We start from the raw sequence: 72089 nt of genomic DNA, 5'->3' as shown, positions 1-72089 counted from the left end.
TTGCGCTCTTGTTGCCCAGGCTGGAGTGCAATGGTGCGATCTCAGCTCACCACAACCTCCACCTCCCAGGTTCAAGCAATTCTTCTGCCTCAGCCTCCTGAGTAGCTGGGATTACAGGCATGTGCTACCTTGCTAGGCTAATTTTTGTATTAGTAGAGACAGTGTTTCTCCATGTGTGTCAGGCTGGTCTCCAACTTCCAACTTCAGGTGATCCACCTGCCTCAGCCTCCCAAAGTGCTGGGATTATAGGCATGAGCCACCACACCCGGCCAAGGAAGCTTAAATGAATAAGTTTTAAGGAGCATAAGCAGCCTAAAGGGGTTGTGTTAAGCTAGATGTGAGAGCTAAGTAATCAAATGGGGACCGGAAAACCCAAAGACCCCAGGGCAGCTCTGGAACTGCTCAGCATGTGACAGATAGTAACCACCTTTGGTGCCACTGGATTGCAAAGGCAAAAATGACTCCGCTAGTCATGTGTCCGATGGGTTGTCTGACCTGGTAACTCTCAAGGTAAACAATTGTAAATGCTATAATTACATCTATATATTTTTACTAGTCTTCGGGAATAGTAACTCATTCTTCAATCTTCCTGCATACAGCACTTTCTGGTTTACAAAGAAGGGCCCTTCAAGGGAAGATGGGGAGCCCAGAGACCATCGTGGCACAAATCTCCATCTTTCTGGAAGCCAAATTGCCTAACTACTCTGGTCATAGGTCCTGGTTGTCCCCAAGAAAAGATGAGATTTTATTGCTATGGGTAGGTAAATAATGAGCCACTGAGCTTGAAGACCTTTTGTTGTCTTTTCTCTGTCGGGACTGTAAAGCTTTGTAAACTTCCCTTTTACGGTTTGCTGTCTTGTATATACTCTATCCATATGGAGCTCATTGTGGTTCTCTAAACACAGCACCCACTTTGCTCACTCCTCAAAGGCTTTATAGCTCAGGCTTTCTGCTTACAATCCCCTCTGGCCATCCTTCTCCTGCTTAACCCTTACTTTTCTCCAGCTCTGAATTCCAGGGTTCTCTCCCAGGCACTCCTCTCTGACCTTCCCCATCTCCTACTTCAGTGTGAAGCTCCTCCCCAGACTATAGTTCTCTGGGTGGCCCTCACACTGGCTTACACTCATTTGTCTGTCTTTCCCTCCAGACTGTGAGCGAGGCATGCAGCATGGAGGATGACATGCCTTTCACGTCTGCGACTTCCACACCTAGTGCACGGTGGATGCGTGTACATGCTCATCAACTGAGAAAACACTGGATTCTCACTCTCCACCCTAGAGCTGACATAAGGTCACAGCACAGAATCAATTGGGAGACACGGGGATTTGTGTGTGCAACCCAGGAATGTCTGTTGCAGCTTCCAAACGACACAATCTCAAGGAAAACGATCACTTTGAGAATCCACAGAAATGAGCAGACATTCAAGACTGTGGACACTTCACATCTATGGCAGAACTGATGGAGAAGCCTTAGCCTCAGCTCCAGAATGGCTTTGAATTGTGCAAAACCATGTTGTTGGTTCCATTTACAATTCACTAAGCACCTGATACATGTCGAGCATAGCACTGAAATCACTTCCAGCAGATATTTCTACCTTAGAAGCAGCAGCACTTTAGGCCCAGACCTCCTTCATTGGAAGGGCTGTCTCCCATGGGCGGGCACATGTCACTGGTCCTGGGGCTCAGTCCCCGATAGGAGGAGCTACCAACGCACAGCAATATCCTATTGAATTGTTTAACTTGAAAAGTTTTAGAAAGCAATCTTAATGGTGCATTGAGACCCTTTCATTGTCTTGGTTCACTAGTTATAAGTGGATTTCAATATGCATTTAATCAACATACTCAGCTGCATTCATTTAAAAATGCAGCCCACAAAAAAATCATCTAAGTGGGCCCCTTACCTCCCTGCTAAGAAAATGCAGGAGAGATTTCAACAGAATTTAATTTGGCAGAAAACTAAAAGCCCCTGAAATCAGCTCTCTGGGATACACATTTTAGTTTTGTCTTTACTGGAGCAAAGACAACTAATAAATGAATGTGGTCACACGAATGAGAGACAAGCTTGAGGGAGAAGGGCCGGCAACCTGCACACCTCAGGATCCTGTGAGCCTGTGTCCACAGCAAACCCTCAGAGCTGACTCGGAACGTCAAGTCATGGAGCGTGGTTGCTCTCTGTTCGGAAGCAGCAAGGTTTTCTAGACAAAGTTTCTGTTTTGAAGTCAGATTTCTGAGCTAGGTGGTCGTAATATATTAGTCATTTTCTCAAGACATTGTCATCCTCTTTAAAGTACAGATAGCAAGGTCTGCTGCATCAAGTTTGTTAGAGGTTGAATTCTTTCCCCTCAAATGTGTATGCTGAAATCCTATTCATATGTTGAAGTCCCCCAGGACCTCAGACTGAATTACTGGTAGGCAAGCTCATTGCAGATGTAATTAGTTAAAAGGAGGTTAGAGTGAAATAGAGTAGGTCCTTAACTCGATATAGATGGTGATCTTCTAGAAATGGGGACTCCGGACACAGACACCCACACAGGAGGAACACGATGCGAAGATGGAGGGAGAGATCGAGGAGATGAGTCTGCCAGTTGAAAAATAGTAAAAGATTGCCAGGACACCATGAGAAGCCAGGAGGAAGGCCTGGAGCCGATGTTCACCCACAGCCCTCAGAGGGACCCGGCCCTGCTGACACCTCGATCTTGGAATTCTAGCCCCCAGAACTGTGAGACAATTGTTTTCTGTTGTTTCAGGCACACCTCTCATGAGGTTTCGCTATAGAAGCCCCAGGAAATCAATCCACGGTTGTCGTAATGGTGCATGAGATGCCGCCTGCAGGAGCTCCGGGCACTGCGCCCAGCGAGGTGAAGACAGAGGGAAGGTCCCTGTCTCATTGTTCTGGCCAAGATAAGGCTCATGTACAGAACACAGGGAAGATGAGGGAATGCAGCTGGAGCAAGTCGAGTGTCCACGCGTGTGCCGAGTAAATGATGAAGCATCCCACAAACGTTCATTGAACACTTTTCTTGGCTTATGTAGCTGTTGACTGAAAAATCAGTCCTTCCTTTTCTGTAAGAAACTCTCTGATGACAGCATGTGATCTTCATCAGGTCTTCATCCTTCCAGAAAATCTCTAGAAAATGGTCTTTAGTTGAGCCGACAGGCCTTGTTCTGGGGTGGGACACTAGGAGTCCTCCAGCACACAGGAAGCCTCCCTGCCCAGTGGCCCCTGGGTCTGCACAACTGGCCACCCAGGAGCCGATGCAATTCCAGGTAAGTGAAGGAGCCTCTGAATATAAAGGATGGAGACAGACTCTGATCGTTTCCATTTTCCGGTTGGATGTTATTAGAATTTTTTGATAGAAGAAGAAAGAGGCCCTGACAGAGGTCTCCAGCAGGAAAGAACATGGAGACCCCAAAGCATAAAACACCAGGAGATAAGGGAGGCTGGGGCAGGTGACCAGGGTTTGTCACTCTATTGGCAGGAGCTCTGGATCCTGTACACAGCAGCAGAGGAGACTGAAGCCCTCCCCTGCCCAGTGTGACAGGTCTGTCTAAGGATGACAGCTGGGGCTTCATCTTCATGGAGCAGTCAGACGAGCAGGGCCCTGGTGAATGATGTAACCCCTTATATTTCAACTGTAACCCGATGGGACAGACATCAGCTGAAAACCAGGGCCCGGCAAAGAACTGATTCCCCTTCTAGGAATTCTGCTACTTTTGCCAAGAATGGGAATGAGGACACAAAGTTTTGCTTCCTCCTCTGTCCTGGCAGCTTGTGCATCTTCTCCTTTACCAGTCTCTTCCTGTCAGCCGTCAGGGACCTGCTGATTAACACGCCCCCTCTCCCTGTGTGCACGTCACCTTTTCATCTCCAGTGAGTTCTAGGCAAGTGGGCAGTTGCCTTTTAGACATTCTGAAAATACAAAGCAAAATCATTAGGAATGAGAATACATTTTAAACCAGCAATTGCACACAGAGAAGTTCATTATGGTAGAATTTTAAAAAGCAAAAATAAAAAGGAAGTAAGATACCTGTTCAGCATTGGGACATTGCATAAATTAAGAATGTACAGTGCACTAAAATACAACGCTGCCATTCGAGGGGATGCTGTGGGACAAGGGTCAGCTGACGCCAGCTGAGGCTGGCTGCCATTGTGTGTGGCTGGCAAGCTGAGTTTTATACTTTCCAATGGTTGAAAAAAATTAAAAGAAGAATAATACTTGGCATTATATGAAAATTATGCAATATTCAAATTACAGTACTCATAAATAAAGCTTTATTGGAACAAAGCCATGCTTGATCTTTTATGTGGCATCTAAGGCCCTTTTCATCCTACAACAACAGCATTTGAGTAGTTGAAACAGAGCCTGAAATATTTACTATTTGGCCTCTTACAGAAAAGTTTGGCTGACCTCTGTGGCAGAAGAATCATCACATGAAAAATTACATTTTCAATGAAAAAGTAGGCAGAAAAGCATTATGTGCGGTTTGAAAGTGTGTACCGTGCAGGGTCCAGGGGGATGTGTTTGAAAAGAAGCTTCGCTCTGTAATCACTGTGTCATCACTAGATTGTGGGATTGCTGGTTAGTTAATTATTATTAGTGTTACTATTTGTTTTATCATTATGCTCACCTGTATTTTCCAAATTTTCTATAATTAATATATATATATTTTTAAAAAGAAATCACTTCCTTATGCAAAGGTTAGAGAGCTCTGTCTTTCATACCTGTTTTGAGACTTGTCTTGGGCCTGAGAGGAAGAGTTTGCTGTGAGATACAACAATGCCCTGTACATTTATTCCATCTCTGTCATTCCTTGAATGATCTGGCCATGGGGTGCCATATGGACATGGGCCAATATTCTTGGCAACATATAAAAGTTATCTAAGATTTTGCAACATTTTAGGCAGCCCAAAATATAAAGTAGCCAGCTTAAAAACATTTAGTGATATTGTTTTTAAGAGTTTTATATGAAAACAGAATGGGTCGGTCAAGTGAACAAGCACTCAGAGGCTGCACGTAGACAGCACACACCTCGGAGCCCGTGTGAAGTATCTCACAGAGGACTCCAGCCTCTCTGTCTCTCAGAGGCCCTCGAGGCTCTCCAGACCCCTAGCTTCATCTGGCACCAGGTTGTTAATTAATTAAATTAATGAAATATCTAATGTGAGTTTCCATGCTAATTTGAGGAAATACAACCAAGAACACATTTTTAAAATTTTGAACCTCATAATGAGAGACCCTTTGAAGTAACAGTTCATGCTAAAACCACTGGAGATATTAACTTACACCCTTTCAAGCTGATTTCAGAAAACTTACATCAAGTGTTATATAACTTTACATGCCAAATTTCTCCTCAGTGTAGGCAGAGAGTAATGACTGCCCCCTCTCAGAACGCTGTCCACAGCGGACAGGCTCAGCTTCCGTCTTCACTGGGGTGCTTAAGAGGGTGACTTGCTTTAGAAGATGGGCTGTGCCTCCATTTCCCCCACGGCAGGCGGGTCAGCTTATGTTTGCGGGACCCAATGTGATGGCATTATGGAATACTGGAAGCCCCGTGACAGCTAGGCCTGCAACTCAACCTCCCATCCTACACGGGCCCCATACATCCCATGTCTTACTGAGAGCCTTTAGTCCATTTGTTCAGTGAAGGAGCTGAAAACTCCACATGTATGTGTGTCTCAGACATTTTTTTCCTTTCCAGGTGGACTGTTTTCTACTCTTGATATGTGGAATTAAATTAAGCCTCAAATGCAGAACCAGTCTGAGAGAGCACAGACACAGGAATTAAAACAAGGTGCTCTGCGTAGGAGAGCTATCCTCAGGGCTGGACACATGTCATCCCATAGCAGCCATCACTGGGCACTCAATAAAGAGATCTAAGAGCAGAGCAAGCTCACATTTCAATGTCAAAATCAATCTCCAGCCCCCAGCTCCTTCCTCTATTCCTCTTGCATCCCTTACAAGCACACTCAGTGAAGCATGCAGACATGTCCATCTTTGTCAGCTGCTGGTGGCCACGGTGCAGAGGACTTCACAGAGACAGGGAGAAGGACTTGGGGAGATGAGCGCCCTTTGGAAATCAAGATTAAAATGTGAGGTCACATCTCATTTCATTATGTTCTTTTTGCAAAAATCTGATGAGGCCTCTTTCTGATCTTACAGCAGAGTTCCTGTTCTTTTGAAAGCCTCTGCCTTCTCCTAATTCAACAATGGCTCCATACAGACCCAAAGAATTCCCATACCCATAACACACTCAGCACACCCTTAGCAGAACATCTGTCTGGGTCTTTTATTCCTTAAAAGAGACTGTGAGATGATGCTTTGCATGACTCCTGGCAAGGATTTATTACCTACTTAATCATACTCATTCTTTTTTTTTTTTTTTTTTTTTTTGCTGTTGTTACCCAGTCTGGAGTGCAATGGCGTGATCTCGGCTCACCGCAACCTCTGCCTCCTGGGTTCAGGCAATTCTCCTGCCTCAGCCTCCTGAGTAGCTAGGATTACAGGCACGTGCCACCATGCCCAGCTAATTTTTTGTATTTTTAGTAGAGACAGCATTTCACCATGTTGACCAGGATGGTCTCGATCTCTTGACCTCGTGATCCACCCGCCTCGGCCTCCCAAAGTGCTGGGATTACAGGCTTCTTAAAGCACCCTAGGCCTGGAAAGATTGACAAAGCTCCTTGTAATAAAACTACAGACATACCCAAGTTAGTATCCTCTGAGCAGGATCCTTCTTGGATGCTGCTGAGAGGATGGTCATGATGTTCTCTCACAAGCTTCTGAAACGGGGCCAAATGGGCCAGAGTGAGACGTAATGGGGCCAAGGAGGAGGCTGCATTTAGGGCTCTCTTGAGACAGTCTTCTTCAGACAGAGCCCTGAAAGAGAAAAAGACATCTTGCCACCTTACAGACACCTGGATGAGGAAAGCAGTAATTCTGGCCTTAGCTAGGTTTGGAAGGGGTCAGGTCTCAGAGGAGCAAAGTAAGTTCCCTTCCAATTGCCCTGGAGGAGAGGAGGGAAGAAATTATATCAGGGGAGGAACCACACCCTTGGAGGCCACTATCAGATGTTCAACTGATTTGATTTCTGACAGCCATATTGCTCACAACCCAGTGGGCTTTGGAAAATGCATATGTCACTCATTAGAAAGGATACTGTTTTATAGACACTACATAATGACATTCCATATGTTGTGTAACACCAGGTAAATGAAATGAGGCATGCGAAATAATTTGAATAGTGTTGGAAAGACACACACACAGAAATTAAGGAAATAAAAAAGTCAATACCAAGATATCGCTCCATTCTGGATGGAATTGTTATAATAATCATCCCCTCCACTCTTTGGGGAACCAAAGCTCTGACAAGTGCAGATTGTAGCACTTACTGACTTGCGACCCTGGGCATGGCGCTTACTGCTCGTTAATCGAACGTTTTCATTTGCATCAAGAGATACATTCAGCATACACGTAATAGTTTTGTTGTGAAGTTGAAATGAGAAAGAATATAGATGTTAAACATTTCACACTGTACCAGGTACAGAATTAAATGTAGTTTACTTTATTATTACCAATTCTTAAAACCATCTTTAAGATAATACAAAGTTTAATTTATAGATTAGAAAACAATGTCAGAAAGGCTATGCAATTTTTCAAGGCAATGCAGATAATAAACAGAGAAGCTGGGATTCAACTCTATGTCTTTCTTTCTTTTTTTTTTTTATTTTGAGACAAAGTTTCGCTCTTGTTACCCAGGCTGGAGTGCAATGACGTGATCTCGGCTCACCGCAACCTCTGCCTTCTGGGTTCAAGCAATTCTCCTGCCTCGGCCTCCCGAGTAGCTGGGATTACAGGTGTGCACCACCATGCCCAGCTAATTTTTGAATTTTTAGTAGAGACGGGGTTTCACCATGTTGACCAGGATGGTCTCGATCTCTTGACCTCGTGATCCACCCACCTCGGCCTCCCAAAGTGCTGGGATTATAGGTGTGAGCCACCGCGCCTGGCCAGTCTATGTCTTTCAAATGTCAAAGTTCGTATTCCTTCTAGCCCATAGCTTTTTCGACTTTAATGTGCATTCAAATTACCTAGAGATCATGTTAAAATGCAGGTTCTGATTCAGATGCAGGATGCAGGTGGGGCTTAAGAGGCCATGTCTCTGCTAAGTTTCCAGGGGAGGCCAACATTGCCAGTCTGCAGAGCTACACTTTGGAGTAGTGAGGCTTGAGAACATTTTGCATGTTACCTGAAAAAGGTGAATGGTAGAGCAGATGTTGAAATCAATTTACAAGAAAGGAGAAAAAAACAAGAAGGAGGAATAGGAGGAGGAGAGGAAGGAGGAGGAAGATCAGAAGAAACAGTCATGTCAGAAGGAATCCTGGGGCCAGAGAAGAGGAGAAAACATCTGTGTCACCTCCATGCCTGGAGCCAAGGTGTTCATTTAGCAACTTACATGTTTTGGGCATTTTACACATTTGTCAAAATACTATACAGAATCACAATTCTGCCTCAGTCTCTGCTGTCAAAGATTACAAAGCTAGTTTTTTTCCACTCTCAGTCTCCAGCACCCCAGCTCCTGAAAGAACAGCCAAGCTTCCATTATGGGGTCACTGGCCCAGGGCAGAATCACAAGAGGTAGCTACTCTCAGAGCTGTGATCTTAGGCATCTGCTTTGTAGTAAGATAAACCTGGGGCTCATGTCCAGACTCTGCCAGTCCCCGGATTCCTCTTCTATGAAATAAAAACATGTTTTTAATTTATTAAATTTTTCTGAAGATTAAAATGAGTTAATATGGGTAGAGCACTGTATCAGTCAGGGCTCTCCACAGAGACAGAACCAATAGGACATAGAGAGGTATATGAGAAAGGATTCACTAGGAGAACTGGCTCACATAATTTGGAAGGCTCAGAAGTCCCAGGGCAGGCTGTCTGCAAGCTGGACATCTTGGGCTGCTGGTGTTGCAGCTCAGTCCAAGACCCAAGGCTTTGGATGCAGAGAAGCTGATGGTGTAACTCTCAGAGTGAGGCCACTCTCAGTGTGTGCCACTAATGTGAGTCCTGGAGTGAGTCTAAAGACCGGGAGTCCAGAGTTGTGTCCAAGGATAGGAGGGGAAATGCGTATCACAGCTCCCGCTGTTAGATGGACCCATTAACCTTTTCTCTGCTTTGGTTCCCTCCGGGCCCCCAGAAGATTGCACGGTCCCCACCCTGTCCACTCAACTCCCACATTAATCTCCTCTGGAAACACCTCACAGACACATCTACAAACAACACATCACCAGGGTTCTAGGAATTCCTCAACCCAGCCAAGTTGACACCTAAAATTAACTTTCACAAGCACTTAGAGGAAACTGTGGCATGACATAAGCTCTCAGTACTTGTTAGTTCCCATGTTGGCGCTAATCTCTGTGAAATGGTCTCTGTGCCTGGCACAAAGGAGTGAACGTGACTCCCCACCTTCACTGAATGCTTACCATGTGCCAGGTGCTGGACGTAAGTGCTGGTTTAAAGATAAAAGCCTGGGTGCGGTGGCTCACACCTGTAATCCCAGCACTTTGGGAGGCTGAGGCAGGAGGATCAGGGATCACAAGGTAAGGAGTTCGAGACCAGCCTGGCCAATATGGTAAAACCCCATCTCTACTAAAATACAAAAATTAGCTGGGCGGTAGTCCCAGCTACTCTGAAGGCTGAGGCAGGAGAATCACTTGAACCCCAGAGGCAGAGGTTGCAGTGAGCCAAGATCACGCCACTGCACTCCAGCATGGGCAACAGAGGGAGACTCCATCTCAAAAATAAATAAATAAATAAAATAAAGAAACTGAGGCACAGAGGAGTTAAGTCATTTGCCCAATTCACATGCCTAGTAGGTGGTCTCATTGGTATTTGAACCCAGGTATCTGACTCCAGTGCCTGCTGTGATCCTCTTCTCTCGGCTGTATTATTTTGTGGTGCTGGTGGTGGTTGCTGCTCCTGCTGTTGCTGTTAAAGTTGAGAGGAAGTTTTCTGGGTTCCTAAAACTTCTAAGTGCCAATTCTGTTTAACGTACTGGTAGAGGTGATGGAGTGGTTTACGGAGAGGTGAAATCTCTCAGCACAGTCAGCCTGATAATGCAAAGAGATCCATCCTGAGCCCAGCCCATCAGCAGCTTCTTTGCAGGGCATGCGGATTCTCAAACTGTCCCTATCACTGTCAGAACTGATTAAGCCAAACACGTTTTCGGTAACATTCAAAGACTTCTGTAATTGGCTGTATGACAAGAGTTATACACAAGCAATGAGTTAGCAAATCTACAAAACCCTCTTAAACAAAGAGTCTAAAAAGAAAATGAGCTAATTATGCATATGCTGCCCACACAAAGGACAGGGTTTGAACCAAGATGCCTCTTCATTACTGGGAGAAGCAGCCCTTGTCTTGAAAATCACCAAGCTGAGAATGTGGACAGGGTCAGAGGTAACCTGCAGTCAACCCCTTCTGTTCCCATTTACCAACAGGAGGAGATGAACCACTAAATGACTTGCTTCCTGTATTTGTCCTTTTCCACACTGCCACAAAGAAATACCCTAGATTGGGTAATTTATAAAGGAAAGAGGTTTAATTTCCACTTGGCTGGGGAGGCCTCAAGAAACTTACAATCATGCCGGAAGGCAGAGGGGACACAGGCACCTTCTTTACATGGCAGCAAGAGAGAAAAGAGTGCAGCACTTATAAAAGCATCAGATCTTGTGACAACTCACTATGATGAGAACAGCATGGGGAAAACTGCCCCCATGATCCAGTCACCTCCCTCACTCAACCTGTGGGGATTACAAATCCAGATGAGATTTGGGTGGGGACACAGAGTCAAACCATATCACTTCCTGAAAATAAAATACGTTTTGTCTCTTTGTAGTTCCTGAACCAAGTACAGTGGTGTGCACTTGCACATGGGCAAGACATGCAAAATGAACAGAAGAACCCACTCATGTACTGTGGCCTAAATGTTTGTGCCCCACCTCAAAACTCATACGATAAAATCCTAACCCCCAAGGTGATGGCATGAAGAGGTGGGGCCTTTGGGAGGTGATTGGGTCCTGGGGGTGGGGCCCTTATGAATGGGATTAATATCCTTATAAAAGAAGTTCCAGGGAGTTTGGTTGCTCACTCCACCATAGGAGGACACAGCAAGAAGGTGCCATCTGTGAGGAAGCGAGTCCTCAGCAGACCCCAAATCTGCCTTCATCTTGGATTTTCCAGTCTCTAGAACTGTGAAAAACAAATGTCTTTGTTTAAGCCCCCCAGTTTGGTTTCTGTTTTTTGTTTGTTTGTTTGTCTTTTGTTATAGCAGCCACAGTGGACTAAGTCATAATGACAGTTGTCCTTTAAAGAACAGCAGCTACAAGTTGGTCATAGATTAGGGCTTCTCTCATTATTTCTGATTCTCACAAAATCCTGCAAGCCTATTGATTCGTTTTTCAGATACAACCAAGGTTTAGAAGGTTAACTCAGTGGCACCAGGTGACTAGCCAGTAAGAGCCAGATGCCTTGTGTGAAGCCTCTGTGTTCTCTTCCTGCTCTGCAGTTGCTCTCTCTGGGACCCAGCCACCATGACCCAGGAGAGCTCCCACTACATGAAGAAATGGTACTCACAGAGGAACCTCCAGGGTCTGGGCAGGGGTAAGGCTGCTGGATATATGGCAAAAGGGAGGAGAAAAACTATATAGGGCACAGAAGAGTGTATGCTCCTCCTAAAGACATGTGCGCTCCGCACTTTATGATTAGTTTCAACCCTAATCAGGCCAAACAAGTCTGCAGTCCAGATCCTCACTGGGTATGGCTCGAAAGCCATCAGAGAGCCTCACATTATGTTATTCTGCCAACTCTCCATAATGGCACGTGGCTATATGCAAAGTTTTGCTTCAAACCCTTCCACTAGTTAGCTGCGTTTTCGCTAGCTGGTCTTATCAGCATTTCAAAGTTGTACCCAAGACAAAACTACTTCTGCTTCATTTACATATTAGGAGAGTGTGATTCCCACCTCTCAAATTCCTTTGCTCAGTCCCTAGAGACCATCCTTTAATATAAAAAACAAAAGCCTTCCATTTTTCTCTCTTGACAGGGATGAGGTCTGTCTTTAACTTATTTTCAAAAGGTTAATCACATAGAAAGTGTGATGCCATTATGTTTTAGCCTGCCAATGATATATTATGGAATATAAAAAGAACAGGACAATTTATGTGCAACTGTAGTTTCTGAGAATGTTAAAAGGATAGCCACCTGACCTCACTATTACATGAGGTTGTTGCATGGAACTTTTAAAAAATGCGTCACAGAATTCTAGAGCTAGGAAGGTCACTAGGAGTACTCCATTCCAGTCATCATATTTTTACAAGTGAGGAAAACTTAAGGCTTTGCCTCACAGACAGGAGTATATACGTCAGCGTCTAGTCCATCGTATTCCTGTATGACTCGGGACGAGATACCCTGTCATGCCTCAGCTTTCCCAATTGTCTGAAGGAGGTAAACACCACTACTCCCGGGGGATTGAGTGAGTATTAAGGACTCAGTTTCTGTTTTACTGACCCAGTATTTAGCTCCATGTCTGACACACAGTGGAGGTTAATTAATACATGCGGGGTGAGTAAGGGATGTAAAAGCCTGGCCAACGCATAGTATGTTCTCAAAACTGTTAGTTTCCCTTCCTGTAAATGACACCTCTAAGGTCACAAAATGAGCCATTGAATTGAGGCTGGAACCCAAAGCTGATTCCCACGCCAGTGCTCCTTGCCGGTGAATTACAAACGAAGAACAGCTGTCTCGGGAACAGGTCAGGGGCTGCACAGATGGAAGAGATTACACGTTCCTTTGCCTAGGGTAAAATTGAGTCATGCCTTTTTGTTATTCTGAGATGAGAGAAATGCCCAAGTCAAATGTTTCTTTGCCCCAACTCCATCCATCACATAAGGAAACCCTGGGGCAGAGGTGACCACCTCGTTGGGCTAATTTGCTCCAGGTGCCACCACCACAGGTGACTGCAAGCCTGTTCATACTCAAAACCCAGTGCTTTAGCCAGAATGAACTTCTCAAAAGGAAGTATGAAAATGGGGACCTGTTGAGAAGTCCTGGAGCACGTGTCTACCCTTTCATAATTCACTTTTCAACCTTTCAGTGACAAATGGTGCTGTACATTTTATGCTCACACCCGGTAGCTGTCAAGCCGTATCCTTGGCTGGCCTTTCAAGGCCTCACAAGCTCTGACTCTAGGTAAGCGTATGAACCTGTCTGCCAGGTTGCAGCTCTCCCATCCACTGCGCTGAGCTGCTGCTGTGCAAGTGGTGATTTCTCCGGCAGCTCCTTCCTTGGTGCTCACACAAGACTGGGTTTGCTCCTGGGCCCTGGCATGTACCTCAATCTGTACTGAAGCAGAATTGTCCACGTTTGCACCTTAGCACCACCCTACCCTTACCCCAAAACATGCCCTGGTAACTTGCTGTGGCCTGCACAGTGTCCTTGTCCTGGGAGAAGCTTCATTGGAGCTTTATGCTAAATGCTCACCTATCTGTAGTCATTACACTCTAATTTTTCTGAGATCCCAAGACTTAGTCTATCAATAAACATTTTTCTTTAGGCTCCCTCCTTCACTTTTCTACTTTACCTGATTAATTTGTCTTCAGGAAGAACCATGAAAAAAAATTATGGGGGTAGGGCTCTCTGGCCCTGACCCTAGATACAAGCACTCATACTGGGAGTAGCCCTAAGTTTCACCCTCCTTGCAAGTTGGTCTGACATTTCTGGGGAAATCAAAATGTAAAAGGGTATATGGTTACATTACCCTCTCTGGACAGGTTGGCTAAGTAATAAACATGTTATCTACACAGGAACATTTTTGTGAGTGGAACGAGGCATTATTAATATTAGTAGGACAATAGGCATAAATCGTTACTTTCCTAGGAAAACAAAATGCAAAGTCAGGTGAACTCCAATCTAGGGCAAATCTGAGACATGGTTTTCAGAACCTGTGAGTACGAACCACTGAGGAGATGTATGGGGAACAAGAAGCCAAGTGCATAGGGTCACTAGTAATTGTTGGGATGAGAGCTATGGACCCCTCGGATCATCCTCTGAATTCCAGCCTTCTTCCTGGCCTTCCTGCTCTTGCTCCAGGAAGGACCACAGAAGTAGAAAAGCTGAATGATAAATCTTTGTAAGCTATCCAGAGCATGTGTCTTATGCCATTTACCCAGGTTACAATCATGCACAGGTACCCTCTGAACCTAAAAAGAAAATTGTGGGAAAAAAAGAGTATGTCTTAGTCCATTTGTTCTATCATAACAAAATATCATAAATCGTGTGGCCTATAAAAAATTGAAATTATTTTTTACAGTCCTGGAAATTGGAAGTCCAAGATCTGGCACCAGTCAATTCAGAGTCTGGTGAGGACCCATTCTCTGTTTATAAATGGCTCCTTCTCCATGCTTCCTAGCTGGGGTCTCTTTTATAAAAACACTAATCTTGCTCATGAGGGTGCTACGCGCATGATCTAGTGACTTTCTAAATGCCCCACCTTCCCACATTGTCACCTAATTGGTGGTGGGAGAAGGGGTGACACCAGCATTTACACCATAGCAGTGTGAAATGGCTTATTTCATGCTCAGGTAGCAAGGGAGGCACAAGTGGACATCACGCTGTGGTCCATCTTAAGGAGATGGATGGCACCTGGAGCAAAGAACAAGCCCATCAATGTGAAGAAGGACTCAGACTCAATTTCAGTACTAGAGCATGTGGTAGGTATGAGGGACCTCACTGCTCCAAGTGCTACAGGCAGAGCAGGCCTCATAAGAAGCCGACATGGGGATGCCTGGATACTGAGCTAGAGACCCTCAAAGGATTTCTGGGGCATGTGTGTGTATGTGCGTGCATGTGTGCATGAGCACATGTGTTTACTTGTTTACTTTTATTGTTGTGATGATGCAGTGGGTGGCTGTGGCAGAAAAATACAGTACTCAATTTGTACTTTCAGGTTGGTGAATGCTGGGAAGGCACTGGCTATCACAGTGAAGCAAAGGCAGCCAAGGGCTGTTTGAGTTGAGAACCTACTGGGAGCCAAGGATTTGTTCTCCAGCTAGCTGTGCACATATGTACAGTTTTCATAAACTTTTCATTTAAAAATAATTTTAGACATAGAAAACTAGCAAGACTCATATAAGGCATCCCTGTTGCATTAGTCCGTTTTTATGCTGCTATAAAGAACTGCCTGACACTAGGTAGATTATAAAGAAAAGAGGTTTAATTGACTCACAGTTCAGCCTGGCTGGGGAAGCCTCAGGAAACTTACAATCATGGCAAAAGTCAAAGGGGGAGCAAGGCGTCTTCTTCACAAGACAACAAGAAGCAGAATGAACACAGGAGGAACTACCAAACACTTATAGGACTATCAAATCTCACAAGAACACAGTCACTACCATGAGAACAGCACGGGGGAAACTGCTCCCATGAGCCAAGTGCTTCCACCTGGTGTTTCCCTTGACACCTTGACATGTGGGGATTATGGGGGTTACAATTCAAGATGAGATTTTGGGTGGGGACAGAGCCAAACCATATCACCTGTATAATCTTCATCAACAGTAATTAATTCCATACTGACATAAATAAGCAAATAAATAATAAATTTTAGAGGTGGGAGACTCGGCTTTAGAACAGAATGCCAAATCATAAATGTGGAAGAAATGGTTAAACGAGAGAATCACTATATGGTAACCATCACAGCAAGAACGCGATTCAGGAAACGGTCATTGGTGGATGCTAGTAGGGAAATTTTGATGAGAAGCAGGATGTTCACATATCTCAAAGTGTCTTGCCACAGAGTAGTAATATTTTACAAAGAAAAAGGCAGTAACTTTGCAGTGAGAAACCCAGCAGAGACCACCCTAATCACATTATTGAAATAACCATTATCAGGACTAGAGGGATAAGCACTTTATTCTTTGATTGATTGATGTATATCAATATGAACTTATGGATCCTCATTCTGTTCAGGTGGTTCTATAAGCCACCGCTGCCATTCTTTTTTTTTTTTTTTTTTGACAGAGTTTCACTCTTGTTGCTCAGGTTGGAGTGCAATGGCTCAGTCTTGGCTCACTGCAACTTCTGCCTCCTGGGTTCAAGCCATTCTCCTGCCTCAGACTCCCGAATAGCTGGGATTACAGGTGCTCACCACCACACCTGGCTAATTTTTGTATTTTTAATAGAGACAGGGTTTTACCATGTTGGTCAGGCTGGTCTGAAACTCCTGACCTTGTGATCTGCCCACCTTGGCCTCCCAAAATGAACAGGTGTGAGCCACGGCTTCTGGTCTTTTTTTTTTATGAGACAGAGTCTTGCTCTGTCACCCAGGCTGGAGTGCAGTGGCACAATCTCAGCTCACCGTGGCCTCTGCCTCTCGGGTTCAAGCAATTCTCCTGCCTCAGCCTCACAAGTAGCTGGGATTACAGGTGTGTGTCACCACATTCAGCTAATTTCTATATTTTTAGTAGAGACGGGGATTTTACATATTGGTCAGACTGTTCTCAAAGTCCTGACCCTGTGATCTGCCTGCCTCAACCTCCCAAAGCGTGGGAATTACAGGCGTGAGCCGCCACTCCCAGCTAACTGTCATTCTTTGTTAATTTTGTAATGCTCAAACTATTTCTGATTCGCCCAGTGGCACTGCCCCTAAGCTGACCCCTGTACCTCATGATGCGTGTCCCTGTTCTCTGAGCACCTCCTTACTTCCCGGCACAAGAGGTTTCGGGAAAAAAAATGTTAGTACATCATTTCTTTTTTCCCTACACAGTATGGAAATACAGCTGACTTCAGTCTAACTAGGTTTATTTTAGACTATAGTCATGAGAAAGGATTTTCAATCCTAGAGAGTTGTGCGCGTGGGACCTTAGAGTTTATCTAATCCAACCTATCATTTTTGTATTAGGAACCTAGGGCTCAAAAGCAGAAGCCACTTGTCCAAGGATCAATATCCCAAAAGGAACCCATTTCATTAAATTCTTTCAAAACGGGCCAGAAGAACTGTGATTCAGGAAAACTCCAGGGTACGTGAAGGGAGTGTCAGGTCCAGCATGGAACCCAATGGAGTCTGCAGTTTTTGACTCCTGTGTCTGACTTCCATAGCCCAATAAACCATTTTTATTGCAACATGCATAACAGACTTGCCAGCCATCCCACATTTACAGATGGCCATTAATTTCTTTTTCCTAATGTAATGCATTCCACTCACAAAAAAATCCTTACTCATCATAAATTATGAGTGTGGAGAGGAGGCATTACAGTTATACACTGAGAAACAAATGCTTCTCAACATTCCTTCATTTATTACTTCTTGCAGGATTTGAATACGTTTTAAAGAATATCTTTGAAAAAGCTATTAGTTCCATTAAGGGCTTTAAAATCTCTTCATGTGCTTTACTTATGCAATTCTAATGGGGTGCTAGAAAAAAGTGACCCATGCAATGGAGTTTCAGGGGACAGCAATATCCAGTTCCTGATGTCACTGATGTTTTGTCATTGCACAGGGAGTCCTCTGATTGTCACGGAAAAGGGATATTAAGAATCCTCTTTTTATACAGAATTTTTATATTTTAGGGAATTTTGAAGAACTTCAAATGAGAAGAGCTTTTGTGTAGTGGAAAACAATGAATACATAGCAGAGTGCTTTCCAAACTGATTCTGATATGAACAGATACTACTCAGAAAAGAAATACATTTATCGGTCAAGTAATTTATGTGGCCTTGTATTTTGTCTTTTTCTTTTCACTAGAGCCTATTATAAAGCTAGTGTTCTTTTGTAAAAACACTTTTAGGAAATGCCAACTTAGGGATATGATATCTAAGTGAGAGAGGAGATCTGTGTGCTCCATTTGGTAGCACACAGGGACGAGGAGAAAAATAAGACAGGAAAAGAGCTTCTAGCAAGACCAACAGGATTTAGTGACCAGTAAACATTGCTGGGAGAAATTAGCAAGATGTTAAAGTTTCTGTTCATCCATTCCACCAGTCTTCATAGAAATACATGATTACCAAAAGCCTATTACATACAAGAGATGCACGGAAAAAAAAACAAGAGAAACATTGTAACTGGTAAGAAGAAAAAGAAAAATTCAGCAAGCAGTAACAGTCAAAGATGTCACTACTGTTAACAGAGAAGAGAGAGAGAGCAGAACAAGTCCCTGGGAAGAAAGGAGGCCACAGGGAGATGCCCGGAGCAGGAATCTTGGAGGTGGAGGTTCATTAGCTAAAAGGCCTCGTTAATTCCCCTGCATGTTTTAAGAATAAACAACATTTGAAGTGGATGTGTCCAAGTTTTCTTGCAAAGTGTAGAACAAATTCGGCTGTTTATAATCTGCATCTAGTGCCTCAGGCGTATGCTCTCCGCTGTATGCCCGCAGACAGCTAAGGTGCTATCCTCCTTAATTCTGTCAAAACCGTCCATGAAGCATTCCTAATGCACAAGAAGAGGGAAAGCAGAAGGAATGGAAAAGGGATAGGGCCAACTGGACATGGCTCCCTCCTTCAAAGATAGTTCTGGTCTAATTAGAGATGTTTATGCGTGTGACTTCAGGGAAGCATACGAATGGTGGCGGAAAGAAAGCAATGTGGTCCATCTACACACTAGAGAAGGAAGGGATATTTGGCTGAGAAATCACGGAGGCTGATATAAAGATGGCAGTTTCTGAATCAGACCTCAGGGCCTTGACACTGAAGGGGGAGCTTATTAAGGAGTATTGACTCACAGGATGGCAAAGTGAGGTGACACAACAGGCTGCCTGCAAACCGAGGAGCAAGGAAGCCAGTCCGAGTCCCAAAGCTGGAGAACTAAGAACCTGGAGCTGACGTTCGAGGGCAGGAAGCATCCAACACCAGAGAAAGATGGAGGCTGAGAGATGAATCAGTCTCGTCCTTCCATGTGCCTCTGCCTGCCATTATTCTGGCCTTGCTGGCAGCTGATTAGATGGTGCCCACCCAGCCTGAGGGTGGGTCTGTCTCTCCCAGTCCACTGACTCAAATGTGAATCTCCTTTGGCAACCCCTTCACAGACACTCCCAGGAACGACACTTTGCATCCTTCGATCCGGTCAAGTTGATACAGTATTAACCATCACAGATTTGAAGCACTGGATACATGAAGAAGGCAAAGAAAATCACAGTGAGGCAGGTAGTTGGCGTAGGCTAGGCATAAGCACGTGCAGGAGTGAGGGAGACGTAACATCGAGAGAGTCAATGGTGCTGGGCCAAACAGTCCACAGAAGAACACACCACTGCTTGACGGGCACCAGGGCCATGGGGACATTGCTAACAGGCCCAGGTCGAAGGCTTAGCCTCAACTCTTTCCTAATAATGCCAAAAAGCATGGCTGGGGAAGGACACCCAACTGGGTAAGGGACTGAAATAACATTACAGCAGGCAACTGGAATGCCTAATTGTAACCAAAGTGCATTTTAAGACATTTTTCACAGTGAATGCTTTGTCAGGGGTTGCTCAAAAGGGATTATATGAAATAGATGAAGCGGAAAATTACCCAAACTCCGAGTCAGGAGAACAGAACAGATTTTAGCAGATTTGGCTAAAGGAGCAATGTTAATGATAACAGATATGTTCTAAATATACTAAAAACTAAATTATTTCTATTAGAAAATACAGATTTTGTAATATTTAGTCAATTTTTTAAAATACCAGCAAGGGTCTTGTAACATGTATGACAGAAAGTGGCATTAGATGTTGAGGATACAGAGATGACAGAGACAAATCCCTCAATTGAGTAGCTCACAGTTGCAGAGGGGCATAAATAAGCTTGAAAAGACCAGTTAAAAATGGCACAGTGAAGGGGCTAGGAAGCTGCAAAGAGGGAGAGTAACACGCTCACCTGGAATTGGTCTCCTGGGCTTGCAAACCCTTGCACTCTGGCAGCTGTCTTTCCAAAACCGTATAAAAATGTGAATCGCATGTGATAGGCATATCTACAAAGAGTTTGCTACAAAGTTATGAGTTCTTCCGACCTTTTTCAAGAATTTCACTTATTCCAGGCACATTAGACACAAACTGTGTATGTGTTTTGATTTGAGATGCACTTTTCTTTCCCAATTCTCACAGAATCACGGGCAGACAACTGGAGATAATGTGGAAATCAAATTCTGACGAACCCAGGGTCGAATTCCACTGTAGAAGCTCTAACGAACCACATGGCTGTGGACAAATTAAGTTTCCTCCCCTGAGCTTCAATCTCTTCACCTGCAAAAGAAGGGTAATGCAGTTGATTCCTGCAGGATTAAGGTGGGGAAAGGGTTATAAAGTGTCCAGAGCTGAGTCTAGCACCGAAGAGGTGCTCAATTCATGGTACCTATTGTCGCTATGATAACGATTATTTTCTCCCAAGTGAACAATTCCTTAGGATATCTCTAATTGTCCCAAAACATGTTATATAATTACCAAGGAAAATATACTTTTATATTTCAAAATAAACAAATAATAAAATATTTATAATATATAATAAAATATTAATACTAAAATTTTCTAAAATAGCCTACATAACACACGATGGAACAGAAAGCAAGATCTAAACACAGACACACAAATGTCCCCACGGACACACACGGAGGCAGCCACTGACAATCACCTGGGCCTTCCTGACATAGCTTCTTACACGGGTGATAGAGGACAGCACTCCTGGGCTGGCATGAAAGGATGCTGTGCCGTCAGGGACTCACATGTGCACAAGGGAACACTAGAGTCCCACCACGATCTGGCTGTGGGAGCTTACTTGAAACAGACCATGCATGTCATTACCCACTAGCGCCTTAGCAGATGCTGATATTCTGAAAAAGAGGGGCCTTAACATCTAGCGTCTGGCGCACTCACCGTTAACTTCTAAAGTGACAACCGGGCAGCGGTATGACTCAGAGAAACTGGAGATTTCCTCCCCTTTCTACGAAGAGTCTCAACAGTATCTGCAAACAGCTTTGAAGAAAGGGTGGCTAGAAATACAGAGTCCTGAATTCTGTTTAACAAAGATAATTTTAAAATGATAAAACCTGACTATAGAAGGTGTTTATTCACACTATTCTAGGAAAAAGAAAACATGTCACAAACGTGGAGATAAAATCTGAATTCCTTTGCAACAGATGGAGAGGGTAAGAGCTTATATACACTGAGAACTCTTAAAGCCAGGTGTGTAGACCAGTCAGCTCTCTGACACAGAAACCACCACAGCCCAATTGAGTGAATAAAGACAACTAGGACTCAGGGAAGCAGTTCCCAGAAGTCACTCACATGGTGAGCAGCGGTCAAAGTTTTAACCTAGGATGCGTCAGCTGCAGGGTTCATGTTCTTTCTATTGCTTAGATCACTTAAGCTGAGGAACAATGTTCTCTTTGAATTAGGTTGGGCTTATCTCTTTTAACCCCAGTCCCTGGCATGTATTAGGTATTCCATACATTTTTGTTAAAGGACTGGATGAATGGGTGCCGCATTATTTGTTGAACTATCCAATTGCATTTGTGATCATCTATTTTCAACATTTGCCCCCACAGTCTCAGCAGGGAGCCACACCTTTAATCGCTCTAACTTTTTCCTTAGAAAACTCTGGAAGGGGAATCCCCCTAAATATTAGTTTCTGTTTGTGCTGTTTTTCCCACTCCATTCCAAGTAGAGAGCTGGCCTTTGTGCTCCACTGCCTGAAATTACGGTGAAAAACAGGAAGAGAAATGAGAGCTCTTGCAGACAGTAGGAGAGAAAGGCAAGGAGTCTCAGATTTGGAAGGGGTGTACACACGGGATCCTGTGAGTCATTGGGCCCTGTGGCTTGCTGCACCTTCAGAAGCCAGAGAAGTACTAGAGTTTCTATCCCAAGATAGAATGGACAGTGGTATTCTCAAGGTAGCTGCATCTGGACATCAGGGTTCTTCTCCTCAAAAATATTTCTAAGCCCCAACCGTAACACCAGAGCCCGAAATCTTAGCTGCTCCCAGAAGCCAGGAGGCTTTGAAGCCTCAAGTGGTTAATGGTAAGCACAGTGGCCCACAGGTCAGAGGCCCCTCCAACATTGTATGGTTTCTGTGTAATCTTCCTCTGTTCTTGTGCAATCCAAAGAAAGAATAATCCCTAAGATTCAGTTCAGAAGCACTGGGTGTCAGAGTTACAATGAACTTGAGGAAAGTAAATATAATAAATTGATTGCTCTGAATTTCAAAGACTCAATCTCACCATACTTAAAGGTATTAAGGAGAATAAACTTGATATTTCAGAAAGGAAGGTGGAAGAGGAGTGCCTTTGAGGACCAGACGTGTAACGGAAAGAGGAAAAATGTGCAGTGTTCGCACGGAAGCATTGCTTGTCCCTGAGTTCCACAGTAGTGAAAAGAACTCATGTCCAGCTCCCTCTTCCCTCCTGAAAAAGGGACTGGCCTCCAAAGACAGGACAGCTGGAATAGGAAGGTCAGACCCAGATCTAGGGGCTCAAGGTCTCAGTGAAGACTCAGGTGCCTTAAGTGGTACAAATATGTTGATGCTTCCAAACTCAAAGGGTCATGGACTGTTGGACCAAGAGCATCTCAGAAGTACTTGGAGATGAGGTCCGTAGAAGCCTTCTGGAATCACAGGCATCGTGTGATCCTGAGATCTCTGCACTACTGGGGATGGAGTCCCATCAACTTCCTATCACCGACACCTGGAGTCTGATATAATTTATTTAAAAAAATACTGTAACACGATATTTCTTGCACAACCTATGTGATAAATCAAGATTAATTCCTGCTGTAATCCAGTAAGATCTTACATTTGCAGTGGAGGCCCATAACTGCAGTAACTAATTTTTTATGCCCATAGAAAATATTTATGGGGGTACTTTATAGTTCACAGAGGAAGTACCACCCGTTACAGGAAGAGGTGTTCTGAGGTTTCACAGGGGAGGGTTATAATGTATGACCAATGCTCTAAAACAGACTTGGACCACAGTGTAAGATTAAAAACATAAAACAAAACTAGCAATTCAAGATGTATTTATATTTTTAAGTTCTGCAATAAACGGTCCCAGATGTATCACAGTGTTTCTAAAATTTGAATAATAGAAAGATCCCTTTTAAAAGAAAGAAACTCCATCAGACTCTGCAGAATGCATTCGTGGACCCCTGGAGTTCACAGTCACATGAAACCTGTCCAATTACAGAAACATATCTCCTCACTAAGAATTATGACAAGAAGGACCCCCTATCTTCCTGACAACACTTTTGTTAAGATTATTATTAAAGTAAGAGGGTGTATGTGTGTGTGTATTCCCAGGAAAGGCATCACTCTTAAGTTTACATTTGCAGGTACCAGGGGATCTGTGCTCCTTAATTTGAGAGTCCTGTTCTCAAGTGTGGGTGGTCATTCACAGCACTCACAGAATTTAGATAGAGGAGCTTTCTAGAGCCAGAACCTCTGAGTTAGAGTGATAACCCTGGTGGGTACTGGGGGGGGGGGCACAGGTACTATGGCCTGGCCTAGCTAGTCCTCCTTCATCACCCATTTCTGTTAATCCTGACAAAATACTTGCTAACAAGGAAGGGAGAGGGAGAGAGGACATGGTGAAGGCACTCTGTCATTACCAACAAATCAGCAATACATCAAATCATGGAAGGGGATAGATCACTTAATTATAGAACTACAAAGAAAACCCAGAGTCACATGGGTTGGATGCAAATCTTCATGGAGAAATGATTTTATTTCTGGAGTTTCAGTCTCTTCCTTTGTACGGTGAGCAGGTGGTGAGGTGTCTGTGAAGGTTCATTTCCAGGGTCTTTCTACAACTAACAGTTCTTCCTTGTTCCATGTTTTAAAAAGTAATTTTACATTTACTCTTATTTAATCTTCATAAAAACTAAGAATTTAGACTCAGGAGCTAATGAGGGATGGATTGGTGCCCTATTAATTGTCTCTAGGATCTGGAATCCCACTTTTCTCTTACAGAGCAGGGTTTTGGGTTCCTAGGCTTCACAGGAGCTATGCCTTTGGAAAACTGGACTGGAAAGAAAGCATGACAGAAAAGGTGTGAGGGAAGATTTCCCTGTGCCTCCTTAGATGTATTGATTCCTCTTTGCAAACCTACCTGGTTTCCTGATCTCTGTTGTTATTTCTGATCTGGGCCTTTCGACAGATTATAACCAAAGGGATTATTCAAAACACAGTGGAAAATTCAGGAGCTTTCTCATGCCTCTGCCTCTGTTCTATTCATTCAGTATTTTCACTTGTCCTTCTCATTCTAATCTCCACTATTGTACCCTAGATCTCCCAGGTTGCCAGCCCAATGTGAGCCTATGCTGGAGAATGGGGATCCTGTTTCAGTGACAGCCAGCTCATTTCTCAACTGTGAGATTTCATTAGGATAGGGACCAAGCTGACTGAAAGTGATGCTGCTTGCATGCAGCCATCTCTCAGTATCCCACGGTAGGTGATTATATAAACTTATTGAGGAGTAAGTCTCAGATCACATAAATATAGATTAGAAGAGCAAGGTCCGGGATAATCTGAGTTCCATCTAAACTGGCTTGCAAAACCCCATGAAGTCATCCTTACTGAGGATTCTTATTTTCAGCAATGTTTTCTTACAGTGCGTGAAAACCAGCCAGACATGTGATGCTAAACCAAACACTGTTTTCTATGGATTTAGCTCCCACCAAGCTTGGGTTAAAAAAACAGAAGAAGGAAAAAGATTTGACGAACCCAGTATGGATGTATTTTACCCCAACTAAAGCCACAACGAGGTGACAGAATCTGGTTTTCATTTAAGCTAAAATTCTTCAAAATAACAACAATAATGATGCATCCAAGCACTGTCAGCATTATTTAGTAATTCTCTGAGAAGTTTCTTCCCCTCCCGAAAATGCTGGCAAGAAATGTCTTCTCTGTTGAAGGAGCTGGAAACTCATTCAGTTCTCTCTGTGCTCTTCAGTCGTTGCTTAAGGAGGAGGGCAATGATGTAGCATGCATCTCTGTCACACCAGTACCCTGGAAACCACAGTCAAGAAACCTCTCACAGAATGACTCCACCATGACAGAAACAACCGAGAGGGCGAGCAGTTTCTCTGACGCCAGTGCCAAAACCCCACTGGCAGGAAGTGAAGTCAGCCTTACACATGCACAATTACTGCTTCCTGACCAAACGGATCCCACTTCCTCTAAACTCTGTGCGAGGTGGCAAGGAGGAGAGATGGGACAGGAGTGAACACGGTGGTCCCTTTTCCACACCATACTGCTGGTTGATGTTTATTTGTCAGGGAAAAAAATATCGCTTCACACATTTCATTATGTCACCTATTTTGACATCCTGTAATTACAAAATATGATAACAGCCTTTTCTTTATACTGAAGTTATCACGATCTGGGGGCCTCACTGGCCTAGTAAATAGGTTGAAATTTTCCAGGAAAATGCAAAGTCAAAGAATCCCTATATCTCTACCAGAAAACAAATAAATTTTAAAATAAAATGATTTTTTAAAACATGAAACAAAATACCAAAAAATATCAAGTACTGACAAGGATGTAAAGCAACTGGAATTCTCATGTATTGTTGGTAAGACTTCGAAATGACACAACCGCTTTTGAAAACAGTTGATCAGCTTTCGCAAAGTTTCACACATACTTTCTTTATAACCCAGTAATCCCACATTTGGGTATTTACATAAGAAAAATAAAAACAAAGGAGGGGAAAATGGCAGACAGGAGGCAGGACTAACTTGCAGCTCCCTCTCAGATGGACAGAGCAGTGTGTGGAGCCCCATATCAGGTCATTTGCTCCAAGAACTACTGAAGGATCTTAACAGGAAAGCCAAGAAAATCCACGGATCCTTTGAAGGAGGTGGATCGCTGGGCTGGAGGGGTACAGCGAGAAACTGCAAAGTGCCTTGCTTTCTCAGCTGAGAGGCTTGTAGCCTGGGGCAAGTTCTCAGCCCTGCTGGTGGGCTACCTGGAAATAAACTTGGTGCTACTGGGGGAGCACAGTGCGAGTGAGAATGACCTTTTGGGCAGTGGCTGAATGGAAGAAGGGTGAGTCCTGTGGCTGCTGCTTTCCCCCACTTCCCTGGACCTGCATGACACAGCAGAAGCAGCCATAATCCCCCTGGAAACATAACTCCATTTGCCTGGGAACCATGCTCCCATCCCCCACAACAGCCGTAGTAAACCCCACCTAAAGAGAGACTGAGCTCCGACATGCCTAGCCCTGCCTCCACCTGATGGTCTTTCTCTATCATCCCTGGCAGCAGAAAACAAAGGACATAGTATCTTGGGAGCTCATGGGCCCTGCTCACCACCTGATTCTCCCTATACTGCTGCCAACTGATGAGCTCCTGAAAAGACCACCATGAATTTTTGGACAATCAACAAAAAGCAAGTGCACTTAACAAAAATACAAGCAAGGATATTCACAGAGTCCACTTCATTCCCTGCTACCTTAACCAGACCAGGTACTAGTGTCCATGGCTTAGAGACTTGAAGATGGATTACATCACAGGACTCTCTGCAGGCGCTCCTCAGTACCAGCCCAGAGCCCAGTAGCTCCACTGAGTGGCTAGACCCAGAAGAGAAATGATGGTCACTGCCGTTTGGCTCTAAGGAATCCTCATCTCTAGAGCAAAGGGGAGAACACCACATCAAGAGAGCACCAGGTCCAACAAAAGAATCTGAACAGCAGCCCTTGAATCCCATATCTCCCCTCTTATATAGTCTCCCCAAATGAGAAGAAACTAGAAAACTAATTTTGGTAATATGACAAAATAGGGTTCTTTAACACCTCTGAAAGATCACACTAGCTCACCAGCAATGGATCAAAACTAAGATGAAATAATCTGAACTGCCAGAAAAAGAATTCACGAGGTCTACTATTAAGCCAAACAAGGAGGCAAAAGAGAGGTAAAGTCCAACTTAAAGAAACAAAAATAAAAGATACAGAATATGAACGGAAAAATCTCTAGTGAAATAGATAGCCTAAATAAAAAACAACCATAACTTCTTGAAATGAGGGACACACTTAGAGAACTGCAAAACGCACTGGAAAGTCTCAGGAATATAATCAAACAAGCAGAATTAAAAACTTCAGAGCTCAAAGTTGAGACTGTCTAATTAACCCAGTCTAACAAAGACAAAGAAAAAAGAATTGAAAAAAATGAACAAAGCCTCCAAAAAGTTTGGGATTATGTTAAATGACCAAACCTAAGAATAACTGGTATTCCTGAGGAATAAGAGAAATCAAAAAGTTTGGAAAACATAATTGAAGGAATAATCAAGCCTTGCTAGGGATCTAGACATCCAAATACATGAAGCTCAAAGACCTGTGAAATTCATCACAAAAAGATCATCACCTAGGCACACAGTCATCAGGTTATCTAACGTCAAGATGAAGGAAAGAATCTTAAGAACTATGAGGCAAAAACATCAGGTAACCTGTAAAGTAAAACATAGCATATTAGCTGCAGATTTCTCGGCAGAAGCCCTATAAGCTAGTAGGGATTGGGGTCCTATCCTTAGCTTCCTTAAACAATTATCAGCCAAGAATTTTGTATCCAGTGAAACTAAACTTCATAAATGAAGGAAAGATAAAGTCTTTTTCAGACAAATGTTAAGAGAATTCGCCAATACCAAGCCAGCACTACAAGAACTGCTAAAAGGAGCTTTAAATCTTGAAACAAATCCTTTATATATATTATATATGTTATATTTATTATATATGTTATATATATTATATAATAAATACACACAGACACACACACACACACACACACACACACACCATGGAGTAGCCCTAAAAAGGAATACAATAAAGGTATTTACAGCAACCTGGATGGAACTGGAGACCATTATTCTAAGTGCAGTAACTCAGGAATGGAAAACCAAATATCATCGTATGTTCTCACTCATAAGTGGGAGCTAAGCTATGAGGACTCAAAGGCATAAGAGTGATACAATGGAGTTTGGAGATTCAGGGGAAAGGGTAAGAGGGGGGTGATGGATAAAAAAGCTACACATCGAGTACCGTGTACACTGCTTGGGTAATGGGTGCACCAAAATTTCAGAAATCACCAATAAAGAACTTACTCATATGACCAGACACCACCTGTTTCTCAAAAACCTATTGAAATAAGTAAATACATAAAAAGTAAAAGAAACCATGTTCACACAGGACTTGTATGTGAATCATCAACTTTTCTCATAATAGCAAAAAATTAAAAACCATCCAAGCATTCATCAACAGTTGAATAAATATATTACTGTAGATTTACACAATAAGACACTGCTCCGTAATAAAAATGAATGAGTTAGTAATGTCTGTAACAACATGAAAAAATATTAAAAACATTATAATAAGCAAAAGAAAAAAGATACAAAATAGTTCAAACAGTATAATTTCACCTATGTGAAATCCTAAGAAAACCCAAATTAATAGCTATCACAAAAAGCAGATCGATGGTTGACAGAATTAAGGGATGGAGCAGTTTGACCATAAAGAGTGAAATGACTTTGGGGGATGATGAAACATGTCGATTGCGATGCTGATTGCATGAGTGTATATGTGTATTTGTCCAACATTGAATTGTCCATGTAAATCGGGTAAATATGATTACAAATTATAGCTTTAAAACTTTTTTAAATGCATCTCTAGGCCAGGTATGGTGACTTACACCTGTAATCCCAGCATTTTGGGAGGCCGAGGTGGGTGGATCACCTGATATTAAGAGTTTAAGACCAGCCTTGCCAAGATGGTGAAACTCCATCTCTACAAAAAAAAAAAGGAAAAGAAAAGAAGAAAAAAATACCCAAATCAGCTAAGCATGGTGGCATATGCCTGTAATCCTAGCTACTCAGGAGGATGAGGCAGGGGAATGACTTGAATCTGGGAGGTAGAGGTTGCAGTGAGCCAAGATCACACCACTGCACTCCACCCGAGTGACAGAGCAAGACTCTGTTTCGAGAAAAAATAAAAATAAAAAACTAAAAAAATGAATCTCTTCTGTTCCTAAAGACTTCTGCGCACTCCTTGTATGTGTTGCAGCTTAAGTCCTCTAGTCTTTCCCCCTTACTCCATGATTTATTGTCAGGCACAGGTATGATGAGAGTCAAACTAGGGGACAACTTAGAAATGCCACAGCATCTTAATGGCATTGGTGGAAGCTGCGGTCAGAAAAGAGAAATGATCATGTAGAGGGGTGAGGCCTCCTAGAAGAACCTTCTTGGACAATGCCAGAAGAATGGGGCTTTGTTTTTTCTAAGAATAAACTTCAACTCCTGTAAAAAAAAAAAAAAAAAAAAAAAAAAAAAAAAGTTAATCTTCCCAAAGCCTATGATGTCCCTTTTGTGTTAGATTCTTGGTTTCATCCCACGTCTATCCAGAGGAAGATGACTTCTTGCTCTCAGAAATGTCCTCCTGGATCTCTGTGGCTTAGTATCCTGCCTAGTGACCTACCAGCCCAAAAGCAAGTGAAAATCCCTCCCCTCTGGCCCGCCTTCCTTCTCTCACCCTTATTCCCTCCTCTGTACAAGAACAGCTTCAGGTGTAATATTCACCACCCTTGATAGGCTAGAATAAGACAGTAACACTGATTCCTTTCAAGAGAAGAAGAACAAATGTGTCATGGACTCTATAAACGGAATAAGACAATCTCAATAGTGTGCATCCTAAAGCTTCAGTTGTTTAGGCTTAAATAAAACAGATTCGATGGAATGATACACCAAGCCATGTTTCCCCAGCATAGTATAAATAAGAGTAAATCATCCAGACCCCTCTTCTAAACAAATGGTTTCTGAATAACAACTCCACACAAAATGTTTTCTGAAAAATGTATGTGTGTATGAACACACCCATATGCACACACACAATATTAAAAAGAAAACCCAATAATATTTCTACTCAGAAAAATCTAAATCCAGATTTCAGAAAAAAAAAAAAAAAACTAACTCCTCTCACTGTAGTTAACTCCTCTGCTATGATATTCAAATGTATGATTAACAGGACACAGAAAAAGAAGAAGATAGGTAAAAGGAAAAAGAGGTAAGAAGACCAAAAGCCATTGATCTTGGCTTGAGAAAATGCATTTTACACGTTCAAGCTGTGCCTTTTAATTGATCCTTTGGCATTAGTGCAACTACAAACGCAAATGCAGATTTTCTGAATGATCCAGGATATAAAGACAAACAGATGTACAGATAAACATTCACGTGTATACACAGACAGACATTAGATACATAAAACATCGATTTTTGAATTCTTGTAAAGAATTCTGAGTTCACACAAAATATCTCCATTGACCCTCAGAAGTCAATTCCAGTTTGAGGAACACTTGTCAGGAAATCTTTTTTTAAGGCATAGAAAAAGAAGACCTGTGTCTCAATTCCGTTATAATGAAGCAAGCAGGCTATAGGCATTTTCAACCCCATGAGTAACATAAGCGACACAGTGGCCTCTTCGTGATGAAGCTAAAGCAGTCAAGTGCAAAAGTTGGAAATCGCCCAAAATTTTAAAAACAGCCGGAGATTTGCAGTCTCTTAGCTAGAACATCAGCTTTTTATTTGTTTGCTTTTTTTTTCCTGGGGCAAAGGAGAGAGACTAGTAAGAAAACTGACATCTGTTGCTCGCCTCCTAAATGCCACACATTTTGTACATATATTACGTATATCACCAGATGCAACTTAATATAATTCTGTAATTTAGAACCAGCAACCAAGAGTGGCAATTTGAAATCATTTTACACTATTACAGACGATACAGATGGAGCTTAAAAATCTTCCATGAAGCTTCAAATCATTTAACTCTCATAGTTTCTATGCTTCCAGAAAGATTAACTATTTTATGTGTATGTTTTTTATTAATATCTATTTTGCCCACTAGACTATTGTGTGCATTAGGGAACTTGTCATGCCTGGATTTTGCAAACCACTGTATCCCCAGTTCCTAGCATGTGTAGCATGTGGGTCTTCTTGCATTAAAGATTCAATTAAAATTTGTTAAATGAATGAATGTGTACATTGTGGTTCATTTTCTCCATATCACTTAAATCCATAGGACACATTGATTATTCTCAGTTTGGGGAAGCAACCCTTAAACTCCTCTCTGTTGAAACAGAGGGCAGGATATTACCACCACCTGAAAACTGAAGTATGGCGTTATGAACAGGAAGCTAAAAATAGTTTCCTCTGATAATAGCTTCATCTGACAAATGTTAGGCTCTTTAAAGCCTTCTTCTTGTAGACACAGGGCAAAGCAATATGTTCACAGTTGTCAAGTAACACTCCTTGCTGAAATTTAAGTATGACAAAACCTGTCTGAACCACAGCAGACTCTAAGTCCTGGTTGCATAACATCGCCTAGGAAAATGGGTGTTTTTCAGATTAACTTGAATGCCAAAGCTGAAGCTATGAACGTAATTATAACTGATGTTTCTGTTCGCCTGCATGACAGATAGCAATAATGTATTGCCTCATAAAGAAAATAATCTATTTTTTAGAAGAGAAGAAGAAAAACGGCTCACAGAATTAAAGGACAAAATGGGTACTATTTCTTCCTCCATCTGTGCTAAGCTTTGGTGGTAAAGATGTAACTCAGATCTAAGTCCTGAGGAATATGTGGCTTGTTAATCTAGCAGAAATAACGAAGACGGATCACTACTCACCCAACTGATGGATTCAATAGTCTAGCTCAATCGGCCTACTTGGAAAAGGGGCCAACAGTAATAACAATACAATTACAATAACAAACTTCAGTGAACATTGGTTGAGTGTCTTCTATCGCCAGGTGCTGTTATAGATGATGGAGACGTACCAGTGAAGGAAGCACGTAAAAATAAAGATAGCTTTCATGAAGTCTGCCTAATAAAAACTGTCTCCCCAAATCACCCAAGCATGTCACAGGTTTGCTTCGAGGCTATAGATGAACTATAGAGAAAAGGTGGGGGGGGGGAGGCTGTCCACACTAATTTCCAAATTAGAGAGTAGGTCTCGGAAACCCCAATCTGTTCTGGTAACTTTGCATCCCAAAGCCGTCTAGTCATCGACGGGCATTTTCTAGCATTTCGTCATCTTTCTACACTTTAAACTGAATAGGACAAGGAATGAAAAGAATGTGGTTTGCTGCTTATTCTCTTGGAATCAAAAGCTGATGTTTAATGGAATAAGTTTAGTTCATACATCAAATTGTCAATGCTCAGTCCTCCTAGTTTATGACCTATCGGCCCTTGGAATAATAGGTCACATCCTCTCCTTGACAGACACTTTTCACTAGCTCTCGGAATATCACGCTGTCCGTCTTCAATCCCTCTGATGATGTATTCTCAATCTTTTTGGATGTGTCCTGCTCCTATCCTTGAATTCTTTAATGGCAATGCCCAAGGCTTGGTCCTAAGTTGTCTTCTACTCTTTTTTTTTTTTTTTTTAACTAACTCCATTGGGAATCATCAACCCTATGTCTTTAAATATCCACTGTAGAGCCTTTAAAGGATACCTAATATCAGATGTATCCCTCCACTATACACAAAACTGATACATAAACCAACTGTTAGTGGGCACTGAACAGCAGTCATGTTGGGCCCTGCCCCTGAGAGAAGAGATTAAATGAGATGAAGACTGAATTCACTTCTCCTTTCTCTGTAGTATTTTTCAAATACCTATGTGGGGAAATGGAGCCTGACAGAGTACCGTACTTTGGTGGTAGAAACAGAGATAAAGCCTGTGGAGTAGTAATGTGTCAGAGATTTTGGAGGTAGGTTAAAAGAGAAAAGTAAGTCACAGAGAAGTATCCAAAAGAATTCTCCGTAAAATACACCTCTGGTCTTTAGACAGCTTCTACAGAACAAAATTCCAGGAGGCCTAGAAGACAGCAGCTTCTGGGGGGCTGAGTTCTGAATGGAGAGTGTAAGATCACACAACTCTGGAGAGGCACTAGGCTTGGGGCCCAGCCAAACCCCATGGATTGTGACCCATGACAACAGAAAACAAGGCAATGTCCCAACAGGAACGATGACATGCTAAGAACAGGAACTGGTTCCAGTACAAAGGGAGTCATCAACATAACCCTACTCCAAGAAAGCCTAGAACAAAGGTCTCACAAAAGCAAAGTAATCTGCCACTAATTGAACTACCTGTATGACAAAAAAAAAAAAAAATCAATACGTTTTAGAAGATAACATTATTCAGAAACTCTACAACATGTTATGCATAATGTCTAACATCATATGATTGAAAATAATAGACATATGCAGAGTCAGGAAAAATGATTGATAATTAGATGATAATATTATTAATGAAAGTGTACAAAGAAATGATTCAGGCTGGGTGTGGTGGCTCACACCTGTAATCCTAGCATTTTGGGAGGCCAAGAAAGGCAGATTGCCCAAGCTCAAAACTTTGAGACCAGCCTGGGCAACATGGTGAAACCCATCTCTACTAAAATACAAAAAAATCAGCCAGGTGTGGTGGCAGGTACCTGTAATCCCAGGTACTCAGGAGGCTGAGGCACGAGAATTGCTTGAACCCAGGAGGTGGAGGTTGCAGTGAGCCGAGATGGTGCCACTGCACTCCAGCCTGGGTAACAAAGTGAAACTCTGTCTCAAAAAAAAAAAAAAAAGGATCCAGTTATTGGAGCTGTCATGTAAGCAAATTAGCAAAAATAATATATTAAAAGGAACAGAAAAAAGGTGGACAGAATAGATTAAATGATGGAATATTTAATAGAGAATATGAAACTAAAAAATTAAATGGACATCCTAGAACTGAAAAATGTAATTTCTGAAATTAAGATCTCGTTAGAGCAATTTAACAATAGATTGGATTGGGAAGAATATAACATCTGTAAACTTAAAGGCAGGCCAGTAGAAAATGTTTGGCCTGAAACACCGGAGGGGAAAAAAATAGGCAATAAGAAAACAAGTCATAAGAAATACATGAGACACAGCCAAGATAATTAACATGTGTGTAATGAAAGTCGTAGAATAAAAAAGGAGACAATGGGACAAAAGCAATATTTGAAAAGACATCAACACACAGCAGGAGATTGTATTGATACGCACAGATGGAGTATTTCTTATTGGATATGCTTAGGAAGTGGATGACCGGAAGTGTTTTGGATTTTCAATTTTTGTGAATTTTAGAATATTTGCATATATATAATGAGATATCTTGAGGATGGGATTCAATCCAAACACAAGACTTATTTATGTTTCATATACACCTTCTACACATAGCCTGAATGTAATTTTATATAATACTTTAAATAACTTTGTACATCAAGGTCCATATGCACTGACCCACCCGAAAGCACAGGTGTCACTCTCGCAACCACTCACATAGATAATCCAGGCTTGCTTGGCATCACCATCATTCCTGACTCTGAATTTGTACAGTACCTATAATTGTTCACTTTATCACACTTATTCACACATAAGTGTTTAACAGAAAAAGGTATGACAATTAATACAGTGAAAAAGATCCTGTGTTTAGAGTGACAGTGGCATCAGCAGAATATCTGCATCAGCGGTTAAACAGCGGACTACAGTAGGCTTACAGTCTCCACTTTTGATGCTGTGTTTTGATTAAAAGGTTACTGTATTTTATTTTTTTTAGGTGAAAAGAAACATGAGAAGCAGTTGAGGGATCAGGAACTGGATCCTCTAGGAATGAAAAGACATTCTGAATAAATTGTGCTGTGCACTTGCATTTTGACTAAACTGTGAAATTTTCTACATGTTCAAAAAAATTTTTATTTTGATGCATTTCATTTCAGATTTTGGATTTTTGGGATTAGGGATTCTTGATTTATATATACACACACACAGGCACAGACACATGCAGGAGAGAGGGAGAGAGAGAGAGAGAAGGAGAGAGAGAGAGAGAAACAGAGAGAGAAAAAGAGAGAGAGGGAGAGAGAGAGAGAGAGACCAAGGCATTACCATGACCATCAGATTGTCAGGGAAGAACAATACCAATTTGTGCTAATTATCGGTAATTTTACAACAGAAACTATGAAAGTCCAAAGACATGGAATAACATTTTTAAAACATGTATACGGAGTTGGGGGCAAGCAACCAGTAAAACAATTTCAAAAATGAAGACAAAATTAAAATATTCTCATTAAGTCAAGGTAAATATTCCAGATCTTGAGTTTATCAATCTCAATATCCTGGTTGTGAGTTTTGCAAAATGTGACCTTAATGGAAACTGGGGAAATAATACATGTGATTTCCCTGTCTTATTTCTTACAACTGCATGTGAGTCTATAATTATCTCCAAATAAAAGCTTGAATTTTAAAATAAAAGTTTTTAGAAAAACAAAAGAAATATTTGGTTCCAGAAAACCTGAACAATAAGAAATATTAAAGGAAGTTTTCAAAATTAAGAAAAGTGAATCCATCTGGAAGCACAGTAATGCAAGACGAAATGAACAGCTCAAGAGAGAGTAAACATGTGGGTCAATGTAAAAGACTGTTACCTAAGCCAGGCCCGGGGCTCACGCCTGTAATCCCAGCACTTTGGGAGGTCCAGGCAGGCAGATAACAAGGTAAAGAGATCAAGACCATCCTGGCCAATATGGTGAAACCATGTCTCTACTAAAAACAAAAATTAGCTGGGTATGATGGTGCACACATGTATTCCCAGCTACTTGGAGGCTGAGGCAGAAGAATCACTCGAACCTGGGAGGCAGATGTTGCAGTGAGCCGAGATCACACCACTGCACTTAAGTCTGGGTGACAGAGTGAGACTCCGTCTCAAAAAAAAATAAAAACAAAAAAGGCCATGATTTTGAATGGATATTGAAATTACCTTTAGCTATGGAAGACCTGGGAGCAGAGAGGAAGCTTATAAGCCTAAAATATTCATGGGACACCTGCAATGTTCTCAGCAGTTTTATCTGCATGCTCTGACTCCATATTCGCTCTTAATCTGATTTATTTATTTATTAGGAATGCAAAGGTGTACCTGTGTATGCCTATGTGCCTGTGTATGTGTGTGTATGTGAAAGAAACTACTTATCATATTAGAAACACCCACCATCACCACATACCTTCTTTATAATACAATATCAGTTGTTTTCAGACTTGTAAACCAAGCTTTACATTCTGATTTTAACATATTTGATTATCTAAAGGCTTTTATTCCCTGCCTTTCTGCTGACTTTGTGCTTCCATCAGTTTCAATTATTTCATGCCTGAAACTTACCTAAACTATCCTGCGTGTCATGTTGTCTAAACAGAAAATTGAGCATTGTTTGAATTCGGTTACGAGGATTCTACAGAAGAACATTGGAAATGAAAATGGTACTTTAAACCCTGAAACTTAGATTCGCCACAGGTATTAAAATCACAGTAAATTTATCTTTGGCGGGCATTCTCCATTTGTCACATTCATCTTCATAATTACCTGACAATATATCGTGCCCATTTGCATTTCAGCGCGACGAGACTCAGCTTGTTAAGTGACCTCTCCAAGCTATACATCTTGTTACGATTACAGTTGTTATTCATTTTGCCCATTTTAAAATCCTCTCGCTCTTCTCAAACTGCCAGGCTCATAACAAACCTTTGCTTAGAATAACACTTCTGTGATTATTGCTAATTCCTGATTGCTAATTCCTTTTCTCATAGCTCTCCGTGTTGTCTCTGGAGCACGTGTAGGACTACAGGGCTGGCAGCCTCTGATAAGCCTCTCTGCTAAGTTCTCATCATGTGTCAGGTGCCGTATTTGTGTGACCCAGATCCTCATTTCCATTCCCTAATCTGTCTCTCATCTGCAATTCCAACAGATTGTAAATCCCAACTCTTGTCTCACTATGGGCATAGCTGGCCCCTTCACGGAGCTTAATGAATTATGGTAATTGCTAATACATGACAGAGTAACTTTAAAAAGAGAGTTAAATTTAAATATTCACCATATAATGCCAACATTCTGAGTGTATCAAATACCTCTCAAACATAAGAAGATGTGTTGTGTGTATCACTGAACATAGTACTTTAGAAATCTAATAGCTGGGGTGAGTACGTTTAACATCAGAGCTACAAGGAAGAAGGCTATTACCTCATGTCAGTGAATCTGAGCAGCTCAACAAGCAGTAGAATTATTGTAAATTTTTTTTTAATGAAAAAGACCTTGGGCATCATCTACTTTAGTACTTTTGTCTTAAAGGTTAGGAAATTATGCTCCAAACAGGGTCAGGGGACCATCAGCCAATGAGTAACAAAGTAAAATTACATTTAGAAAAAATATATCCTTCATCTACTCTCTCCATGGTCATTGCATTAGCTACACAGCTCCCATGTTTATCTGAGATATAAAGAGGACATGATGGCCTTCACTTGCTTAAAAGCCTTAGATAATTACCTATTTTCCATGCGATAATATATAGAGTCCCTAGCATAATTATTCATACCCTACAAAACCTCCCTCAGTCCACATTCTTATCACCAGCTGCTCTTCTCACTTTATGGAGTGCCCATTATGGAAGCCACAGCTGAGTTATAATTTTCTGAACCCTGGTACTCATTTCTTTCATCTGCTTGATTAATCTCTACCTCCCATTTTTTGTTTTATTTTACCCAGCCCAAGCCCTATTTATTGCATACAAGTCTGCCTTTCTATGAAGATTGTTAATTGTTTGAAGCTCAGAATAAAATCCTAAAAACGTCCTTAGCCCCTCCTAAAATTAGCATAACTCCTGGAAAATAGTAAATATGGAAAGAATAAAAGAGTAAAACGTGCTTTCACCTTGGGGAGGAAAACTATGACAAATGCAATCAGTGTTCTGTCAGTCTCCCACGTTTTCTCATTATCCCCACCCCAATTTCCATTCAAAGCAGGTCCCAGATAAGAGGGCACCACCTTTATCTATTTTCTCTTGATGACTGAACAGGAAGGTATATGGACAGAATTTAATAAAGTCTGATCTGCAAACTGAGCCAGGCAGCACCAAGACAAGGAAGCCAAATACTCCTGCCAGATCTGTGCCACCATCTGTCCGCAACCCTGAGGAGTGGTCCCCAATGCCAGATTGTTTCCAAAGGTAATAGCAGGTCCAAGAATTGCATTAGCTTAGAAATTACACAACATTTAGTTTGCTATAACCAGTAAGGGGTAAAATCAAACTAAAATGCATTATACTTTATAATTTGCAATTTTCCATGCATTTTCTTATTTAATCCTAACAATAAGTAGAAATCCTGAAATGCAGTAAATTTAACATGTTCCAAAAATCCTGGAGCTCATAAGCAAGAGGAATAATTTTAAAATTTGTTAAACAGTTCCACTTCTTGCATGATAATATAAGGAAGTCTGTGGACTTGCTCTCCAGTAAAACTGGTGAAAATTAATTATTTTTAAAAAACACAAAGGCATACATAAAATTAACAAATATCTATTTATTTATTTACTTTTTCAGACTGAGTCTCGCTGTATTGCCCAGACTGGAGTGTGGTGCAATCTTTGCCTCCCAGGTTCAAGTGATTCTCCTGCCTCGACTTCCCGAGTAGCCGGGATTACAGGCGTGCACCATCATGTCTGGCTAATTTTTGTATTTTTAGTAGAGATGCAGTTTCACCATGTTGGCCAGGCTGGTCTTGAAATCCTGGCCTCATGTGATCTGTGTGCCTCTGCGTCCCAAAGTTCTGGGATTACAGACGTGAGCCACCACGCATGGCTAAGAAATATTAATTTAAAAAATAAAATCAGTAAGAACAGAGAATGTCTATCTAGAATAACATTAAGACTCTGTTCCCTCTCTCCACCCTCATAGCTCACTGGAGTGAAAACTCCAGATAGCTGTAGCCAAGAACACAGGTCTCCCTCTCACTTCAGTCAGAGGACTCTTCCCAAAAGGATAAGGACCAGCATTTCTTCTCCTGCCTTCACCTCTCTATTGCTAAGGGTACTTTCCAGGCAAGTGAAACGAAGAGATTGGGACTCCATTCTTCTGTTCATCCTACACTGTAAAATAGGTCAATGTTTGGTATGGCGTTGCCTAGAATACTGGGATCCTGATGCCTCTTGTCCTGTTTATAAGACAGAGGTCAAATGCTGGTAGAGGCAAACTGAAAATATATGAGGCAACTGGTAGTAACTATACCAAGTGCTCAGTACTGAGTGGTTCACTTGACATTTTCCCTACCCACAACTCCAGAGCCATGATTGGAGATGTTTCCTTGAGAGGAGAAGCACACATAAAAAACAGCTTCAAATCCCTTCTCAAAAGAATTAAGAGAGGATGGAGAAGTTCAAGCCTAAAGTTTTCTCAAAACCAATGGGGCTTGTAATGAAAGGCAATTAAGATGAGACTAGCAGATTCACTAGAGATTTAAGCTAAACTACATACTGGCTAATCTTATGGAAATAACGGGGGAAAGAGACAGCTCAGAGGAGCCCTTGCGGGGATAAAATGAATCTCAAACTTTGACTTTGGGAACTATCTACTCAAAGGAAACCACATTTGATTGGATCATAGTATATGCCCCAGATGGCTGAAAATAATACAACATTCAGCCAGCAATTAGTCAAGCTAAACAGCTTCATGTGGTCAGGAAAAGAGACAGTAAAAGAAAATCTTGTCTACACTACTCTCATCACAGAGTAACTGTGGGCATATCCAAGCCAGTCCCCCATGAGAAGCAGCATCAGAGGATTCACAGGCCAAGAGAAAAACAGACTTTATCAAAATACAGCCAGTTGTAAACAAGCAAACAAACAAGTAAAAAAAAAATGAATCCCCTAACATTATTTAAATCATATAGTATGCAAAGAAATAGAAAGGAATTACCTACATACCAAAAAACGATAAAAAAAGCCTATGAGTGTGACTAGATATCAGATTTAAAAGACAGACACTTTAAAGTAGTCATTACATACATGTTTAGCAGACTAAACACACCATTTAAAAATTAAAGAAAGGTATCATGACCATGCTACAGAGCAGAGGATATCAGTAAACAGGTAGAATTTTTTTAAGTGGAAAAAGTAGAATTAAAAGTTTCAGTCACCGAAATATTTTTTAAAATTTACTAGAGGATCTCAAGAGTAGATTTGAACTGGCAGAAGAAACTTAGCAAACTTGAAATAAGATTAGCAGAGATTGTACAATCCAAGTAACAGAAAGAGAAAAGCATATAGAAATATAAAAAGCCTTAGAAAACTGTGGGGCATAAGTAAATGGAACAATATACATGTTATTTTATTACCAAAAGTAAAAAAGATGAAGGAGCAGAAAATATATACCAAAAAAATGGCTAAAAACTTTCCAAATATATTGAAAACATTAACCTACATGCACAGGAAACTCAATAAACTCCAAGTAGAATAATTATGAAGAGTTCCACAAAAAGACAAATTATAGTAAAAATGATGAAAGCTAAAAACAAGAAGAAAATTTCAAAGCATCAAGGAAAAATATAGTCATTGATTATAAATAATTTCTCCCAAAGATGAACAACTGACCTCTCATCTGTAACAGTGAAAGGTGAAAGAAAGTGAAATAACATCATCAAAGTGGCAAGAACACAAGACAACCAAGAATCCTATATTCAGGAAAGGTGGCTTTCAAAAATGGAGGTACAACACAAACATTTCTAGATAACAAAAATTAAGAGCATTTGTTTTAGCAGACTTGCTTTAAAAAAATATGAAAGGAAGATATTTATGCTGAAAACAAATGACCTCAGAAAATAATGCAAATCCACATGATTTTAAAAAAAGAATACTTATAAAGATAATTATGTAATACAAAAAACATAAGTACCATTCTTTTGTTTTTTCTTTTAAATTATTTAAAAAGCAGTTGTATTGGCCGGGTGCGGTGGCTCAAGCCTGTAATCCCAGCACTTTGGGAGGCCGAGGCGGGTGGATCACGAGATCGAGAGATCAAGACAAACCTGATCAACATGGTGAAACCTCATCTCTACTACAAATACAAAAAAATTAGCTGGGCATGGTGGCACGTGCCTTTAATCCCAGCTACTCGGGAGGCTGAGGCAGGAGAATTGCCTGAACCCAGGAGGCGGAGGTTGTGGTGAGCCGAGATTGTGCCATTGCACTCCAGCCTGGGTAACAAGAGCGAAACTCCGTCTCAAAAAAAAAAAAAAGAAAAAGCAGTTGTATCAAACAGATATATAGACAGATAGACATAAATATATGCACATTCACACTGTTGGACTCATAACACATAGAAATGTAATACGTGTTTCAGTGACAGCACAAACAAGATGAGTATAATGTCTGTAATGGCAACTTTGTAGTTTCCATCTTTTAAATCTGATATCTTGTCATTCTCAGAGGCCGTTTGTTTTCTTTTTTATTTTCTAGTATGCGGGTGATACCTTTCTTATTATTTGCTTGTCAAATCAGAGCTGTATTGGGCTAAGGAATTACTACAGATGATAAATGTAATTTATAGAAATAAATGAAAAGATCCAGATATTATAAATCAATAGGTTTATGTAACAAAACCTATAGATATCTACTTACTGTCATTTTTACTCTCACCTTATTTAAAAAATATAAAATTGTATAAAATAAAAATTGTAATATTGGGTATGTAACAATGACAGCTGTATTATGTATGAGAATAATGCTTACAAAGGAGTTTAAATTGAATAAAGTTATTTAAGTGTAATATTTCTGTAACACACTGGAATTAAGATCATATAAATCTGAAGGGGGTTCTGATAAGTTGAGAGGTCTATGGCTAGCATAGGTGTAATCACTAAGTAAATAACTTAAAAACATGGTGAAAAGAAACCACTAACAGAATTAAAATGTTATATTAGAAAAACACTCACCTAATGCAAAAGAAAGAAACAAAGGAAGAATAGAAAAAAATTTATGAGACATACAGAAAAGAAAAGTTGGCAGACATAAATCCAACTACATCAATACCAGAATTAAATATAAATGTATTAAACAATTCAAGTCAAAAGCAGAAATGTTAGATGGGATTTAAAAAATAAAACTACATATATATATATATATATATATATATATATATATGTATATATATAGCAGTAGATACAGTTCAAATTCAAAACTACAAAAAAGATTAAAAGCAAAAATATAGAAATATATCTCAGGCAAACAATAACCACAAGAGGACTATAGCAGCTCTACTAATATCAGACAGAAACATATTTTCATTAAATGTTGCCATAAATAAAGATGAACAGTGTATAGTAATCAAAGGGTCAATACATGGAGAAGATAAAGAAATTGTAAACATATATGCACCTAAAATCACTGTGCCAAAATACATAAAGCAAAAACTGATAGAAATGAAGGGATAAATAGACAATTCAACAATAATAGCAGAGATTTTAATACCACACTTTCTAATCCACTTTCTAATATGGATAGATCTTCAAGGCAGATCAGCGAACAAAGGAAAAGCTTTATCAACACTATAAACTAATCCAACCTAACAGACATCGATAAAATACTCTTCCCAAATCAGCAGAATAAACATTGTTCTCAAATGCATATGGATATTACCCAGTTTAGACCATATGTTAAGCCATAAAACAAACTTCAACAAATAAAAAAGGATAGCAAAAATACAGAGCTTGTACTCTGACCACAATGGAATAAGTATAGTAATCAGTATCAGAAAGAATTTGATAAACTCACAAATATGTAAAAATTAAGCAACAAACTTCTAAATAACTGATGTGTTAAAGAATAAATCGCAAAGGAAACTAGAAAATATTTTCAGATGAATTGAAATAAAGACACACTATACCAAAGCTTATGAGATGCAACTAAAGCATTGATTAAAAGGAAACTTGTATCTACAGATGCCTATAATAAGAAAGAAACATCTCAAATCAGTAATTTAACCTTCCACTCTAAAAAACTAGTAAAAGAAGGCAAAATAAACCAAAGCAAGCAGTTGAAGGGAAATTACAAAGATTAAAGTTGAACACAATGAAATAGAGAATAGAGAAACATTAGAGAAAAATCAATGGACTAGAGGGTTAATAAGAATGAGGAGATGATGGAAGAGAGTATAAAATTTCAATTAGAAAATTTGTTTTCAAGATCTAATGTACAGCATGGTGAATAATAGCTAAAAAACAATATTGCACATTTCAAAATTGTTTTGAGAGTAAACGTCAAGTGTTCTCATCATTAAATGCTAAGTGCTTGAGGTGATAGATATATTTAATAGCTTGATTGAATTCAACATCATATTTATAAATCATAACATCACTTTGTACTCCATAATCACACACAACTACAAATTGTTAATTTATAGTTAAAACATAAAAACTTAAACAAATCTACAAAACCAAAATAGTTTTTTTAACTTCAACAAAATTGGCAAACTTTTAGCTACATTTACCAAAAAAGAAAGAGAGATGACTAATACTACTAAAACCATCAGTGAAAGAGGAGATATTACAGAAATTTTTTTAAAAAAACTAATACTATTAGGCACTTGTATGCAAATAAATAAAATAATTTAGATCAAATGGATGAATTTTCATACATACACAAACTACCAAAACTGGCCCAAAAAGAAGTAGACCATCTGGATAGACCTAACCTAAGTGAACAGATTGAATCCGTAATTTCAGAACTACACACAAAGAAAAACCTAAGCCCAGATGGCTTCAGGAGTTCACTCTACCAAACGTTTAAAGAAAGACTAATACCAATTCTTCACAAACTCTCCTAAAAAAACAGAGAAGAAAGCATAGCCCAACTCATTCTATGAGGTAAACATTACACTGATACCAGAACCAGACAAAGATATCCCAAGGTAAGAAAGCGACAGACTACTATCTCATGAAGGTAGATGCAAAGATCTTCCACAAATAGTAGCAAACCACATCCAAAAACATGTAAAAATATCTAAACACCATGGGGAAGCAAGATGGGTTTATCCCCCCAAAATCAATTAATATAATATAACATGTCGATAAAAGACAATAACTACCTGATTATTTAAATTAACATAAAAATTAACAACATTTAATATCATTTTATGATAAATCAAACATAACAAAACCCAATAGAATAAACTAGACAAACTAGGCCTAGAAGGAAACTTTCTCAGTAAGATAAAACACATGTATAAACTCCAGAACTAACATTATACTTATTGCTGGAAAGCTGATCCTTTTTCCCTGAGAGCAGAAATAAGGCAATGATACTCATTCCTGGCACTTCTGTAAAACATTGTACTTAATTTTTTGGCCAGGGTAATTAGACAAATAAAATAAATAAATATTGGAAAAAAGGAAGTCCCACTGCCTTTATTCACAGATGACATATCGTGTAAAAAATATTAGAACTACTAAACAAGCTCAGCAAACTTGCAGGACACATTATCAACATATAAAACAAACTATATTTCTATCCACTTGCCAGGAAAAATCTAAAAAAAATGAAATTAAGAAAACAAATTTACGATAGAATCAAAAATAATAAAATACTTATGAATAAATTTAACAGTCATTGGAAAACTTAAAACTCTAAAACATGGATGAAGAAAAGTAAATGGAAATATCTCATATTAATGGGTTGGAAGAACTAACATTGCTAGTATGGCAGTACTTCACAAATACATCTACAGGTTAACACATTCCCTGTCAGATTTCCAGATGACTTCTCTGTAGAAATTTATGAAAGGATACTAAATTCAGATAGTATTGTAAGAAAGCCACAATAGTCTCTCTCTCTCTCTCTCTCTCTCTCTCTCTCTCTCTCTCACACACACACACACACACACACACACACACAAACACAATGTTGAAAAAGAACCGGTAGGACTCACACTTTCTCATTTCAAAACTTACTACAAAGCAAGAGTAATCAAGACAGTGTGGTACTGACATAAAGACAGATGTATATAGCAATAGAATAGGTTTGAAAGCCCAAAAATAAACTCACACATCTATGGTTGACTGACTTTTTGACAAGGATGCCAGTGCCACTCAACAGAAAAAGAATAGTCTCTTTAACAAATATGCTAGGACGACTGCATATCTGTTTAAAAAGTTAACTCAAAATGCATCAATGCATAAATGTAGGAGATAAAATTATAAAAGTCTTAGAAGGAAACATAAGAGAAAACCTCATGACCTTGGATTTGACAATATATTTTTAGATAGAACACCAAGAGCATGGGCAATTAAAAAAAATGATAACTTGAACTTCATCAAAATTTGTGCTTCAAAGGACACATCAGGAGGGAGGACTCAAGATAGCGCTGTGAAAACAACCCAGGATTGGAGCTCTCAACGAATCCGTGGAGAGATGAGTCCGAGCTGCATTTCCAGACTGATCTTTTTTGCCCACGGAACGGGGAAACTCCCAAGTATAAAGGAGACAGTACCTCTGCCTGGTGAAGCCGGCAGCCGGGGTGGCGGTAGCCGGCCACCCCAGCGCTCCCCACAGGGCGTGCTTGTCCAGGTGCCCTGTTGAACTGGCAACCTGAGACTTGAGAGGGCTGGACATGAGACTGAGCGAGACTTGGACAGTGGGCCAGCCCAGGGGATTGCAGGGACAGAGCGTTCGGGGTAGCCCAGTGGGACGAACAAAACCACGATTTCAAACAATCCCCAGGCAGGCGGTCCGAGACGCTCTGTGGGGGAGGGGCGTCCACCATTACCCCAACTGAGATACACGCCCACTGCCGATGCAGCCAGCCGTTGCCGAGGCAACCCATCCCTACTGAGATACACACCCACTGCTGACGCAGCCAGCCGTTGCCGAGGCAACCCACTACAACGAAGAGACTCTGCTGTAGGGCATGGCGGAGACCACAGCAGAACAGCAGAGCCTGCAGCGTCAGAGAACCACACAACAGCAGGGTGGAGCCTCGGCAGGCAAACAGTGGCTAGTCTGCCTCCTAGCTGGGCAGAATACCTCAGCAGACATCCAAAAATAAAGCCCAAACCCCCCAACACAGAGCATTTGAGAAAAAAAATGCTTTTTTTAATGAGCTCTGTTGCAGCAGAATCAAACATAGCAGCCTAAGAGCCCTGAATGAACAACAGAGCTCACAGCTCAGCAATTGAGCTCCTATAAAGTACAGACTGTCTCCTCAAGCAGCTCCCTGATTCCTCTATATCCAAAAGACTGACATTTGGCAGGCATCATCCTGGGACAAAGATAGCAGAAAAAGAAACGGGTAGCATCCCTCACTGTGCCACAGCTGCTAGAGGTGCACCCCAGACAAGCAGGGCCTGGAGTGGACCTCAGCAGTCATACAGTGAAGGAGCTAGACTGGTAGAAGGAAAACCAAGTAACAGAAATACTTCATCATCAACAATCTGGGTGTCCACTAAGAGACCCAATCGAAAAGTCAGCAACTACGCAGATGACAAGGGGATAAACCCACAAAGATGGGAAGAAACCAGCACAAAAAGGAGGAAAACACCCGAAACCAGAACACCTCACCTCCTAGAAAGGACCAAAACTCCTCACCAGCAAGGGAACAAAGCTGGACGGAGAATGACTGTGACAAAATGACAGAATTAGACTTCAGAAGGTGGATAATGAGAAACTTTTGTGAGCTAAAAGAACATGTATTAAATCAATGCAAAGAAACTAAGGAACTTCAAAAAAGATATGAGGAAATAACAAGAATGGATAACATAGAGAGGAATATGAATGAATTAAAGGAGCTGAAAAACACAATACGAGAACTTCGCGAAGCATGCACAAGTTTCAACAGCCGAATTGACCAAGCAGAAGAAAGAATATCTGAAGTCGAAGACCAACTCAATGAAATAAAACGAGAAACCAAGATTAGAGAAAAAAGCGCAAAAAGGAATGAACAAAGTCTCCAAGAAATGTGGGACTATGTGAAAAGACCTAACCTACGTTTGATAGGTGTACCAGAAGGGGACGAAGAGAATGAATCCAAGCTGGAAAATACTCTTCAGGACATCATCCAGGAAAATTTCCCACACCTAGCAAGACAGGCCAACACTCAATTGCAGGAAATACGGAGAACACCACAAAGATATTCTGCAAGAAGAGCAACCCCAAGGCACATAATTGTCAGATTCAACAAGGTTGAAATAAAGGAGAAAATACTAAGGGCAGCCAGAGAGAAAGGTCGGGTCACCCACAAAGGGAAGCCCATCAGACTCGCAGCAGATCTCTCAGCAGAAACTCTACAAGCCAGAAGAGAGTGGGGGCCAATATCCAACATTCTTAAAGAAAAGAACTTTCAACCCAGAATTTCATATCCAGCCAAACTGAGCTTCAGAAGTGAAGGAAAAATAAAATCCTTTGCGAACAAGCAAGTACTCAGAGATTTTGACACCACCAGGCCTGCTTTACAAGAGTGCCTAAAAGAGGCACTACACATAGAAAGGAACAACCAGTACCAGCCATTCCAAAATCACACTAAACGCTAAAGAGCATCAACATAATGAAGAATCTACAACAACTAACAGGCAAAACAGCCACTTAGCATCAAAATGGCAGTATCAAATTCACACATAACAATATTAACCCTAAATGTAAATGGACTAAATGCACCAATCAAAAGACACAGACTGGCAAATTGGATAAAAAGCCAAAACCCATCAGTGTGCTGTATCCAGGAAACCCATCTCACATGCAAGGATACACAAAGGCTCAAAATAAAGGGATGGAGGAAGATTTACCAAGCAAATGGAGAGCAAAAAAAAAACAGGAGTGGCAATTCTCATCTCTGATAAAATAGACTTTAAAGCAGCAAAGATCAAAAGAGACAAAGAAGGCCATTACATAATGGTAAAAGGATCGATACAACAAGAAGAGCTAACAATCCTGAACATATATGGACCCAATGAAGGAGCACCCAGATACATAGGCAAGTTCTTAATAACTTACAAAGAGACTTAGACTCCCACACAATAATAGTGGGAGACTTTAACACTCCACTGTCAATATTAGACAGATCAACCAGACAGAAAATCAACAAGGATATCCAGGGCTTGAACTCAGACCTGGAGCAAGCAAACCTAATAGACATTTACAGAACTCTCCACCCCAAATCCACAGAATACACATTCTTCTCAGCACCACATCACACCTACTCTAAAATTGACCACATAATTGGAAGTAAAGCACTGCTCAACAAATGCAAAACAACTGAAATCATAACAAACAGCCTCTCAGACCATAGTGCAATCAAGTTAGAACTCAGAATACAGAAACCGACCCAGAACCGCACAGCTTCATGGAAACTGAACAACTGGCTCTTGAATGTTGACTGGGTAAACAATGAAATGAAGACAGAAATAAAGAAGTTCTTCGAAACCAATGAGAACGAAGACACAACATGCTAGAACCTCTGGGACACATTTAAAGCAGTCTCTAGAGGAAAGTATATAGCAATAAGTGCCCATATGAGGAGAATGGAGAGATCCAAAATTGACACCCTATCGTCAAAATTGAAAGAGCTAGAGGAGCAAGATCAAAAAAACTCAAAACCCAGCAGAAGACAAGAAATAACTAAGATCAGAGCTGAACTGAAGGAGATTGAGACACGAAAACCCCTTCAAAAAATCAATAAATCCAAGAGCTGGTTTTTTGCAAAGATCAACAAAATAGACAGACCACTAGCCAGACTGATTAAAAAGAAAAGAGAGAACAACCAAATAGATGCAATAAAAAATGATAAAGGGGAAATCACCACAGATTCCACAGAAATTCAAACCATAATCAGAGAATATTACAAACAACTCTATGCACATAAACTAGTAAACCTGGAAGAAATGGATAAATTCCTGGACTCCTGTATCCTCCCAAGCCTAAACTAGGAGGAAGCAGAAACTATGAATAGACCAATAACAAGGTCAGAAGTCGAGGCAGCAATTAAGAGCCTACCACTCAAAAAAAGCCCAGGTCCAGACGGGTTCACAGCCGAATTCTACCAGACACACAAAGAGGAGCTGGTACCATTCCTTCTAAAACTATTTCAAACAATCCAAAAAGAGGGAATCCTTCCCAAATCATTTTATGAGACCAACATCATCCTGATACCAAAACCCGGCAGAGACCCAACGAGAAAAGAAAACTTCAGGCCAATATCCATGATGAACATAGATGCAAAAATCTTCAATAAAATATTGGCAAGCTGATTGCAACAGCAAATAAAAAAACTTATTCATCATGATCAAGTAGGATTCATCCAGGGGATGCAAGGCTGGTTCAACATATGCAAGTCTATCAATGTAATTCACCACATAAACAGAACCAAAAACAAAAACCACATGATTATCTCAATCGACGCAGAGAAGGCATTTGACAAAATTCAACAGCCCTTTATGCTAAAAACCCTCAATAAACTCGGTATTGATGGAACGTATCTCAAAGTAATAAAAGCTATTTATGACAAACCAACAGCCAATATCATACTGAATGGGCAAAAACTGGAAGCATTTTCTTTGAAATCCAGCACTAGACAAGGATGCCCTCTTTCACCACTCCTATTCAATATAGTACTGGAAGTTCTAGCCAGAGCAATCAGGCAAGAAAAAGAAATAAAGGGTATTCAAATAGGAAAGGTGGAAGCCAAATTGTCTCTATTTGCAGACGACATGATAGTAGACCTAGAAGACCCCATCGCCTCAGCCCAAAAACTCCTGAAACTGATAAGCAACTTCAGCAAAGTCTCAGGATATAAAATCAATGTGCAAAAATCACAAGCATTCGTCTACACCAATAACAGACTTAAAGAAAGCCAAATCAAGAGCGAACTGCCATTCGCAATTGCTACAAAAAGAATAAAATACCTTGGAATACAACTCACAAGGAACGTTAGAGACCTCTTCAAGGAGAACTACAAGCCACTCCTCAACGAAATCAGGGAGGACACAAACAGATGGAGAAACATTCCATGTTCATGGTTAGGAAGAATTAATATCGTGAAAATGGCTATACTGCCCAAAGTAATTTACAGAATCAACGCTATCCCCATCAAGCTACCATTGACTTTCTTCACAGAACTGGAAAAAACCACCATGAACTTCATATGGAACCAAAAGAGAGCCCGCATAGCCAAGTCAATTCTAAGCAAAAAGTACACAGAGGGGGGCATCACACTACCGGATTTCAAACTATACTACAAGGCTACAGTAATCAAAACAGCATGGTACTGGTACCAAAACAGAGATACAGACCAATGGAACAAAACAGAGGCACCGGAGGCAACACAACATATGTACAACTATACAATCTTTGATAAACCTGACAAAAACAAGCAATGCGGGAAGATTCTCTGTTTAACAAATGGTGTTGGGAAAACTGGCTAGCCATGTGCAGAAAGCAGAAACTGGACCCCTTCCTGACACCTCACACTAAAATTAACTCCAGATGGATTAAAGACTTAAACATAAGACCTGGCACCATAAAAACCCTAGAAGGAAATCTAGGCAAAACTATCCAGGACATAGGAGTAGGCAAGGACTTCATGAACAAAACACCAAAAGCATTGGCAACAAAAGCTAAAATAGACAAATGGGACCTAATGAAACTCCACAGCTTCTGCACGGCAAAAGAAACAGTCACTAGAGTGGATCGGCAACCAACAGAATGGGAAAAAATTTTTGCAGTTTACCCATCTGACAAAGGGCTGATATCCAGAATTTACAAAGAACTCAAACAGATTTACAGGAAAAAAACAAACAAGCCCATTCAAAAGTGGGCAAAGGACATGAACAGACACTTTACGAAAGAAGACATATATGAGGCCAACAGTCATATGAAAAAATGCTCATCATCACTGGTCATCAGAGAGATGCAAATCAAAACCACATTGAGATACCATCTCACGCCAGTTAGAATGGCGATCATTAAAAAATCTGGAGACAACAGATGCTGGAGAGGATGTGGAGAAAAAGGAACACTTTTACACTGTTGGTGGGAGTGTAAATTAGTTCAACCATTGTGGAAGACAGTGTGGCGATTCCTCAAGGCCTTAGAAATAGAAATTCCATTTGACCCAGCAATCCCATTACTGGGTATATATCCAAAAGACTATAAATCGTTCTACTATAAGGACACATGTACACGAATGTTCATTGCAGCACAGTTTACAATAGCAAAGACCTGGAATCAACCCAAATGCCAATTGATAATAGACTGGATTGGAAAAATGTGGCACATATACACCATGGAATATTACGCAGCAATCAGAAATGATGAGTTTGTGTCGTTTGTAGGGACATGGATGAATCTGGAGAACATCATCCTCAGCAAACTGATACAAGAACAGAAAATGAAACACCACATATTCTCACTCATAGGCGGGTGATGAAAAATGAGAACACATGGACACAGAAAGGGGAGTACTAAACACTGGGGTCTATTGGGGGGAAAAGGGGAGGGCCAGTGGGGGGGGGGTAGGGAGGGATAGCCTGGGGAGAAATGCCAAATGTGGGTGAAGGGGAAAAGGAAAGCAAAGCACACTGCCATGTGTGTGCCTACACAACTGTCTTGCATGCTCTGCTCATGTACCCCAAAACCTAAAATCCAATAAAAAAGTTAAAAAAAAAAAGGACACATCAAAAGAGTGAAAATACAATCAACAAAATGAGAAAAACTATTTGTAAATCATATATCTAATAAGGAAATATCCTGTATATAGAATGTACAAAAACTTACCACACAGAAATAACAGGACAACCCAATTTAAAAGTACACCAATGATCTCAATAGATGTTTCCCAAATAAGCTTTACAAATGGTCGATAAGCACATGAAAATATGCCCAACATCATTAGCAATCAGGGAAACACAAATCAAGTCTACGATGAGATATAACTGTATGCTTACTAGAACAGTGGAATCTAAAAATCAAATTATAACATGTGATAATGAGGTTATAGAGAGATCACAACCCTCATATAGTGCTGGTAGAAATGCAGTCACTGTGGAAAATAGTAAAATCCACTAGCAGTTCCTTCCTCGAACAGTTACATGCAGATTTACCATGGCACACAGACACTTTATTCCTAGCTATATACTCAAGAGCAAAGTAACATATGTCCACACAATTACTTGTAAGAGAATATTTATTTATTTATTATTATTATTATTTTTTTTTTTTTGAGACAGAGTTTCGCTCTTGTTACCCAGGCTGGAGTGCAATGGCCCAATCTCGGCTCACTACAACCTCCGCCTCCTGGAATCAGGCAATTCTCCTGCCTCAGCCTCCCGAGTAGCTGGGATTACAGGCACGTGCCTCCATGCCCAGCTAATTTTTTGTATTTTTAGTAGAGACGGGGTTTCACCATGTTGATCAGGATGGTCTCGATCTCTTGACCTCGGCCTCCCAAAGTGCTGGGATTACAGGCGTGAGCCACCGCGCCCGGCTGTAAGCAAATATTTATAACAGCCAAAATGTAGAAACAACCTGCATGTCTTCCAAATGACAAATAAATAAACAAAATGGGGTATATCCTTGTGAAGGATTATTATATTGCCCTTAAAAGAATGAAGAACTGATAGATGATCCAATATGAATGAACCTTGAAAACATTATGCTAAGTGAAAAAAGTCGGCCACAAAAAAACACATACTTTATGGTTATATTTATAAAAAATGTCTAGAATAGGCAAATCTATAGATACTGAAAGTAGATTAATGGTTGCTTAAGGCAAGAGGTGATGGTGTAAGAGCATCAGTGGATAATAGATAAAGTGTACAGGATTTCTTTTTCTTCTTTTTTTTTAGGGTCTGGGATACATGTGCAGAACATGCAGGTTTGTGACATAGGTATACGTGTGCCATGGTGGCTTGCTGCACTCATCAACCTGTCATCTAGGTTTTAGCTCTGCATGCATTAGGTATTTGTCCTAATGCTCTCCCACCCCTTGCCCCAACCCCCTGACAGGCCCCAGTGTGTGATGTTCCCCTCCCTGTGTCCATGTGTTCTCATTGTTCAACTCCCACTTGTGAGTGAGAACATGTGGTGTTTGGTTTTCTGTTTCTGTGCTAGTTTGCTGAGAATGATGGTTTCCAGCTTCATCCATGTCCCTGCAAAGGACATGAACTCATTCTCTTTTATAGCTGCATAGTATTCCATGGTGTATATGTGCCACATTTTCTTTATCCAGTCTACCATTGATGGGCATTTGAGTTGGTTACAAGTCTTTGCTATTGTAAATAGTGCTGCAATTTATGTTTTCATATATCTGTGAATATACTACAAACCATGAGATTTTATACTCCAAATGAGTTAATTGTATAGTATATGATTTTAATATAAATTAAAATGTTGTAAAAAGTTGATAGAATGTCAAATTTTACCATTGACCTACAAATTAGCAAGTTAAAATGGCATTTTTCCAAGAGCATACTATGTGGCCAAAAGGTGGTTGACTTTCCAGAGATTTTGTCCTCCTTCAAAAACATAATGGCCATGTTAATCGCTTAAAGTATAGTTAGGAATAGGCATTTAGCAAATATGTATTGAGAAGTAGCTTGTGTCCAGTATGATTCTGGATGGAATACTTTCATAGTTAGAATATTTGTCCCCTCTAAAACTCCTCAGAAATTTTATTCCCAGTGTGGCAGTTTGGGAAGGTGGGGCCTAGTGGGAGATGATTGGGTCATGAGAGTGGACCTTTCATGAATAGATCAATATTCTCTCTTGAGTGGGAGAGGGTTCTCACTATTAGTTCTTACGAGAGTTGTTAAAAGCAGCCTGCCACTCCCCTCTCTCTTGCTTCCCCTCTCACCATGTGGTCTCAGCCCACACTGGCTCTCCCTTCACTTTGCTCTATGAGTGGAAGCACCCTGAGGCTTTCACCCAGTGTTCAGTCTTCCAGCTTGCAGAATGGTGAGCTAAATAAACCTCTTTTCTTTATAAATGGCACTGCCTCAGATATTCCTTGATAGCAACACTAAACAGACTGAGACAAGCGTAGAAGTTGAAAATGTTATCTAACGATTGCTAAAATTTTTCTCAATGCCCCTTGTACTTTAATAAGTGTAAAATAAATTAGTAAATTACATTTTGTGGTAACACACAGGAAAAAGAAAATATAACTGAAAATGGCTATGCATTTTAACAATATTAATCATAATTTTCATCTAATCATGAAAGAACTTTCAGGAAGACCTGAGGCTGGATAAAGCAAGTCTATTGGATAAAAGCGAATGCTTGCTGTCTATATGCTGTAGTGAAGAATGTATCTAAAGATTCATGTGTGAATAAACTAATACCTAAAAACAGGTGGTAAATTTAAATAGTAGACTACTGTAAACCCAGAACTATCATCGGGTGGATAGCATGGAAAAGATGTTTTAGTGGTCTAAGTAGACAGCTTATTCCTGCAGCAGAAATCACCTAGGAATGTTTTAATAAAAATACTTTAAATATCCATGAGGGTATTTCTGAGCCTTTGCAATTCTAGTGTGATTTGTGGAAAAAAAGTTACAAGTTCCAGTGAGAATTGACTGTTAGCTTTTTCGTCAAACAGGCTCCTCCAGGATTTAACATGTAGCAATTTTTGCTAATGGAATGAAACGTCAGCATCTTTGTCCACTGATCTGGAGCCTTCACTTTGTATTCATTAATGTTGGCCCCTCAAACAACCCTCCCAAGTCTCACAGAAATGTAAGAGCTATCATTGTGGTACGATTTTAAAACATTGAGACATAAGTATAAAAACTGAAAAACCGTAGCAGATACATTTGAATTCTGGTTAACCATGGATACATTTCTTGTCCTTAGAGCTTAATTTACAGATGTGCAAAATGAGGCCAGTACTCTGCTTCGACATCATCAAATGAAAAAGTTAGGTAAGAAAGCAATGCAGTATATAACAAATCTGATCTCTTGGGAAACGATGCTTGCCTTGTTTTTTTTTTATTTGTTAATTCTTTTTTTTTTTTTTTTTTTGAGATGGAGTTTCGCTCTTGTTACCCAGGCTGGAGTGCAATGGCGCGATCTCGGCTCACCACAACCTCCACCTCCTGGGTTCAGGCAATTCTCCTGCCTCAGCCTCCTGAGTAGCTGGGATTAAAGGCACGCGCCACCATGTCCAGCTAATATTTTGTATTTTTAGTAGAGACGGGGTTTCACCATGTTGACCAGGATGGTTTCGATCTCTTGACCTCGTGATCCACCCGCCTCGGCCTCCCAAAGTGCTGGGATGACAGGCGTGAGCCACCGCGCCCGGCCCTGATTTTTTTTTTTTTTTTAAAGAAAAGAGTAGTGGTTCTGAAGTACATCAAGGGAAGCCAGGGTGAACATTGGAATCTTCAAAATGCGGATGAATTAAGTAAATAATGTTTGCATGTGAAATGCTTTCTTTGAAGCCAGAAAGTAAAATTTCCCATTGTTCCTTTTATCTGTTCTTTACGGTATACATATCACATTGAAGTTTGCATGTAAACTTCACACATCGTAGTACAGGGAGCATGCAATTAATGCTCACTGGCTCTTTGGGGCTGCAGCATAAGAATGGAGGAAAAGATACAAAATGATCAGTTCAGTACATTTGGGTTGAGAAAGGCAGAAAGGAAAAGAACTGACTCTGTTAAGTGGGTGCTATAATAAACCAACCCTACATCTTCAGTTGCTCAACACAACAAACATTCCTTTCTTAGTCATACTAAGCCCAGTGTGGATTGGCAGGCAGGTCACCTTGGACACAGTGATTCGTGTACCCAGGTACCTTCGATTTTCCAAAACCACTTTTCTGTGAGGCCTCGGAGTCTTCAGGTAATAGATAAAGAGAAAGAGAGAGGAGGTTATAGGATGGTTTTATGAACAAGAATGGAGGAACACACGTCTTCCACACATTCCTGTGGCCATACCTAAATACAAAGGAAGCTGCCAAAGTCACCTGGCCTTTACACCACACAGAGGAGGCAGGGGCTTTTAGTAGCTTTGTAGCAGTCTGCCATACTTGTAAAGCATACTTTCATAATGTAACCAAAAAGTTCAGGGATAGTACTGGTTTTGCTGGCCACATAGCGGCTTGACTCAGGATAAAGATGGTCCCATAGCTGAGTTTCTATTCCCCTTATTGTATTTTTTTCTCAAAGTCAATTTGCTGACAAGATGGTTGATAACAATTCTAGATTTACATTCCTTTACCCCAAGACATACACACATGGGTTCAAACAAAAGGCGCTGAGCCTAAGTGCCCTTGGACTGAACTAAACTATATCCCTGCCCCTGAAACATTTTCTGTGGACACAGGAATAAGATGTGATGATTGGCCTTGGTCTGGTGCTCTCCATGAGACAATTTCAAAATATATGAAGACTGAGAGTCATTTCCCAGGGAAAATTCATAATATTGTCACTGGTAATAGGACAAATGGAGGCCATAAAAGAAAAATGGATGTCCACTAGACCTAAACAGCCACTCTCTTTTGCCCTACTCTTTTGATTGACAGTGATGAGCATAAAAATAAAGAAGAAAGGAATGGATGGCAGCAATTTACGAGAGTAGGGGCCAGGTCCATGGTTACTGGAGGTTGTTCAGGAACCAAGGTGGTATCAGGACTCCGTTATCTCACTGAACCTTTGCAGAGCCTTTGGGTGCTGCATTATTCAAATTATTTAGTTGCTCTCTGTGCACTTTCCTCTTATTCCTGCTACCAAATTCCTAACTCTGTCTCATGTTCTTACCTGTTAGAAGAGAGCATGTCCTTGGTCCAACAGTAAGCACAGTCCTCCATGAGTAGAGACAAGCATCCCCTGGTCCATTCAGTTCACACTGATGACCACGTTGGGCTACTTTCAGCTCCTTCCTGAGCAGATGGCCCAGAGACAGTGACTCCAGGAAAAGGGCTGGGAAGGATGTTTACCTCCTGGGGCTTAGCTTGTCCAGCATCCCTCTTGTCTGGGAGTTATTCTACTGGGGAGAGTCTTTTCCATGTTTAGCAAAGTCAGCATGAAGGCCTATCAAGTTTAGAAGCATTGGTTTCCTGGGAAACAACGCTCACCTTGGCCAGGGATATTATTTATTAAGGGAAAATTATTTGATGATAGTGGAGATTAGACTGAATATGACTTTTTCAGTCTGTAGGGTGTAAAGAAAGACTTTTTCAGCCGTGAGAAAATATATAGCTGGGCAGGATTTTATAATTAAAAAGAATCTTCCTGCCTCATGTAAATCAATGCCTGAAGAAGTCAAAGGACGCATTCTGCAAAGTGCAATACACTAATTCATGCCAGGACGTGTTGGAACTCAGAACTCCGAGCTCTAATGCTTCCATGTCATGGGAAATTTGTACGGTTGACCAATTGTTTGGGGGAAAATTCCTCTTTTAGCCATTGTCCTTTCAGTCTGGGTTTCAGAAATGAAGAGAGGGAGAAAGGAACATGATCTGAAGTGGAGAACAGCAGCCCTTGTGTCTGCCTATCAGTAGCTCTCTCCTCCTGCTCACCCAGAAATGTTCTCAATCCACTTGGGCATTCAGGAGGTTAAAGTCACATCCATTTATACTCACAGGAAGCTGGAGACAATAAAGACTTAAATTTAGACAAGAAAACTAAAAACTAATGATTAGCAGAGGAAGGACACTTATGGTCAACTAAGAGAAACAAACAAACAAAAAACATCGAGAAACCAAAACCAAATGAAAATTCGAGGATTTTCATTTCATGGAATTATCATGCTGAAAAAAACTTGAGCAATATTGCTGTCCAAAGATTTTGGTATAATGAGGTGACTTTCTCACAACTACTTTTAATTTCTCTCTCTCTCTCTCTCTCTCTCACGTACACACACACACAGAGAAAGAGAGAGTTTATTTTAAAGTCATAGTATTTCTTATTGTTTTCTGCTTTTTCACAATTTTCTGCTATAGGTCGCTACGCATTTACATTTAGAGATGGCTTCAGTTTCAATTTAGCATAACATGATATTTGATCCTTACATTATCCAAATTATTGGGCACAAAGTGTTTAAAAAGAAATGCCATAAATTGTATATTCAGGGAGAACATTTAGCAGCATTAAGTAGAAGGAACAAGGTTTCTTGCCAATCTGAAAATCTAATTTTGAATTAATTTCATAATTAGGAAGTAATTTTCAAACCTGGACTTAAGGCATGACATTTAACCCATGGGCTAGGCAGGAAGGGACCCCTACCAATTCACAAATGAAGAAGAAAGGGTATTTTTGGAAGTATACACAGTGGTGGTTGAGCTGCGCTAGCAGATAAACAACCTTATCATAGGTTAATAAGAAGAGGCTGGATTTTGTAAGAAATTTTCAGCATATACGATATACAGATTATTATATATAAATTTGAGGCTGCAACTTATTTGTACTTAATTATTTTAACAATAGGTACCTTATGAGGCCAAACCTGAGAGGGGTTTAATTTTTTTTAATTTTGAGGCTTAATAAACTTCCATTTAGTTGCTTCCAACTATTTTTTCCATTTATAACAGCAGAAACAAAAAATATCCTTCATGCGGCAGAACTTTTCTGGAGTGGGAACAACCATTTTTATGTGCCTCCCATGAAGGCAAACACATTGATTTTCCTCCTCCTCACCAAATTCTGGGATTCCAACTCCATGGGAAGTCACAGTAGTTCCACGTCTCTACCAATAGCCTCTCTTTATAAAATGTCAGAGAGTTCCTGGGGATATTTAAAGATTGCAAACAGGGCAAATAACTCAGAAAGGAAGAGGCTTGAGATCCTAACCCTTTCCGCTAAAGTTAGGAATTATTAGAATATTTCTGATGGACTGAAGGAGTTTCAAAGAAATTCAGCAGTCAATAAAGCACACCAGGGACAAATTTACCCTAAAGAAGGCAACCCCCACTGGCATGCTAAGGTGACCACTCAGGGTTGGGGACAGCTGGGTCTGGACATAGCATATGGCCAATCACAGATAGAGCCCACATCTGCTCCTTATCCATATTCCACTACCCAGTGGTCCTGATGTGAGGACGTGACTTGGGGATAGTGGATGTCCGAGGGTAGACTCAAAGAGCTGCCCAATGGGAGTCATACCAATTCTTGTAGGAGGAGCTTTCTCCTTCCCAATAAAATACCATTAAACCGATGGGTATGGGACTCTATAACCCACCCTCCCATAAGCAGGAATCTTCAGGCTCCCTGCCCACCTGGTGTCAAGGTGGTGTCTCCCTCAGCATCTGTCCTCCTTCTGGCAAGGACCACCCAAGCATTCAGCTTGTCTGAGTTTGGCAGCCACAAGATGGAGACCATTTAATATGGTTTGGCTGTGTTTCCACCCAAATCTCATCTTGAATTGTAGTTCCCATAATCCCCCGCTGTGGTGGGAGAGACCAAGTGGAAGGTAAGTTAATCATCGGGCAGTTTTCCTCATGCTATTCTTACTATGTTGAGTAAGTTCTCAGATGATCTGATGGTGCTATAAGGGGCTTTCCCTTTTATTCATCTCTCAGTCTTCTCCTTCCTGCTGCCATGTGAAAAAGGATTTGTTTGCTTTCCCTTCCATCATTATTTTAAGTTTCCTGAGGCCTTCCCCAGCCCTGCAGAACTGTAAGTCAATTAAATCTCTTTTATTTCTAAATTATCCAGTCTCAGGCATTTCTTCACAGCAGTATGAGAATGGACTAATACATCATTCCTGAGCAGGAGGTCAGAGCTCAATGTCCACTATTGTTTTGGTTTTCATTTTTCTCTTGGAGGTGCTAGTCCCCAGACCTGAACTTCAAGATTGAATTAGAACTTGTCTTTACATAGGAAGGAGAAAACCCAGGGAAAAGTAGAAAAGCAAGGCTCTCCATTTGCCGATTAAAAAATAAATCATTTATCCTGGCATCTAACAGAAAAGTTACCCCATTCTGTATCAAAAACCAATGAAGTGGAGTATACGACCGCTACACGAACTTCATAATTCTGTAAAGTGAGGTATTCATATGTAATCTTTTTATTACATTCCTAAATTTCAAATTTAAGGAGTCCACTCTTCCCACAATTAGAGACAGAGATTTGGACTGTATAATCCTGCGTTGTTACTTTAATTCAGATTAAGAGCCTTGGTTATTATGGCTATGATAGAGCCTATGGTTGTGAGTTCACAGGCTTATTTCATCCCTAAGATACCTCATGATACACTCACATTAGAATCACTCCACACTAAGCCTGGAATGCCATGTTAACACACAACACAGGAAGAATAAAGTAGTGCAGTGAAAGTCTTGGTTATTAAATAGAGGACTAAATGAAAATTTTTTCTGAAGTTTGCATTTTAAACATAAACAGATCTTCCGCATTCCCCTCTGAGAGTTTTTCAGCATGTTAACACGTTCTCTTCAAGCTTTAAGTTTATTCTTTGAAAAATTACCCCAAAGAATAGCACATTGAACCTCAGAAGAATACTTTAAAATGCTTTCTCCAAGGGCATGAGACTTTGTTCTTAAGGGGCTAAAATAAAGGAGAGTAAAGGTAGGTGTGTATGAAGCCCCCAAAAAACATTGTTGAATTTAATTATTCATTTAGTTTTTATAGAATTTATATTCATTTTTGAGATCAGTTTAAAATGGGAAATGATACATTCTAAATGTAATAAGCCTGAGGTTTCAAAAAGTGGCGCTGTATTTTATTTTATTTATTTATTTTTATTTTTTTTATTTTTGAGACAGAGTTTCGCTCTTGTTACCCAGGCTGGAGTGCAATGGCGCAATCTCGGCTCACCGCAACCTCCGCCTCCTGGGTTCAGGCAATTCTCCTGCCTCAGCCTCCCGAGTACCTGGGATTACAGGCACGCACCACCATGCCCAGCTAATGTTTTGTATTTTTGGTAGAGACAGGGTTTCACCATGTTGACCGGGATGGTCTCGATCTCTTGACCTCGTGATCCACCTGTCTTGGCCTCCCAAAGTGCTGGGATCATTTTATACATCTTTTCACAAATGACTTTAAGATGATTTGCCACATGGAACTGAAAGACTCATGTAATATCTATAACAAGAAGGATGTTCAGTGAACCCTCTTCCCACTTACTCTAAACTGTAAATTAACAGGCTGTCTTGACAGAGTTTGAAGATTAATTCAAGTGAATGTGCCTACACAGAGTGTACCAGGGTCTTCAAGGGCAGAAAACTGACTAAGACTTCTTTCCTACTATTAAGTTTCTCATAAACTTGTCAGTAAACACAAAGACATAAAAATAAGCTGTGATGAAATATATGAAATGTAGGTAACGCTTACTGTAAATATGAGCAGAGAGAAATTCCCTTGGGTGGGAGTGAGAATATGATCAAGGAATAATTAAGAAAAACAAGAGTCAGGCCTTAATAAAATGATCCTCTAAGCCAGTCCCAGTTCTACTGTCTATGCAGACAGAAAGTGGTGAATGACGTACGAAGGGGGAAGACGGTGGACACGAGTGTGCACGTGCAGCACCAAGGAAAGAGCGCGGGGTGCAAGGAGCCTTACGGAAGGAGAAAATGACAATAATCCCTCACCACACGAGGTCCAAATCCATCAGCCCACTGAATCCTCACAACAGAACCAATCATGGAGACTCTGAGAGTTAAAAAGAATAAACGAATTGCCAAACTAGTTCCCACATTGAATAAGTGACAGGGCTGAACTCGAAGCCAGGGCTCCGGATTCTGAGCAGACATTTTCCCCATGCTGGGCTGCAAAACGAGAAGTGCGGAGGGAGAACTAAGGAATCGTGAAGGTTTATTAAGAATATTAAAATAGGAGCAAATGAAGTTTGGGCTTTCGAAATAATAAACAAATATGCTATGTCGTTTATTTTTTTTGAACTTCCTCAAACTGTAGAATTGCATGAAATTATGGTTGTGGAGTGGTTGATTGATTAGCTGAAGAGTTTCAATTCCTCCCCAGGCAAGATGGCGGCCTGATGATTTATGGCTGGAATATCCTCTTTAACAGGCAGATATGTGGACATTTGCATAGGCGAATATTGGTGGGATGACTTTTCCTGCTATTTCAACTCCCATTTTTCCTTCTCAGGCAGTAAATCAAAAACTGGGGGCATTTTTTAAGAATGTAATATTGGCAGTGCCACAGATGTGTTCATAGTTGCTGTTTTAAATGAATTTCTTTATAATTTATAACAAAATAGTATACCCACAGGTTTTAGCACCTAAGTTTCACATTGTGACATTTTAATATATGCTGAAAGTGAAATAATCTTATTTCTTCCATTATCATTTGAAAATACTTACAAACTTCCAGACTGAAATATCACATCTCAATTCTTATTCTGAGCAGCAGCCTCTAAACCAGTCTGGGCATCAGAGTCACCAGCAGGCTTAACTGTCCTTGTCTCCTGCACGACATCTACAGGGGAGCATCCCCACTCCCAGTTGTAAAGCTCCACAGGTGATTCTCTTCATCAGCAAAAGATGAAAAATGCGACATTAGAAAACCCTAATCATAGAAGCAGACCTATTTATATGCATCAGAAAGAATTACTTAAAGGATAATTAATGCTTTCATAATTATTAAAGGATGAGATTGGATATATGTTATTCAGAAGTGGATATGTTCTAGGGAAGACTGAGATGTGAAAGCCATAAACCTCTCAAGTTCAATGTATGCAATGGGGGTCTAAATCCAAAGAGCGAAGCTTAGATCCTTGACGCTCCGAGTGTGGCCTGCAAGCCAGCAACACCGGCACCAACCAGGAGCTTGTTAGAAATGCAGGTGCACCCAGACCTACTGAATCAGAATCTGATTATAACAAAATCCCCAGGTCACCTGCGTGGGTCGAGCGTCGTAAGAAGAAGGACAACAGCAATTCTTCACCTTGGCTGCACATCGGCATCACCTGAGGCATTCCTTAAAGTGCCAATTCCACTTTCCCACCCAGAGCAATTATATCACACTTTAGAGGTAGAGTCCCATCCTACTGGTACTTTCAAACAAATAGCTATTTTGGTCCTGTAATTTATATTTATGTTAGAGAGGAGAAGGCTTTTCCCCTACTTCATGTTGGGCAAGCCAGCAAAGACCTTCTTCCACAAACTGGCAAATGGATTTCATTGTACCTCTTTAGTGTGTGGGGGGGAACAAGCCCCACATGCACTGGGAGAGGATGGACTTGTGAGTCTGACATCCTATGTATACTTGAGCCAGCTCCTTCCTTTCTTCTCATGAGAACAGATTGTAGCTTTTCCTGTAATAAAAGCATGACAAATTGCCTCCTATAAGCCTGTACCAGCTATGACCAGTGCCTCTCACTGTGGAAGGTCATTCAGCTGGAGTCTGTCTCTTCAATTTCACCCAGAGATAAGAAATTTTTTTCATTTTTTTATATATGAAGTAATTAAGCTAATACTTACATATAATTCTATAGTTAATCTTAGGCCATTAGTGATTTTTTTTGTTTAATATAGAGGGACAGAGAGGAACCAAATAAATATTTCATTTACACCCCAATTTTTTCTAATATCATAAATGTGTATAGCTTTAAAAATAAAAATTTGCCATAATAGAATTTTATGAATTCCAGAGTCTTATAGTACTCAAGGTCAGTTAATGTGTTCAAACCCATAAAAGAGGAAGTTCAGTGTGTCAATCCAAATTTTCCAGGTGTAGATGGGGCAGTAGGAGGCCAGTTTCAGTGGCACTGAAAGTGGCCGTCACCGAATCAGTGTGAGACGTTAATCTCTATACTTTACTTCTTCTGAGCTCCTATTAAAAGACCGCTAATTCTGAGAAGAGGATTTGCTTTTGTTTCGGAAAACTTCTCGTAGTATTACCTGCTGAATGGCCCTAGCACGCCCCCTCTGCACTTGAGATTATTAAGAACCCAAAAGATTTAAAAAAAATCGTCATCTCATTTTAAAACAGCATTATCTTATCATTTCTACTTACACTCATCCAATGAGCTACAATGTCCGGAATATATTTACATATATCACCATATTGCAATAGCTTCTGTGTCATCCTTGTTTAAATTTATAGATAGGGAAACCAAAATAATTTTAATATTTCACATACACACATTGATTTGAAGATTACTTACCCTTGAATCACTGCTCTTAAATTTATAACAGATTCAAAGTTATCCTCAAGTTCTGAAAGTGACTTGGGAGTGCCTACTAGGCAGATGGTATGCAGAATGGTCAGGCAGAGAACAACTAAAACGTAACACAGCCTTCTTACTCGATAAGCAGAGAGTTCACTTGCTGCGGAAAAGAAGAAATCATTAACTGTGAAACAGCAAAATGGAATGACATGTGTAATAGCACAGGGAATAATTCTTGAACTCCCGACCTCAGGTGATCCACCTATCTCGGCCTCCCAAAGTGCTGGGATTACAGGCGTGAGCCACCGCGCCCAGCCTGGAATAATTCAAATAATGTTAAGTTTTAGGACATGAAATCATGGACAAAAGAAAAGAGAACCCTTCAGTGGGAGATGGGGTCCAAATCTTCACTTCTTTGCTTTACCTCATGGCAAATCCTGGGTCTTGCTGCACTGAAATGGACGGGAGGGACTTAACATTACCAAAGACCCCTTCAGAGCTAAAATCAACCCTTTGGGGTGAGCAGACTTCATGTTCTATGTGAGGCCTGGGCTGGTTACTGCAGATGAAAAGGATTTGGATACTAAAATAACCCAGAAGAAGAAGCTTGAAGCATTTGGTAATTTGCAATGCAACAGAAACTTCAGTTCCGACATCTTCCCTGCAGCGCTTCTCTGAGTCATAACCGTCCTCTTCAGCTAACGTAGCTCGAAGCCAATAAATTGCAGACCCTAATTCTGAGTGCTCTTGGTTCAAAGTGCACTTGTGTGCTGCATAGATTCCCTCACCACCATTTACTGGTATCACAGTACTTATCACACAGTATTCCAGTTATCTGTGAGCACATCGGAATGCAGAACTAAACTACCAGCATAGGGGCTATTTTTATTTTTCTATTTTTGTTGTTGCTGTTTAATTAGTCTTCGCAATTCCCTCTGAATTTAGCCCAGGGCCTGATGTCTGATAGATGCTAAATAAATAACGCCAGAGTCTTGCCCACTGCTAAACAGAATCAGGGAGAAAAAAGGTGCACAGATGAAAAATGAGAACACATGGACACAGAGAGGGGCGTACTAAACACTGGGGTCTATTGGGGGGAAAAGGGGAGGGCCAGTGGGAGGGGGAGGTGGGGAGGGATAGCCTGGGGAGAAACGCCAAATGTGGGTGAAGGGGTGAAAGCAAACAGAACACACTGCCATGTGTGTACCTATGCAACTGTATTGCATGCTCTGCACATGTACCCCAAAACCTAAAATGCAATTAAAAAATAAGAAAAAAAAGAAAAAAAAAAAAAAAGGTGCACAGCAGTGCTCATCCAGGAGCTCCCTTAAGACCCTTGCCAACTGGGCTGTCTCTCCCTCTCACTTTTTTTCCCCAACCTCAGGGGAGTGAGCAGTGGAGGAGGAATCCAAGGCATAGTCACACAGGGAGGAGTGGGTTGTTCCTTTAGAACAGTTGTTGCAAAATGACAGCCTGGAATGTAAGTCCAGCTTAGAGCAGTTTTGGGTTTGACCAGTCCCCAGCAGTGCTGTGCAGGTAACCACACGCCCCACCCATCCCTATTGTATGGCAAAACAAAACAGATATAACATTTGTCTAATGGTTTGGATTGACAAACAATTTAGTTATTTGGAGGCTTTTGAAACACGTTTAAGCAAACACAAAATAAGGTGGTTTCTCTGTGACTCTTACCACGTCTAACTGCCGAGATATGAAATTTGGTTACCAGATTGTAAGAAGTGACTCTGAGTCTTCATGATTCTGAGACTTCTAAAAAATATTTGGGGAAAGCGTCATCGGTCCTCTTTCACGTGTTCTTTGGTTTTCACACCTTATTTTCTCTTGGATTAAAACAAAATTTTAAAATAAGCCTTGGCAAAGATGGGAATATCTCTTCTCCACATGAACACAATATAGACACTCCATTCAGATTCCTTCTTTTAAAATTAACCACTTATATTGTGACCTGGGCAATGTTTCTGAACCTCTTTGAGTCTTAGTTTCTGCATCTGTCAAGTAGGTGTAATGTCAAGATACCTCGTGCAGTTATCTTGAGAATTAGAGAACTCACTCTTAGAGTGTTTGCTATGTTTCAAGCTCTTGTGTAAGTGTTATAAATGCATTAGCTCATTTAAGTTTCCAGTAACTCTAGGGATTAGGTACTATCATTCTCACTCCCTTTTATAGATGTGGAGACTCAGGTGCAGGGAACTTAGGAAAATTGCCCAGTTTTATGCCTACTGCATGGTTGAGTCAAGGGTGGAATGGAGGCAGTCAGAGTCCAGACCCCACACTCTCAGCCTCTCTGTTCTCTCTCCACAAGAGAACATGCCTTGTACCTATGAAGCATTCACCAGTACTCAGTACTTTCTTCTCTCCAACTTCTCCCTGATATCACGATCTGATATTTCATCAGAAACTGGGTGAAAGATTCTACAATTCTAAAACAATGTAAAAATATCATACATGATGTTTCACAAAGGCAAGATATCCAAAAATATTACAGAATCATTTTTAATTTTTATTTCAAATGTTGGGCCCAGCTACAATGATTTCTGTACCTTTTTATTCATGATCAGAATTTCACTGATCAATATCACCAATGCAGCAAAATTGGTGTTTTAGCTACATAGGTCAAGAGAATTCGCTTTTTAGTAGACTGCCTCATTTATTCCATATTTTTGAATCCTAAAATACTCCAATGATGTAACTACAAATAACAGAAAATTTTGTCTTACATGCCCAAACTTATTCTTATGTTTATTATGTTTATATTTTTTAGAGACAAGATACTGCTCCATTGCCCATGCTGGAGTGCAGTGGTACAATCATAGTTGACCTCAGCCTTGAACTCCTAGCACAAGTGATCCTCCTACCTCAGCCTCCTGAATAGCTGGGACCACACTTGCACCATCCTCCACTATTTTTTTTTTCCTTGTAGAGACAGGGTCTTGCTATGTTGGTCAGGCTGCTCTCAAACTTCTGGCCTTCAGCAATCCTCCTACCTTGGCCTCCCAAAGTGCCCAGTCCTTATTTTCAAAATTAAAACTTTCCTGCAGAAAATGTAGTGATGTGAATTATAAATGATCCTTTCACAGACCGGAACCTTATTGCTAATTGTTTTACCCATTCTTGAGAGAGGAAGCTAGCCATGTATGCTGAACTACGCAACAACACAGAATTGTGCCAAAGCCTGCTGGGAAGTGCACAACTGTTCTCACCTTAAATAGACATGCAGCTTTCCAGACTTTCGTCATTTGCTTTTGGGAGGTCGTATCTTCACCCTTAAAATTTGGTCATAAGCTCTTGCTTTGTTAATGTACTTGCTTCTTGCAGACACGCATGCCCATCCGGGCCTCCTTGTGACAGCTAAACTGAGAAATCTAATAGACAGTTCAGAATTTGGTGTTGAATGTAACAGCAAATACATAAAGAGTACGGTGCCTAAGGGGTTCTTTTATAAGGCCCTATACTCTTGCATAAGCTTTCGTGCATAGATTCAGATAACTCATATTCTCATATTCAGATAGCTCATACTCATGAGTTGCATCTGCTTTCATGCACTGATTCAGATAGCTCATATTTTCCCAAGGTAATTTGGCTTGCTTTAAGGTTCTTCCTAGTATTCTAGACAGGTAAGACTGCCAGGTGAGTGACTGCTAGATAAAAGAAGATATACTGTATTGTCTTTGACTATCAATGTGCTCAAAAGGGGATAATCATTTTGCAGCAGCTCCATTTACTTGTCTATACAGGCTAAATGCTCTATTGTAATTATCCTTCAAAACATGTGCCTACATCTGATGACTGGTCTAGACAAGTGACATTGACGGGTGTAATTCTGTCAGTCACAAACATCTTTCTGAAAATGATGGAAGACTTGAACTGCGGACTCCGAAAGGACTCCTGAGCTGGCAGTGGTCCTGGTCCTTTGACTGAAAGCTCTTGGTATCAGTAAGCTCGGCTTGGAAAGAGAGCTGGCTCCGTGTCAGAGACAAGCTAAAAATGGCTGGGCCTTAACAGGTGATTTCAGTGAATTATGATGAAAAGCCACCAGCGCGTGAGTGTCTGTTGACACAACTGAGATGACAAGATGACAAACACCGAACTGAGGAGCTTGTTGTCACCTTAGGAATGGATTCAATTAAAAATACCTTATCAAATTAAAAGGATTACAGAGGATTCGGTGTGTTCCCGGAAGCCTGATAGGGACATTAATCACAGGAATGAAGGAGACCTGGTCCCTGCATAAAGACACTCTTGGAACATGGCCACTGTGGCTCTTAAGGCACTGAGTCCCTGGTGTATTTTAAAAATTAGACCGTGTTTTTACCGCCAGGTCGTCGAAAATTAGTATTAAGCAATTGATGGTTGAGCAAAGAATATTCCCCGTCTTAACATTTTCAGATAGTGGGTCAGAGTTTGCTTTATGGAGCTGTTGTTAGGAAATCTGATTTATATTTCCCTGATTGCTCTTAAAACTCCACCCTGTGCATGTTGCCTGGTTACCTTCTCTGTCCAAGGAGGAGGGTGGCCAGCAGAGCCAGGACATTTTTCCTGCCAATGACGTTTTAATGCTCAGGCTGTGTGTCATCTCCTAGAATTTCATCCTTCACTCTGCCCATTTTTCTTTTCAGCTCCTTAAAGAGGTATGACAAGAATCTTAAAAGAGGTCAAAGTTAGAACAGATTCTGAATTAGTGATATTGTTTCCAGTAGAGGGAAGTCCTTGAGAAGGGCGAGTCAAATAGCACATATACCTCATCATAACATAATGCCTACAGCCGAGGCCTGGAAATCCAGCTAGGTGGGTTGTCAGGGACACGTGTAATATATTGCTTAATGGTCAAGATTTCAGAAAAAGAGAAATTCGGTATCAGGTTAAAGAGTTCACATACTTGGAATACTTTATGAAAAGGCAGATAACTATAAAGATGTTTCTATAACCAAGAAAAATGTGAATCAGGGAGTGGCCGATGCGTTTCTTGGTGTGAAATTAGACTATTTGGCTAAGTGTGCTGGTGTGATGGCGATCTCGGAATTTGACACATAATTCATTTGTTGCTTTTTCCATTTATTCCGCATTCACTTAGCATCTAATGGGTCCCAAGGCTGTTTGATACTGAAGAATCACCATTAAGTGAGCCTTCTCTCCACTCTCAAAAAGCTTAGAAACAAACTGTTGAGATTCAGAGGGTATTTTTCCCACATAATGCTTGGGCAGAAAAATGTTCAAGAGTTAAAAGATCACCAAGGAAGCCACCAGTTCTGCTGAGTAAAGACCCATAGAAAGTCTACATGCTGAGCTGCTGGGCAAGACCAAGTCTTCAGCAGCCTGCCCGGATTCTGCATATTCATCGAACGGGTGGACAAAAGTTGCAGAATATCTGCCGGAAAAGTAGGTACGGACAGGATTGCTGTCAATTTACCAGACTGTAAAGGGCACAACCTGACTTACTGTGGTGGAGAACTGCAGGAGGTTTCAAAGCACAGGAAGGAAAGCTGCAGGTTTCAATTGTAAGGTCTGTCTGATGGCAAAGGAAAGCGTGCATTGAGGCAGGGTAGAGTGTGGTTGGAGGAGGAAAATATGACTGAAACATTTGCCAGTGGAGTGAAGGAGATGGGGTCAGGGATTTCCAAATAAAAAGTGGTGGACTTAGCACCTAAGGAGACATGAGGGGAAGTGGAAAGAGGGACCTCTAGGAGAAGCTGGGTGGAAATTTGAGAATAAAAATAATGTTAACTAATACAAGAATGGGGAAATATAAGTGACTAAAACAACTCACAGCATAGAGTGCTCACTAGTGTCAGGCTTCATGCTAACCCTCTGCATGTACAGCATAGAGTGCTCACTAGTGTCAGGCTTCATGCTAACCCTCTGCATGTACGGTATAGAGTGCTCACTAGTGTCAGGCTTCATGCTAACCCTCTGCATGTACAGGATAGAGTGATCACTAGTGTCAGGCTTCACGCTAACCCTCTGCATGTACAGCATAGAGTGCTCACTAGTGTCAGGCTTCATGCTAACCCTCTGCATGTACAGGATAGAGTGCTCACTAGTGTCAGGCTTCATGCTAACCCTCTGCATGTACAGCATAGAGTGCTCACTAGTGTCAGGCTTCATGCTAACCCTCTGCATGTACAGCATAGAGTGCTCACTAGTGTCAGGCTTCATGCTAACCCTCTTCATGTACAACATAGAGTGGTCACTAGTGTCAGGCTTCATGCTAACCCTCTTCATGTACAGGATAGAGTGCTCACTAGTGTCAGGCTTCATGCTAACCCTCTTCATGTACAACATAGAGTGCTCACTAGTGTCAGGCTTCATGCTAACCCTCTTCATGTACAGGATAGAGTGCTCACTAGTGTCAGGCTTCATGCTAACCCTCTTCATGTACAGGATAGAGTGCTCACTAGTGTCAGGCTTCATGCTAACCCTCTGCATGTACAACATAGAGTGCTCACTAGTGTCAGGCTTCATGCTAACCCTCTTCATGTACAGGATAGAGTGCTCACTAGTGTCAGGCTTCATGCTAACCCTCTGCATGTACAACATAGAGTGCTCACTAGTGTCAGGCTTCATGCTAACCCTCTTCATGTACAGGATAGAGTGCTCACTAGTGTCAGGCTTCATGCTAACCCTCTTCATGTACAGGATAGAGTGCTCACTAGGGTCAGGCTTCATGCTAACCCTCTGCATGTACAGCATAGAGTGCTCACTAATGTCAGGCTTCATGCTAACCCTCTGCATGTACAACATAAAGTGCTCACTAGTGTCAGGCTTCATGCTAACCCTCTGCATGTACAGGATAGAGTGCTCACTAGTGTCAGGCTTCATGCTAACCCTCTGCATGTACAGGATAGGTGCTCACTAGTGTCAGGCTTCATGCTAACCCTCTGTATGTACAGGATAGAGTGCTCACTAGTGTCAGGCTTCATACTAACCCTCTGTATGTACAGGATAGGGTGCTCACTAGTGTCAGGCTTCATGCTAACCCTCTGCATGTACGGTATAGGGTGCTCACTAGTGTCAGGCTTCATGCTAACCCTCTGCAGGTACAGCATAGGGTGCTCGCTAGTGTCAGGCTTCATGCTAACCCTCTGCATGTACAGCATAGGGTGCTCACTAGTGTCAGGCTTCATGCTAACCCTCTGCATGTACAGCATAGGGTGCTCACTAGTGTCAGGCTTCATGCTAACCCTCTGCATGTACAGGATAGAGTGCTCACTCGTGTCAGGCTTCATGCTAACCCTCTGCATGTACAGCATAGGGTGCTCACTAGTGTCAGGCTTCATGCTAACCCTCTGCATGTACAGCATAGGGTGCTCACTCGTGTCAGGCTTCATGCTAACCCTCTGCATGTACAGCATAGGGTGCTCACTCGTGTCAGGCTTCATGCTAACCCTCTGCATGTACAGGATAGAGTGCTCACTCGTGTCAGGCTTCATGCTAACCCTCTGCATGTACAGGATAGAGTGCTCACTCGTGTCAGGCTTCATGCTAACCCTCTGCATGTACAGCATAGGGTGCTCACTAGTGTCAGGCTTCATGCTAACCCTCTGCATGTACAGCATAGAGTGCTCGCTAGTGTCAGGCTTCATGCTAACCCTCTGCATGTACAGGATCGGGTTCTCACTAGTGTCAGGCTTCATGCTAACCCTCTGCATGTACAGGATAGGGTGCTCACTAGTGTCAGGCTTCATGCTAACCCTCTGCATGTACAGCATAGGGTGCTCACTAGTGTCAGGCTTCATGCTAACCCTCTGCATGTACAGCATAGGGTGCTCACTAGTGTCAGGCTTCATGCTAACCCTCTGCATGTACAGCATAGGGTGCTCACTAGTGTCAGGCTTCATGCTAACCCTCTGCATGTACAGGATAGGGTGCTCACTCGTGTCAGGCTTCATGCTAACCCTCTGCATGTACAGCATAGTGTGCTCACTAGTGTCAGGCTTCATGCTAACCCTCTGCATGTACAGGATAGGGTGCTCACTCGTGTCAGGCTTCATGCTAACCCTCTGCATGTACAGGATCGGGTTCTCACTAGTGTCAGGCTTCATGCTAACCCTCTGCATGTACAGGATCGGGTTCTCACTCGTGTCAGGCTTCATGCTAACCCTCTGCATGTACAGGATCGGGTTCTCACTAGTGTCAGGCTTCA

This window comes from Callithrix jacchus, chromosome 14 (genome assembly GCF_049354715.1).
Source record: "Callithrix jacchus isolate 240 chromosome 14, calJac240_pri, whole genome shotgun sequence".
Taxonomy (NCBI): Eukaryota; Metazoa; Chordata; class Mammalia; order Primates; family Cebidae; genus Callithrix; species Callithrix jacchus.
The sequence above is the reverse complement of the archived record's forward strand: the minus strand, read 5'-3'. Positions refer to the sequence as shown.